Source organism: Lytechinus pictus, chromosome 2 (assembly GCF_037042905.1).
Source record: "Lytechinus pictus isolate F3 Inbred chromosome 2, Lp3.0, whole genome shotgun sequence".
Classification (NCBI taxonomy): domain Eukaryota; kingdom Metazoa; phylum Echinodermata; class Echinoidea; order Temnopleuroida; family Toxopneustidae; genus Lytechinus; species Lytechinus pictus.
Window position 1 is genome coordinate 23168361 of NC_087246.1, and position 72089 is coordinate 23240449.

The 72089-nt window shown below is 36.1% G+C and overlaps 4 protein-coding genes across 4 annotated transcripts in view; all 4 read right to left on the bottom strand.

Moving 5' to 3' along the window:
- LOC129282819 (toll-like receptor 3) overlaps nucleotides 1-2607 on the bottom strand; it is a 6843-nt gene extending 4236 nt beyond the window's left edge. The window contains exon 1 of the mRNA XM_054918683.2: nucleotides 1-2607. This exon is cut by the window's left edge and continues 4236 nt beyond it. Within this exon, the coding sequence (XP_054774658.1) occupies nucleotides 1-2607 (2607 nt within the window).
- Nucleotides 2608-10113: 7506 nt separating this feature from the next.
- Nucleotides 10114-12853, bottom strand: LOC129282808 (protein slit-like). The gene has a single exon (XM_054918671.2). It carries the CDS (start codon nucleotides 12851-12853, stop codon nucleotides 10220-10222), a length of 2634 nt encoding a protein of 877 aa, XP_054774646.2. The 3' UTR covers nucleotides 10114-10219.
- Nucleotides 12854-20900: 8047 nt separating this feature from the next.
- On the bottom strand, nucleotides 20901-28241 carry LOC135157562 (bolA-like protein 2). Its single transcript, XM_064113590.1, has 3 exons — nucleotides 27806-28241; nucleotides 24811-24908; nucleotides 20901-23841 (listed from the first exon to the last, which is right to left on the bottom strand). Exons 1-3 carry the CDS (start codon nucleotides 27866-27868, stop codon nucleotides 23733-23735), a joined length of 270 nt encoding a protein of 89 aa, XP_063969660.1. The 5' UTR covers nucleotides 27869-28241; the 3' UTR covers nucleotides 20901-23732.
- A 5595-nt stretch (nucleotides 28242-33836) lies between these two features.
- On the bottom strand, nucleotides 33837-50176 carry LOC129254544 (small integral membrane protein 14-like). Its single transcript, XM_054893007.2, has 5 exons — nucleotides 50041-50176; nucleotides 42594-42680; nucleotides 38410-38455; nucleotides 37581-37726; nucleotides 33837-36226 (listed from the first exon to the last, which is right to left on the bottom strand). The coding sequence occupies exons 2-5, from the start codon at nucleotides 42666-42668 to the stop codon at nucleotides 36188-36190; spliced, it is 306 nt and encodes a 101-aa protein (XP_054748982.1). The 5' UTR covers nucleotides 42669-42680; nucleotides 50041-50176; the 3' UTR covers nucleotides 33837-36187.
- Nucleotides 50177-72089: the final 21913 nt, after the last annotated feature.

Below are 72089 nucleotides of genomic sequence, written 5' to 3' on the forward strand. Positions count from 1 at the left end.
ATCTTCCATCCACTGTAGATACGGTCCTTGACCTCCCATATACAACCTTACAAGAAATGGCATTTCATCCTCTTGAATATTCTCCAGGAACACCAGAACAATATTCTCCGTCTGGGTATCGTCCCCTTGATCTATTGCCATACGGAAACATGTCAGGAACCAGTCATCAGCAATGGCAGCTTTGCTCATCAACACAAGGACCTTGAAACTTCTAGTCAGGACATCATCAATGGCTTCTAAGCGATGTCTTCCAATGGGAAGATCATCTTCAGTGAAGACTATTCTTCTTCTCTCATAGTACGGAAGGATCATTTGAAGTGTTGGTTTCAAGTGATCTTGTATCCACATGAAATCATCGTCTGTCGATATGACATGGATGTCGAAATCGTAATCATCTCGTTCATTTTCGTCCAAGATTTCTTCATATCCCAAAACAGCAAGTCTTAGCAGGAAGAGCTTGTACTTTATACTCCATCTGAAGTGATACGTGATGACAATGATGATAATGACACATAGTATAGAGAAACTTGCTGGAACGGAAATAACAAACTTTTTTAAGCAGAGATCGTCTGGATGGATGGACACCAGTTCCTCTCCCCCGAAAGGTTTCTCTGATACATATGAGCATGTTGTTTGCTTCACGTTTTGAACTTCCTTAATTCCACGCAGCAACTTGATCAACCACTTTGATCTACAAGAGCATTCGATCGGATTTTGCGACAGATCGATTGAAGATAGCGTGCTTGATATTCGGGAAAACGTTGTCTTATTGAAAACGCTTAGTTGATTTCTACCAAGATCTAATGATGTTATCATAGGTGTGCTATTGAAAAAATATTCATCAATGTAAAACAATGCATTATCTTTTATTGAGAAGATATTCAAATGTATCAGGTTGTCCAAGACATGCATTGGAAGTATTTGTAAATTATTATCTTGCAGAAAGAGTACTGTCAATGAGATCAGTGAATCAAGGGACCCTGAATCTATTGCAGAAACTTGGCAATCTGTCAAATCTAGAACTTTTAACGCGGAAAGGTCTTTAAAGACCCCTGCTGGTATCCTCTGAAGACGATTTTGTTTCAGTCCCAGATAAGTTAGTTTGTTGAGTCCATTAAAGAGGGAGATATTCCTAGACGAATCCCACAGCTCTCGCATTACAACAAACGAGGAAGTTAAATTGATAAATTTGAGGGACGGTGTATACTGAAACGTTTGGCCAGGAATAAATGCAGATGCAGAGCGATCCCAGTCGTATGGCCTTGAGGTGAATAAAAAGTTTTCAAGAAATAGTGTATCTAAGCGCATTTTGGAAATTCTAGTACGGGAAACAATCAACGTTCGTAGGTTCTGAAGTCCAATAACATATGGTAAAGATGGAAAATTAGCTAACATAGGGTTGTAAGTCAGGTCTAAGTATGCAAGGTTATACAGACCCCAGAATGCTTGGTTATTTAACATTACCAAATTGTTCTCAGACAAATCCAATTCTGTTAGATCAATGTTCCAACGTGCCCCCGAGGGGTTTAATTGCGTCATTTCTGTGGCAACAAGTGAAAGGCTGTGAAGTTCGCTCATACCATCAAAGAAAGATGGCTGTAGAACGTCTATATCAAGGCTATAAATCTTCATCTTATAAACAGCTGTGAGACTGGAAAAAATGGATGGGTATAGTTTGAACCAAGCATTGTACATGTATAGGTAAAGCCTCTTACCCCTCAATGGATCAAAGAAGTCATGGGGTAAATCGCCGACCAGGACTGCATTCACAAGGTCCAGATTATCTATCTCCGACAAAGCTATACCTGTAAACAATTGTTCCCATACTTCAAATGTTAACCCTGGTCCCGGTAGCACAAGCTCGAATGACAAAGAACGAATGGGCAAACTGGCAATAGCAGCGGCATCAATTTTCCTGTAAGTAGTCTGACATAGTAAAAGCGAGTATGTGTTGCAGGGCAATCGTAGACTTTCAGCTGACAATTCCTGAAGTAAGTTAAGCCGGAGATTTATTTGAGTCAGTGCTCCTTCGGGACACTTCGAAATATTTAGATATGTTAGTTCATTATCAAACAATATGAGAACTTTTATCTGAGGCAATAATCCAAGGGTTTCATTTGGGAAATACGTTAAATTGCAAGATGACATGGACAGCGTTGATAATCGCTTGGACTCCCGAAATAAATCACTCTTGGGAAGTATATGAATGGGGTTTTTGTCAAGTATCAAGACGGTTAGTCGTTCAAGGGGAAAGAAAGCCCCTACGTCTATTATGTTGATGAGATTGTTAGACAGATTGAGTACTTCTAAAAGAGAGTACCGGACGAAAGACGCGTTCCTCAGTCTTCGGATCAGGTTTGATGTTAGGTCAAGTGAACGAAGATCCAGAATTAGATCACTGGGCACATCTTTCAACTGCCTCTGTGAGCAATCGACCATTTTATCCAGGAAATCAACAGAACAATCAGAGTTCTTGAGAGAATCTTTGTTGCGAACAACGCGACTTGGTGTTGGTATCCCACTGTTGCCATTATCTGGCCAGATACTTTTCAGGGACACCGCTAAAACGCTACAAAGCAAAATGATGGATAACTGTAACAGCGTCATTATGTACAGAATGGTTGACGAATGAAAAGAAATACTTTGGTAATAATTTTAAGAGAAGCTATGCGTCTCCTTTGACGATTATGAGGAAAATAAATTCCTTAAATCGGAGATACACATTTTGCTGCGTATAAAACAAGTATCAACCTTTTCATTATAACATAGTTGTTTGTGTGTTCTGATCAGGCTTCAACAACGGGCCTAAAAAATTCCGAAATAGTTATTTCTAAAAATGAATTCGGCTTACTGTTTTGATTAAAGGTCGTTCCGGAAATATCAGAGCGTTTGAAGGATGTTATTCAGGGGAAATCACAAAAGCCGGGCGTGTAAGAGGGAATGATGGAAAGAGAAGGGGGGGGGGGGAACGATAAGGGCGAAAAGTACATATTGTTTTTTTTTTTTAAAGCCTTTAACCATGGAGCTAATACGTTAGCTCTTTGCTTTAACCTAACATACTGAACACTGGCCTATACTAACTATTTTCATTTTCTTTTCTTTTTTCTACGTCTTATCATAAGAAAACAATTTTGATTATCAGAAATTAATGTATGATGGAGTGTCCAAACTTCGCGGACATTTGAAAAACAAAATTCGTTCACAAAATATTCACATTTTATACAAAACCAAGCAAAAATGCTCCCTCACGAACGTGTTCTGTGTTCCTTTCACCTGAGAAGGACAAGATTTATGTGTTAGCAAGTGCAATTTCTTGTATCATTGCCAATTTTTCCGAAAAATGCCCCTCACAAACGTGTTCTGTGCCCCTTTCACCTCAAAAGGACCCATTTTATGTGTGAGAAAGTGCCACCTTGCCTTCTTGTAAGTGCCTTTTCTCGAATCAGTGCCCCTTTTCACCCAAGAAAAGTGCCCCTCACGAACGTGTTCTGTGCTCCTTGAGAAGGACCCGTTTTATGTGTGAGCAAGTGCCCCCTTGCCCCGCCCTTGCTTTCTTGTAAGTGCCCTATCTCGTATCAGTCCCCCTTTACCGTAGAAAAGTGCTCCACACGAACGTGTTCTGTGCCCCTTTCACCCATTTTACGTGCTAACTTGCGAATTCCTATTTGAAACAAAAAAACAATATTCTCATTTTTATATGTTGCTACAAAACTTGTAAGGATAATTTTACGTGCCTTAAGCTTCATAAGTCATTTGAGTCAGTGGGGTAGATAAGCAGAGGCGTACATAAAAAAAGAGAAAAGGAAAGAGAGAAGGGTGAAATATGATTTTATTATCTGAATATTAGTTGTCTCAGTCTATCACAAAATTGTATTTTCGTTATGAAAATGTCAAAAATTTTGCTCGCTCGCTTCGTTCGATCGCAACTTCTTTACGTGATAATTTACGTGATACGACATATCTAGCCCCCTCAAAATTTTGGGCCATTACGCCACTGTAGATAAGTCATTTGTACTGTTTTAAGATAGTAAGTGCCCTTTTCGAAAGAAAAGGTTCCTCTTTTTCATTGTACCCCCCCCCCACACACACACACACTTTCAACTTTGCTCCGCCGCCCCTGACTTACGCTATAATTTTAGGTTGCTTTTCATGTTTATAATGTCATGTTTCAAATAGTTTTTGAAATAATGACCGTTCGCGAAGTTTGGACTCACTGCCAAACATTACTTAAATATGCCAATTAGCAGATTAGTTTCATATTTATTGAATAGCAGTCCTGGTGGAATGTGAATATGAATTAATAATAAGACGCTAAACCGTTAAGGGGGAAGTCAACTCCAACAAAAAGTGTTTTGCAAACATATTTTTTTCTTATACAATGAATGAAAAGAGAAGTGAAAACAAGCACAAAGTTGTTAATTTCATCGAAATCGGATGTAAAATTGTAAAATAAGAGTTAAGACATTCTAAAGTTTCACTTATTTTTCAAAAAACAGTTAATATATGCACAACACACTGATCTGTAAATGAAAGAGTTGATGATATCACTCATCCGTAATCTTAATGACCCATAAATTTTGTTTCCGTAAAAACATGGCTCTTTATTTGTTCTTGCTTATATAGCGCTAAACACTTAAGAACTCTACATAGTAAAGGCTAATGCAGTAAAATTACTAATTACTTTAGCAGAGCACTGCGTTTCAAGGAATAAATGCCCGCCAGGTCCTCGTTTACTTCACCTGGGTTGAGTCCAGCACAATATGGATACATTCCTTGCTGAAGTAAACTGATGATTTGAACCCACGACTCTCCGATCAAGAGACGGGAGTTTGAACCACTGCACCATGACGCCTCCATGTAAGTGTAATTTTGGATAATGTCAACAATAAGCATCACTCGGTTCTGCTATAGTCACACTGATGATAAACCAAACCGATATGTCTTTAGATGTAACGTAATAGCTTTGAACGGTCTAGAATCGGTTTTGTTGATGTGACTTGAAGCCAGTCTCTTGATATTCCCCCCCCCCCTTCTTATCATTTCAAGTACATTTCCCCTCACCATAATGTAAACAGATAACAAGTGGAGCGCCACTGGCAGTCTCACCTGCATTACGCGATTCAATATATTTATAGCAGTAGTGCTACGTTCATTGACCATAACAGATATTTGACCTTGATCATGTAACCTAAGACTTGTCAGTGATACTTGATTACCTCTATGTCCAAGTTTTATGAACTAGAACAATACACTTTCGAAGTTATGACGGTAATTCAACAATTACCTCCACATGGCCAAAGTTCATTGACCTTAAATGACCTTTGAGCTTGGCCATGTGACCTGTAACTCGCACAGGATGTTCAGTGATACTTGATTAGTCTTAATATGTCCAAGTTATATGAATCAGATCCATAAACTTTTAAAGTTATGGTGGTAACTCAACAAATACCCCCAATTTGGTCAAAGTTCATTGACCTTAAATGACATTTAGGCTTGGCCACGTGACCTGAAATAGCACAGGATGTTCAGTGATACTTGATTACTCTTATGTCCAAGTTATATGAATCAGATCCATAAACTTTAAAGTTATGATGGTAACACAACAAATACCCCCAACTTGGTCAAAGTTCATTGACCTTAACGGACCTTTGAGCTTGGCCATGTGACCTGAAACTCGCACAGGATGTTTAGTGATACTTCATAACTCTTATGTCCAAGTTTTATGAACTAAATCCATACACTTTCGAAGTTATTACGGTAATTCAACAAATACCCCCAACTTGGTCAAAGTTCATTGACCCTAAATGACCTTTGATCTTAGTCATGTGACTTGAAACTCAGGAAGGATGTTTAGTGATACTTGATTACCCTTATGGCCAAGTTTCATGAACTAGGCTCATATACTTTCTAAGTTATGCTGTCATTTAAAAAAACTTAACCTTCGGTTAAGATTTGATGTTGACGCCGCCGCCGTCGTCGCCGTCGGAAAAGCGGCGCCTATAGTCTCACTCTGCTATGCAGGTGAGACAAAAAATTACTCAAAACATCTCAATTTTCAATGTTTTGGTTTGGTTTAGATTTATTTACCGCATAAAAATAAAAAAAACAATACATTGTATAAATATGAAGAATAACTGAGATAATTATCATGACAAAGAAACTTTAAAAGATACGGATCGATCACTCTATTCCAAGCCATTGATATAGTCGCGCTGTTATTCCTAGAGGTCTAATACTCGCTTCATACCACATTATTTCATTTCGTTTTAACTACAAATCCAAAATAAGCCAAACATATAATTTCAACGATTATTAATGATCTTAACATGCATAGATTACAGTGTTCACATTCAACCTCAATAAAACACATCTATTCTATTAATTTATTATTCATTCTGTTTTATTTTATTTTATACAGCAGGATTGGTCTGTTCAGTTTTCAAAAACTGCGTTATAAAGGCACCCTGCAGTTAAAAAAACATCAATCAACATGAAAATACAAAGTTAGGGAGTGTCATAAACTACCAAGAACAAAACAGTGAGAATGGGTAAATGGTAATCTAAAAATTGGATACAAGACATGGATAGCACTATTAAGATGCTACTGAATATAAAAGGCTTTGCTCCGTAATTACTCATGTTGTTTGGTATGAATAATAATTGCAAACTATATGCCTGAATTGAATAATCTCTCCAATAATTTCTCATCTTGATTGGATTTATTGTCTGTAAATCTCAAATGGGTTTACTCAAAATATCTGAAAGCCGCGCGTTATTTTTTAACATTTCATAGATATTACAGTTACCATTACACAAACCAACCTATCTAATCCGATCATCAATGATTGCAATGTAAGATTTGAGAGTTTCCAGATACAAAATTTTTACTCTTTGACATGTTTTTTTCATATTTCTATGTTAGATGTTGTTCAATAACCTGTTTGGTTGTTATTATTATTATTAATTCATGTACTACGATTATGTTGTAATTATTGTAAACATGCTCAGTTTTGGGTCCTTTGACCTTTGAATCACGAATCTTTGTTTTTAACCGAATGAATAAAATGAAAAAATATGTTATATCATTATCTGGGTATCCGGGGTGGGGGCTTTCGGGGCCATGGTACCATTGCATGGGGAGGGAAAGAGAGGAGGGAGAGAAAAAAGGGAAAGGAAAGAAAGACGAAAATGAGGGGGAGAGTTGAAAATGAGAGAGAGAGAACAAAAAAGAAAATGAAAGTGGGAGAGAGAAAGAACAATTAAGAAGAAGAAGGGGAAGGGGAAAAGAGAAAGAAAATAAGGAGGGAAGAAAAACAAAGTGATGAAAGGAGAAGAGAGGAATGGAGAGAAAGTGGGAAAATATGTGAGAAAAACAGCGGCAATTGCAATGAGCGCTAGATTAACCTGAAATTAACCATGCGCGCAAAATTGGTTTTAAAGGTAACGGGCGCTGATTCGATCTTAAAATTGGAGGCGCCAACTTATTTGTATTAATATTCGATATCATATTTATAGAGAGTCGATTGGTATTTAATATCGGAGGACATCAAACTGACCTTAAACTTAGAGGCACCAATCTGAAACTAGAAATATCACTGAAGATGATTAACTCATGACCCTCGCCTATTCCATTAACATATAATGTAGTTTCAAACAAATTTAGAAAATGAATATTACATGTCTATAACCCCTTGTCCCGACTTTCATGAGAATTGGTTGAGAACAGATGAAGTAGTTCGAACCTCAATATTTTAACATAACTTTGTCATATAATATGTTGTTACCATGGCAACACGATTTCCGACACGTACAACAAAAATGTCTTGCACATCTTTACCTCAAGACCAATGTGTGAGTCAAATTCCATGAGAATTGGTTGAAAACTGATAAAGTACTTCAAACCACAAGATTTATAACTAATTTTTGCAATAATATACTGTTACCATGGCAAAACAAATTCCAACACATGCGAAAATTGTGTCTTGTACATTTTTATGTTTGTTCTTAATTTCATGAGAACTGGTTAAAAATTGAGAAAGAAGTTCGAAGTGCAAGATTTGCAACGGACCGACGGCACGACCGACCGTCAAGACGCTGATGGGTCCATAGCGGGGTATTATGTAGATCCTATAGCTGTTTCATGATTTTCTTGCAAGCCAAGGAATGCTTAAAACGTTATTCGGTTCAGCTTTAAAAATTCAGCTCGCGTTTCACTCTCTCATTTAACACTTATTTACTGACATACGGATCCTTTTTTATTGCAAAATGAGCTTTTAATGTCCCGTATTTTTTAAAACCTTAATATACGGTTTGTCCAAACATTCAGCTAGCAATTCGGGCTCGCATAATCAATATCTTCCATAATTATAAAATGCCAAATCTTATAAACAAGTGGAACGCCTCTGTAGTCTAGTCTGCATTTCGCAATTCAATATTGCAGTGGTGACTTTGAAATCAGCACTTTGTAAGATGCATATATATAATAGAGAAAAAAAAACATTTATTTTCAATATATCATCCTATCCTGACCTTGACTCAAAAACTTGTATTCCATTGCATATATTTTGTGATATCCAATAACCATTTCATCTTACAAATATATACATATATATATTACAAAAATGAACATGATAACAATATACAAGTCAACTGATCTGAAATGGTCTTTGTTTACTAGTTATCTGGTAATCTAATTATCTAATTTTCAGATATCTGTTTACCAAGATATCCATGTTTGATAGGCCGACAATACTGACTGATAATTTCAACATATTCTGCAATAATTCAAGGGGCGAGTTAATCAAAACACACCTTGTGCAAAGGAATGTCCTCCAGAACAGCTGGATCCTCAGTCGAGGTCCTCCTGCCAGCCGTTTTGGCCAATCTTCTGCCCCTTGATAACCATTATAGAAATAATATATGAAATGGGGATTTATACTTCCATAATTATCTTAAAAATTCAATATCTTAACCTTTGATCAGTTTGTTTAATAGTGATAGCACAACATGGTCTAAGTTCATTGACCCTTAATGACCTTTGACTTTAATCATGTGACCTGCAACTCGTACAAGGAGATCAGTGATGCTTGATAAACTTTGTGTCCAAGTTGCAAGAAATAGGTCATTGTACTAAAGTTATGATGACATTAAAAAAAAATATTGGTTTAGAAACTTGATCAGAGTTAATTGACCCTAAATGACATTTAACCTTGATCATGTGACATGAAACTCTTGCAAGATGATCAGTGATAGTTGATTACCAATCAACTAGGTCCATAAACTTCGATGTTGATTCCCCTAACACGTTCTAAGTTCACTGACCCTAAATGACCTTGCCCATGTGACATGAAACTAGGGAAGAATTTGATTTCTCTTATGTCCAAGGTTCATGAACTAGGCCCACATACTTCCTAATTATGATATTTCAAAACTTAGTTTAAGATTTCAATGTTGACGACGCTTCCGTCGGTATAACTGCCAGTTAGTCTAAAAAGTGCCCAGATGGTCTAATTTGTCTAACACTTTGTCAAATGAAAATGTGTTTCATCAACAGTTCATCTAATCATATACACTAAAAACAGGCGGGTGTTATTTTAAGACCAGCCTTGTATCTATATCGGTCCACACCAGAGAGGTGTTGAAACAACACCGGCTTGGCGTTAGGCTAACACCAATTTGGCATTTAAGCAACACCCATTAGTGTTAAACCAATATCGGTTTGATTCTTAACTGGTGTAGTTTAAACGTTTCTCTGGTGTGGACCGATATAGTACCTGGCTGGTGTTTAATTAACACCGGCGCTTTTGCAGTGTAGCCAAAGTGGTGTTAGACGAAATGGGTCTAGCCATCGGAAATAACATATTGTTAAATGTGATGAACGGCGAGACCAAGTAGACAAATCTGTTGTAGAACTTGGCTTAGACAATATCGGATGAGACTAAACAGAAAGTAGAAAAAGTGGCTGTAGACAAAGCGACAAATAAGAACAATCGGGCACACCGTTATTCTATTCCCGGCTAGACCGAATGTCGGTCTAGGTTTGGTCATGCTCAGGGTCTTCACTGCACCGATTTTGTCATCAGACTATCATGACGAAGGCCTACTTACCTAGCTGTCCACTAATAAATGTGTAAGTTGAAAATCCCTGATGGACTGGGATTTTTTAAATAACTATAAATGTGTTTAAAAGGGGGGAAAACAGAGACAATAAAATAAATCCTCATTCTGTCGGTATGTAACGGTTTCGCTTCCGGTTTACAGAAAAACATTTAAGCAAACTTTTCCTGAAGAATTCCTGCCTCCTACTCTCTTCATCATTATCAACCCACTCTAGATACGGTCCTTGACCTCCCATGTACAACCTTAAAAGAAATGGCATCTCATCCTCTTGAATGTTCTCCAGGAAAACAAGAACAATATTCTCTGTCTTTGAATCGTCCACTTGATCTATCGCCATACGGAAACATGTCAGGAACCAGTCATCAGCAATAGCAGCTTTGCTCATCAACACAAGGACCTTGAAGCTTCTAGTCAGGACATCGTCAATGGCTTCTAAGCGATGTCTTCCAATGGGAAGATCATCTTCAGTGAAGACTATTCTTCTTCTCTCATAGTACGGAAGGATCATTTGAAGTGTCGGTTTTAAGTGGGATTGTATCCATTTGATATCATCGTCTGTCGATATGACGTGGATGTCGAAATCGTAATCCTCTCGTTTATATTCGTCCAAGATTTCTTCATAACCCAAAACAGCAAGTCTTAGCAGGAAGAGCTTGTACTTAATACTCCATCTGAAGTGATACGTGATGACTATGATGATAGTGACACTTAATACAGAGAAAATTGCAAGAACAAAGATAAACTTCTGTGAGCAGAGATCGTCTGGATGGATGGACAAAACGTCCTTTCCCCCGAAAGGTTTCTGAGATGCAAAGGAGCATGTTGTTTGGTTTGCGTTTTGAACTTCTATAGTTCCACTCAAAAACTTGTTTAACCATTTTGAGCTACAAGAGCATTCAATTGGATTTTGCGACAGATCAATTGAAGATAGTGTGTTTGAAATTCGGGAAAATGTTGTCTCGTTGAAAATAGTTAGTAGATTTATCGAAAGATCTAATGAAGTTATCAACGTTTTATCAAACAAACCTTTATCAATGTAAACCAATGCATTTTTTTTTATTGAGAAGATATTCAATTGGATCAGGTTGTCCAAGATGTGCATGGGAAGTATTTGTAAATTATTATCTTGCAAAAACAGAGTTGTCAATGAGGCCAGAGAATCAAAGGTTCCCGATTCGATTGCAAAAACTTGGCAGTTCGTCAAATCCAGAATTTGTAACGCGAAAAGGTCGTCAAAAACCCCTTCCGGTAACCTAAGGAGGCGATTTTGTTTTAGTTCCAGATGCGTTAAGTTGTGAAGTCCCTTAAAAAGGGATATTTTCTGAGATGAATCCCAAAGCTCACGCATTACAACATATGAAGAAGTTAAATCGATTAGATTTAGAGATGGTGTATACTGGAATGTTTGGCCTGGAATGAAAACAGATAGAGAGCGCCACCAGTCATATGCTCTAAAGGTATATACAAATATTCTGAGAAGTGGAGTACGGAGGCGCATTTCGGAAACGCTCGTACGGGATATATTCAACGTTTGTAATTTTCCAAGTCCCGATAGATGTGCTGAAGGCACATTGAATAACATCGCATTCCGAGTAAGGTCCAAGAAGGTAAGATTATTCAGACCCTTGAAGGCCAGTGGATTTAGATTCTCAATATTGTTCTCCGATAGGTCCAATTCCAGAAGATCAATCTGCCAAGATGCCCCCGAAGGATTCACTTGCTGTATCATTGTGTTAGAAGCTGTAAGGCTGCGGAGTTCTCTCATACCATCGAAGAAAGAAGGTTCAAGAACTCCTATATCGAATGTGATAAGATCCATCTTGTAAACAGAGATTAGACTGGCGAAAATGGTTGGGTATAACTTAAACATGTTCTGCTGCAATACCACGTGAAGACTTTTACCCCACAGTGGATCAAAGAAGTCACGGGGTAGATTTTTGACCATTACTGCTTTCAAAAGACACAGTTTGTCTATCTCTGATAGAGATATACCTGTTAAGAAAGTCTTCCATACTTCAAAGATCTGACCTTGTTCCAGGAACCCCAAAACCAAAGAACGAATTGGCAAATTGGCAATAGCATCAGCGTCAATTTTCTTGTAACTAGTCTCACCTAGATAAAGTAGATCTGTCTTACACAAAATGCTTAGACTACCGGCTGATATTTCCTGAAGTGAGTTATCACTGAGGAATATCTCATTTAATTTTCTTTCGGGGCACTTCGAAATATTGATATATGTCAGTTCATTGTCGTATAAGTTAAGGCTTTTGAGCTGAGGCAAGAATCCGAGGGTGTCATTCGGAAAACAAGTTAAGTTGCAATACTGAATGGACAGACTAGACAACCTACCTGATTTCTGAAAAAGATCACTGCCGTTAAGGTTATAAATGGGGTTGCTGTCAAGTATCAAGCTAGTTAGGTGTGCTAGGGGATAGAAAGTCCCTACATCTATGAAGTTGATGAGATTGTTAGACAGATTGAGTACCTCTAAAAGAGAGTACCGGACGAATGACGTGTTCAAGAGTCGTTGGATCAAGTTTGATGTAAGGTCCAGTGAAGTGAGATCCTGAATTAGATCACTGGGAACATCTTTCAACTGCCTCTGTGAGCAATCGGCAATTTTATCCAGGAAATCAACAGAACAAGCAGCACTTCTGGCGCGGCTTCCTACGGTTGTGAGGCTGTGGTGAGTGTGGTTAGCCCGAATCCCCCGGTTCGGTGAGACCATCACCATGATTACAACCATGCATACCAGGAAAACAGATAAGTAGAAATTATTCTCCGACATCATGATGTATACAAAATATTGTTTTATCAAAATCTAGTCCTTGATGGTAATATTTATCAGTTATATATTCTGTGCTTTCCTTGGCGAAAGTATGACCCACGTCCTAAGATACTGGACAATTAAAGAACAAACATTTCTGTATATGGATTACCAAGAGCGCCAACACCCTTTGCGGGAACCGGTATAACAAATCAATGTGGCATAGAAAAAATATTTCCCCGAGTGCATACTCTAAGTAATGCAGAAATAGCAATGAACCTATAGATCAATGTCTCTACAGCAATCATTATGAACCAAAATGTTCATCCGTAAACTATGGAACATATCACTTGGAAAGTACTTAACTTCCGTAAAATGTTCTAAGAAAATGTAAATGTAAACGGGATGAAGGAAGAGTGAAAAGACGTGACAAAATTAAAAAGAGAAGGATAAGGGAGCAGGCACTAGGGTCGTAAGGGGCACGTGCCCCCTAAAAGCGGTTAAATTGTTATCATGATAATCACGTATTATACTTCACAGATTGACAATAGCTTTTATTTGCATTTAAGATCATATCATTTGACCTCTATCATATTAAGCAACTTTTATTTTGTTCAGGATTTCGAATTACCGAACCCTAAATATAAAACGGTGCTTGAAATGATCCCTTTTCGGGACAGTTTAAAACGAACAAAAAGAAAACAAACAAGCATAAAAATCAGCTCGCGCATCTTGCTTGCATAGTTGCACATTATTTTTTACAGGGGCGCAACAGGGGTCGATGGCCGGGGGGGGGGGGGGGGCAAAAGCCCAAAATCCCGGGTCATACGGCATGAACAGACGTAATGGTGTAATGAGGCGAACGTTTTGAGAGGGCTAGATATTGCGTATCGGGCAGAATTTATCTTTTAAAAAAAGTTGCGAGCGAGCAAAATTTTTGGCATTTTTGATACAAAAATCAAATTTTGTGATAGATTTTGACATGAAATCCAGAGAATAATATTTCACCCTTCTCTCTTTCTTTTCCTTTCTATTGGGGTCACTGTGAGCAGGATTCTTTTTATGATAGTGCATTAAGCTCTATGTGGCAGTAACGTAAAGAGTAAGAGGGGCGCAAGTCCGCGCAACACGGCGCATAAGCTAAAAGCTGCTTAATATAAGTCCCGAGCGAGCGAAGCGAGCGAGAAAAAAATCCCCTTTTCATGAGAATCTAACTTTGATATACTTTTTGGCATTATATTCAGTAAATAAAATCATATCCTACACTTTTCCTTTGCCTTTCTTTCTTCCCTTTTTTGTTCTTGGTTGTAGAACTTTTGGGGACATGGCCAAACCCTTCCATAATCATATACGGCAGTGTTATGCGGTTGAGGTCTGGGGCAGAGCCCCCGAAACTTCTTGATATCAAAGCCATTTTAAACCTCGCAGATTGCCGCTATTTTTAATGAAATCACGGGTATATACAGAATATAGCTTTTACACAACACATTAATTATTCAACCCAGTTGCGTAATGTACCAAATATTTGAGGGGGCACAACATAGCAATGTGGGAAAATTTGCAAAAAGTCTCCAGCGAGCAAAGAAAATAGCATCTTGAAATTAAATTCTGTGATAGATTTTTCCATTATATTCAGGTAATAGCACATTTCATTATTTCCATTAATTTCATTACGTTGTCTCCTATATATGTTTTGTTTATTTCCCCTTGGGTGTGGAACCACCAGTGATTGAACGTAAAGCTTATTGTAGGAAGGGTCCCTATAGAGCCATTGTAGGTTATAAATGAATAGCCCCTACTGCGTGGGGTCTGGGGCAGAGCCCCGGTAGCTTACTTGCATAAAATAAAGCTTATAAAGCTTATAACACAATTTTGTATGCAGTCCATTCTTCTTCCCGCTCTTTATTTTCAGTCCTCGGCAACCCGGTCGTATTATTAGGTGTTTTTTTTTCTTGTCCCTTTTCTTCGTTTTCCAATTTAGCTTTTGGATAATTCCATTCTTCCTTCATATCCCGCTATTGTTTGCCATTTTGTCATCTTTTATTTTATTTCCCTTTCTTACTAATTATGCTATTACATTACATATGCCTATTTCGGAATGATTTGTTCTTTCTCAAATGTTCTTCTTTCGTTCCTCTTCCCGCTTTCCTTCCTTTTCAATTTTTTTAAAAATATTTTTTCTTCATTTTCTTTTCACTGTTCCCTTTCCTCATTTCCTTTCCCTTTCTCTCCCTTTTTCTCTTTTCCCCCGTTTTTTTTATTTTCCGGGTAAAATTCGCCAGGGGGAGGGGGCAGCTTGCCCCCCGCCTGTTACGCCACTAATTTTTATTTCTTGCTCGCCGCGCCCAGTCGCAAAATCAGAAAATTACACATGGGGGAACCTGCACAAGTGAGTAAGGGTATCCTCCTTTCCTGACGTTTTAGTAGGCTTATATACGCCACCACAAATCGGCTCCGATCAAATGAAACCCCCTTAAAGCTGTGAATCCCTTGATCTGTCGTTGATGTTTGTCCCCCCCCCCCAAAAAAAAAAAAAAAAACCTTGAACTTTGGCTAGGGGCATGCGAGGGAGGAAATGGTGTAATCCGAAACTTCACGAAACTGAAAGTCTGAACTTGTGAAGTTGCTCTATCAAGGAAGGGGAATCTACCGCGCGTCTGAAAAAAAAGAAAATTAACACACATACCAATGTCATTTTGACATTGCTGCCAGATAAAGAAAAAATATGGGGGGGGTGTCAATGTACAAATGTGCGAGTAGCTAATTTCTTGACATTGAAAGTTTTGAAAAGTATTCATGCTTTAGCGAGCACTGTTCACTTTTATTACAGCATGAAAATGAGGTTGCGAAAGAATTATCCTTCCAGTTTGTGACAGACCAAGTGATTACTTTAGAAACTTACAAAATTGTCCCAAAAATGACACACTAAAAGTTCAGAAAAATCCAAGTGTTCGAAAGAAAAAAAAAGATTTATCCAAATTGACAGCCGTAGTGATAATTTCACATGATTATTGGTAATAGTACAAACATTGACCTAATCATAACTCTTTTACAAATTGTGAATAACATAGGCGGATCCAGGGGGGCCCGAGGGGCCCGGGCCCCCCTATTGGCGGAACAAAAAAAAGGGGAAAGAAATGGGAAAAAGAAAAAGAAGGGGAAAGAAAGGAGGAAAAAGAGGAGAAATAAGAGGAGGGAGACGAGTGAATAAAATAAGGCCAGGGGAAGACTTGGAAAATGATTTAAAAATGCATATTAAATGTCACTTTATTAAATTTTCACTCGCGCTTCGCGCTCGCCTATAGCCTGTTCGATGAGATACATATCTTGCTCAATAGACTGATATGTAGCTTAAAATATCAAGTCAATATGCAAAACATATTTCAGCTCGGACATCGAGCTTTTATTAGTTTTTTTTATTTACACATTGATTTTTTAAGTGCTCTGTAAAATGTCCGTTTTATGGTGTGAATATCATTTGCAGCTTTTTGCGCTGTGCGCTCACATTATTTGATTTGTTAAGTAGGCCTACATATTGTCTTTATTTATTCCATAAGATTCTTTATATATTAATTATATAACAAACTACTTAAAATCCCACTTTTATGACAGTTTATCAAAAGTTTCGCCTCGCGATTTGCGCTCGCATTGATAGTTAAAATGTATCAACTCATCCTATTCATGATTACAAAAGAGCTTAAAATATCCCGTTTTCAGGCCTCAAATGTCAACAAATATCACTCACTCATTAGGCTTATTATATTGATAAATATGAAAATAAAATTTACATGAATTCCTAATAACTGAAACTGTCCCTTTTTCAGAAAGGAATATCAGAAAATTTCATATCGCGCTTAGGAAGAGGAATAGGAAGATAGTCATCATTTTCATATGTGCTTTCCACATACACTTCACAATTTCCCTATACACAGTGCTTTATACAGTATAGTGCTTAGATTCACCCTTTTCATACCGGAATGTCAAATATTTTCCGCTCGCGCTTCGCGCTATTGATTTTCATGATAAAAAATTAAATGTATTCAGAATGCCCAGATTCTGACTAACTCTAAAACACGCGCATACATGTTTATTGAGATATGCAGCTTGATCTTTATTTCAAAACGTGCTAAAATTATCAATTTTGCGCTCGCATTATAGGAAGATACCAAATTACCCATCCTTTTTCATGATTTACAAAACATGAATAGAGTGTCCCATTTTTAGGTCTGAAATCTCATTTTTTTTCTGCTCGCGCTTCGCGTTCGCATCAATTGTTTAGTTTTATACCTATACCGTTTATTTAAAAAGTGCTTAGAATTTTTAGGTCGGGATGTCAAAAGATTTTCAGCTCGCGCTTCGCGCTCGCATTATCTAAAAGTTGGAATATCATGTGTATCGTCTTAATGGCTAACTGCAAATCGTTCTTAACAGGTCCCTTTTCGATCAAGCCAGAACCCATTAAAAATTTCTGCTCGCGCTTCGCGCTCGCAGTAATTATCTAGTTACATACGCATATTGTTCAGGTTCACAAACATTGCCTAGAATATTCAATTTTAAGGATAAAATACATGAAATTCCAAAATTTTTTAGCTCGTGCTTCGCGCTCGCACTGTTCAAATAGGGCTTATGAAATTATTACATTTTTTGTGTTGTTTTATAATAATAAAGTTTAAAATGACTGTTAGGACATCGGCGTTTTGGGGAGAAAAGGAAAGGGATAAGTGTGAAATATAGGCCTTAATTTTTTTCAAATGTTATGTCAAAATCTATCACAAACTTTGATTTTTGTAATTAAAATGTCAAAAATTTTGCTCGCTCGCAATTTCTTATTAATTTTACGCGATATGCCGTTCGAGCCCCCTCATTTTTGGCTCATTACGCCACTGAGACAACCCCTTCAAATAAACATAATAAAGTAAAAATCAACTTTGAGCGGTCGGGGAAAATATGGGTGAAAAAAAATTTCGGGCCCCCCCTATTGGCGACAGCTGGATCCGCCCCTGGAATAAGGTTTGAAAGTCCAAGATGATGGGGATTCTTGTAAGGAAAAAAATCTGACAAGCGCCCAAGAAAAAAAAAGGTCAGTGCTCCATAATCTCATTCATTTGGGAGCATCGACTTGTCAACCTGATTTTCAGAGGGAGCTGCCCGTGGTAAATATACGCAGCACCCCGGAAAAATCTTAAAGGATGTCAGTACCCCCCAGCAAACCGCTTCCCATGGCCATGTGGACATCATGCTCGAACAAAAAAAAAGACGTAAAGAAGGATTGTTTTCACGACCGGGCATTGAACACACGTACAGTGAAAATTTTTTTGCTAAACTGAGGGAGTGTACTTTCAATTCAAATCATCAAAATACGACCATTAAGACACCAATGAGGTTAAAGAAAAAGGAAAAAGAAAGAAGGACAATGACTATTACTTGGTTGATTTCCATTTTGAAAGTCCATGGACAAACAAGGTGTTCACATTGTAATGACAGTGCCACAACATGGGGGTGAAAAAAAAATCTTGCACCTTTTTATGAGCACTCTTCCTCTCTTTCCTCCGTTTTTCCTCCCTACCACTAGCGTACCTACGGGGGGGGGGGGGCGTCTGCCCCCCTGACGAGCCACAACCCATGCAAAGGACGTATCCCTGCCCCCCTGACGAGCTTGAAAGACCTTTTTGCCCCCCCCCCTGACGAGCTTGAAGACCTTTATTGCCCCCCTGACGAGCTTGAAACCCTTTTTTTTTTTTCTTGCTTGTCAAATTTTTTTTGTGGTACGAAATCCTTCATTTGTGATTGAAGACCTTTTTTTTTTTTTTTTTGCTTGTAAAATTTTTTGGCGGACGGTTTTGCCCCCCCCCCTGTGAAAAATCCTAGGTACGCCACTGCTCCCTACCCACCCTTCCCATCTCTCTGCCTCTGTCTTCTTGCTCTACTTTTCTTCCTCATCTGCCCGAGGTTACCCTCCAGGGGCCAGGGAACCGGGGGGGGGGGTGGGGCTCCAGCCCCCACTTTTTTTCCCAAATATGTGTACAAAAACGTAAAAATGACAATCTGATTGTGATTTTTTTTTGCATAGCCAGCACAGCTCCCCCTTCAAAACGGCTCTTTCCGCGGCCCCTGCCTTCCTCCTCTCTTCTTTATGTTTTTTGTTCTCGAGTCTCCTTTCATTCTCTTTTCCTTTTATTTGTTTTGCTGCCATTTTCATCTATAACCTACGCTTCTTGATATACACTTGCTTGTATACACATTATTTCCTATCCACAACCTTCTTTATTCTTAGTTTCATCTAAAATATTCAACAACTTTCACAAACATGTACAATTTAAAACTGGCGAAGATTGATTTGGAAGTGGGTTTTTTTTATTTATCAAAATGTTATGTTTGTTGTTCAAAATTATTTTTACAAGATGATTGAGAACCAATACGAATCTAAAAGCGATGCCATGCCAGAATGGCAAGCAAAACTGCTCCTATGCAATACAAACACTTTATAAAAACTGGTTTAAAGGAGAATGAAACTCTTGGAGCAAGTTAGCTTTTGTGAAAGCAGAAAAATCAAAGAATAAGATCAACAAAAGTTTGAGTAAAATAGGACTAGCAATAGAAGAGTTATGAGCATTTGAATGTCGAGATCACTAATGCTATGGAGATCCTCCCATTGGCAATGCAACCAAGATCTGTGATGTCACAGATGAACAACTCTCCCCTTTTGGACGCTGAAAATATACCCCAAAACATCTCTTTTTGCTCATTCTAATCATATAATGTTGTGAAACCTCTTTACTTGTCCTCTCATAAAGAGAACACCTCACCTTGTGATAGACTCTATAAAAGTGAGAATATAAGTGAAATAAGTACTAAAGTAATGAGGGAGTTGTACGTGTGTGACATCACAGATCTTGGTCGCATTGCCAATGGGAGGATCTACATGGCATTAGTGATCTCAATATTCAAATGCTCATAACTTTCTTATTATTCATTCAATCTTCCTCAAACTTTCAACAATATGTTTCTTTGATTTTTCTCTTTGATATGGATTCAGCTGGTTTCAAGGGTTTCATTCTCCTTTAAAGTCTACTGATCAGGTACAGCAAGCTTTTAATTTTTCAATCGAAGATTAGCTATTATCATTTTTGTTTTCTTTTTTAAATACTATTATTGTACTATTGAACACTGTTAATTTTTTTTTTTTTTTAACTTTAAACAATCATGATCAGTTCAAACCAGGTTGTATAAAACCTCATGTTGTTTAATTTTGTTTCATATGTGACTTAGTGTTAGCCTATACAGCAAACCCATACTGGGGTACCATACACAATATGGCATCTTAATTTTGCAGTTCACGCACTTGGGGCAATTGACCCCCCCAAAAAAAAATTAATGAATAAATAAAATATAAATAAATAAATGAATAAATAAATAATAATAATTATAATAATAATTAAATAAAATGAAAATAAATAAACAGATTTTAAAAAATGAAATAAATGAATAAATCCATCATCAAGAAAAAAATGCTTCCAAAACCAAAACTATCACAAAAATAGATTTCCTTTCCGAAGGTCAAAAACTCAAAATTCTGCTTACTCAAAATTTTGAAAATTTGTTGGCTCATTAGACCATTGAGATTACATGTAAGTGCTGGTATAATTGTTTCATAAATGTTTTTGCTCACTGCTCTTGGCAAGGGTTACAGGTCATACTTATATCTCCACATCCATACTAGTCTGTATTTGCAAGCTCTATCAAGTATCTGCAGCTATCACAACAGGTCCTGTAGATGTTTCTAATGATTGATGTTCATGTCATTCAATACAAAGAAAGTATCATGAGAATGTTACAAATATGCACAATAATGTGCAACATATTCTTTTCTTGTAAAAGTAAATCATGAAATATCAATATATAAATACAAGCCACATTGTTAATAAAGAACATATATATTACAGCCAAATAAATCTATGAATTGGTGTAAATCAATAAATGAATGATATAATAATGACACGATTAAATCTAGCAGTTAAAATCATGGGTTGTATTTATTTTAAAAAAAAATCTTTCTCTGATTAATAAACTGGTACATGTTGTATAAAATTATTCAAAGATGCATGTATGCTGATAGAAAACTGAAGATATAACTCTATATGATACATCATACAATATTTATGATATATCATATGCTACAATGTTCAATGAAAGTGGTTTTCCACAGATTCTAGGAAATTGAGAACATCGATAGAAGGTCCCAATGCAAGTATGCAACAATAAAACAGACTTTCAGGAAAGAAAAACAAATCAGGGTCGACCATGATTTCCTGTATTATGAACTTGAAATGGGTCCTTTTCTTGTGATGAAAGTGAACACATCCTGGCAGTTGGTACAGAGGATATACTAGCACACATTCTTGTTTCACTTTCTATCAAAACATGGTCTATAGCAACATAGCACCCCTATCTGATATGAACTCATACACTACATTTGGTCTTCAAGTTGATATTCATCTTTAGAAATAACTTTACAAGGCATCTGAGCAGCTCCACTTTTATAACCTATCAACTCAATATGCTAACTACATGTAAATCAAATTCAAATTGGAATCCATTCATTTTTAACAGAAAAATAATACAAAGAGGATATAAAATAATTCATTCAAATTAGCTTAGAATATGCAAATGCAAACGTGTATGATACTAGATGTAAAACAAAAGAAATTTGAATTCATGATTGAAGCATAAACTGAAAATAGGATGGGGGAATTAAGAGAAAGAGTTAGATATTGCTTATGTAAGTAGTTATGATATTACTTCACTCAAGACATCTTGTACTCATCACTTATAAAACAGACTTGCCCTTCATATTGCCCCCATTGCATTTAAATTATCCTCATCTAAAAAGCATTGGGGATATGATTTAAGTAGGAAAATATTATATGCATATTCATGCCATTTGAATATCGAATATTATTAAGATAAATTTTGGGCGAATTTTTACATGTATGCTTCTGCTGATATGACTTCAGAAATTAGAATGGAGGTAAAAAATAATGGAGTACCATCGAACTTATTCCCTTTCAAGCCACGTTTGATGCTGCAGGAACAAAATATGTTACTTTTACGCCTCACTCTTCTTGCAGATTGTAGAAAACAGATTCCCATCTACAGACTAACTGGCCAGTTACAATATTGAAATATGCTTTAATTTCTAATGATAATCACTTTCCGCGGCCTCCGGAGGGGATATTATGAGCAGGCACATTGCTTTCTTTTAAAGAGTAATGCAAAAATAAATGCTGCAATATAACTTGATATATGATTTGAAATTTAATACTCGTCTGGCCCCATCTGGCTGAAACTGTGACACATACCATCACAAATCAGGCATGGCAATTTACCAGGAATTTTAGGTATCCCACCCGGGTAGGAAATGCTGGGAAGAACTTAGATATACAGGGATGCACAGGGAAAATGCTAGAATAGGCTTGAGAAACACCTGGGAAATACCTGAAAAATTCGAGAAGTATTTATTGTATTTATCTCCAACGATTTCCTTTTCCATAAAATATTATTGAGGCAGTTTTTACCAGAATTTACCAGCTATTAACCACCACAATTTCCGACTCCAGCCAAACCTGTCACAACTAAATATATTCAAACAAACTAGTCTTACATTTTTTTTTTGGTGGAAGGGTTGTGAAAATTTGTAAAATGTTCATTTAGAAATTGTCAATTTATGAGGGTTTTTCACATTTTGAAGCAGTACCATGCAATAATTTGTAAATTTCAGGACAAAATAAGGCAATATATTTTTTCTTGTGTTTAATATCCAAGTTTTGTGATCAAATAAAAAGGAAATATTCCCAATTATCTCTTTTAACACAAATTCCTTTTCAGTTTCCCCATGAATCTTGCGGCATCATACATTACGAAAGGCTACAGTGCATCTGTATTCTATTTCTTAGCAATGGGAAGCTGCATGAATTAATATGCACTTCATTTTAACTCCATTCTTCAGAACTACTTGTTTCAGGGAATCAATGAGTTCTATCAAAATTTGAACTACCGGTAATCATATTTCCAATTTTAGACTTGCATAGCTGTTGAATGAAGGAAACAGAATGGATCTTTAAAAAAAAAATGTCTGACTAATCAGCGCATTTTGATGGGGATGTAGTGGGTGGGGTTGGGGAAGGGGAGATGACCTGAAGCTGACATTATTTTTTTTCTTCAACTGAAAAATCGGGGTGTTAAAGAGTTAAGCCACCCATGCAACTCTTTCAGACATCTTTCCTTCTCCTTCCTTCCATTTTCCTTCCATCTTTTGTCTCTTTTCTTCTCCTATTTTAAATCTTATAAAATCATACTCCTTGTAGCACGGCCTAAGGCATTAAGAACATGAATAAAAAGGGGTCATTTCATGAGGTTTACAAGTCACTAAATCCACTTTGACTTGCATTTCCCTCATCCCCATCACAAAAAAAAATTAATGAATGAACAAAATAAAATCATAAAGTAACAAATTATCTTCTATTAAAATGATTGCTCATAATTCTCTAGGTCAATTTGTGTATCAACAGTCAATACACATGTAGTTCATATTTTATTGATGGATGAAATAAATATGAAAAAGACAAATAAAAATCAGTACAAATTGCACAGATTTCTCATTTTGTTCTCTTGTACTTGTAATTGATTAAATCTCATTTTTAGTTCTTCGGTGTTGTTTGCTAGCTTTTCCTGAGCTGAATGACTTTTTTTCCAAGGTTATTTTTCATCAGAGTCCTCACTCCTCAAAGCATTCAAGATCTAGGATGGAAACAGACGTGTACCTTAGAGCACTCCTAGAGGGGTATCCTCAGCTGGCTTCCTGCTGCTGCCTCTTGGTCCAGTCTGCTGGTGTAAGTGTTTTCATGGAGAAGGCATGGATGATCTTCAGTTCCTCCGCTAAACATGAATTCACCAATCTGTTAAAATATTTTGCAAAAAATACATGATGACTAGAGATGTAGAAGATAAGGGAAGAAGAATGTGGGATGGTGTTTGGAACAGGGGCCACATGCCTCTTCCAAATAAGACATGCCCCCTAGCAAGAGCACGGCAAGCCCCCCCCCCCCCCCCCCCATGTGCCTCCTACAGTACAAAAAAATAATAATAATCAATAACGAAAAAAAAAATAATGAAGTCGGAGTTCCCTTTCATGTCAAAAATTGTTAATTTCCTGATTAAAAAAATGAGTAGGCCTACCGGTAAATGAAATTCAGTGTAGGCCTATAGATGGTAGTCTCGCATCCTTTGGTCATATGCCCTACGCCCCCATTAATAACTTTGGTAAAATTTCCCTTTGATTTTCCCTAAGTTTTCTAGTACTGTATCTTATTGCTTGAACAGTGTGATCATGTTTAACTTTTTAATGAACATATTTCACACAAAAACCCGAGTGGCAAAGTAAATTATGGCCCTGCCCTAGCCTCATTTGACCTGCGCCTGCTAAGTGCATAAAAATGCAGGGTACATTAAAGATAGATTAGGTCTTGAGATGGTGCTGTCTAAGATGGTTCAGAGACTTACTTTTATAATCACGATAAAAAGCTCTTAGTCGTAAAAGTTTTAAGGGGAACTGTAGGGGAGTACTGCAAAAGGCTCTTCTTTGACATACAAGGAGCTTTTTTTGTCTGATTACAAAATAGATGGAGGAACGTACACAACTAAGGAGACAATTATTCAACATTTATCTCAATTAACTTTTTATTGTCTTTCTTGCAATGTGTGCTTTTGCAAGAATGTAATTGTGTGTTCTTATTTGCTGAGAATGAGGTTTTCAATTGCTCTACCTGAAATGGATTAAGGTGAGCAGTGAGCGATTGCTCTCGCTCACCTTAACACCAAGTCCCTGATGGTTGTTATATAGTGACTTTACGAGAGCATCTTTTTACCTGTGTCTCTGCAGCAGAGGCTTTCCTTCAAATTTTTCAGAGACGATGACAGCAGTAAACTTCAGGCCGCAACCTCCTGCAGTTTCATCTATTATTTCCTGAAAAAAGACATTTGGAAAGTACTCTCAACATCACTTTCAAATCACAACTGAAACCTGCCACATCATGTATTTATTATCAATATTATATATATTTGTTTTGCAATGCTAATACTTGAGGCTGCCTGTATGTAGGCACAACGACAAGAGTCATAACCACAAGATGACACTGCCCCCCCCCCCACAAGTTTAAAAATATGAAATAATTATGGGTTAACATAGGAAAAGTAAATTGGGGATGTGAATCATCAGCCTACCTATTGAATATTCACAACGTACATATAAAATTGTTAAATTACAAAATAAAGCTAAATAAATTTTATTTATTCTTCATCAGTTTTTGATGAAATGAAATTTTCAGCATTTTGCTAGTTAAATTGTACCTTATTAGAATGCATATTCATCCTGGGGCATGGAGTCTTCTATTCTAATTTGGACTAAATTAGATCTACAGAATAGTAAAATAAAAAAATAGTATTAGATCTAAGTCTATAGTCTTATATAAGCTTGTAACCGATTTTGCAATCGGCAACCGATTCCATTCGATTTCACCACAATTGGCAATCACTTGCCGATCTTCGATCATGCCCCTTGAAGGAAAAAATCGAAAATAAAAAATCGGCGTAGATCTGGTTACAGTGCGTGATCGCTCAGAACATATTTCAAGATTGTTTTTGAGGTGCTAGCTATTAATTTTAGAGGTCGCATTATTCAGGGAGAAAGACGCGGTATTATCTATGGCGATGTTTAAGAGGATAGATATCTTCTCTTCCAACTCATGGTGATAGCGGATGCCGCCGTGAACTTTGAAAGGTCGTATTACCGACGGAGCTCACTGCGTTACTCTCTTACATCGTTTATGATGATATACATTTTATTTTCAACCTCGTGGTGATAGCGGATGCCGCCGTGAACTTTGAAAGGTCGTATTACCGACGGAGCTCACTGCGCTACTCTCTTACCCCCTTTGTAATGATATAAATCTTCACTTCAACCTCGTGGAGATAGCGGACACCGCCATAAACTTTTAAAGACTGTACTATTGACGGAGCTTATTGAGTTACTCTCTTACATCGTTTATGATGATATACATTTTATTTTCAACCTCGTGGTGATAGCGGATGCCGCCGTGAACTTTGAAAGGTCGTATTACCGACGGAGCTCACTGCGCTACTCTCTTACCCCCTTTATGATGATAGACATCTTCTCTTCAACCTCGTGGTGATAGCGGACCCCGCCGTGAACTTCAAATTGATTTGAAAACGCTAGCTACCCAAAACATTTTAATAACATATTTCAAATCATCGTGCGTGCTTGCGTCTTCTACTTCATTTTAATTGCACTTGCGACTTTAAGATGATGCGTCGTAAGAGATCATTCCAATAATTCTAAATCGCTAGCACCTAAAAATCGTTCATTAACCTGTGATCTATGAGAAATATTTTCATTTTATTTTCCTTTGCGCCTTTGCTCGGAAGATGCGTCTTTTGTTTATCTTTCTAATAAAAATCACTCGGTTTATTTTAAAGCAATAACACCTCAAAATCCCTGGCTTTAAAACATGTTCCAAATGATCGCGCATGTTGGCGACTTCCATTCCAATGCATTCGTCTTTGTGACTTTGTCAGGAAGATGCGCGCGACCGCGAACAACATTTTGATGTATTCCTTTGTTTTTAAACATCGCCGATTCGATTTTCGATTCGATTTCGATTTTAGAAGCTTAACTGCCGATCCGATTTTCGATCTGATTTTTGATCCGATTTACAACATTAGTCTTATATACTCTAAACAATGAACAAACTTTCCAAATTCATAATAACGTTAGACTCTACTACCACTGTCTGGTATAGTCTTTGATGACCTGGCTTGGTTGGATATAAATGGTGGTGTGACCTTAATTCGCGCGTTACCTAATTTTGCACACGGACGAATATCTCGATATCTAATCAATATTTTGAAAAACTGATATCACCAACAGAAAAAGCGACACAAAATTACTCTTTATGGTAATTTTCTTGAAGGTAAGATCTCTATTTGTGAAAATATTGGCAAAACATCAGCAAATTTTGTTACCTTTCGCATCCGCTCCAAGAAAATCCGAACTTCTCAACAAGCTTCAAGAAATTGCCAGTTTGCAAGCAGAGGTCTCCAATAGTCCAAATAAGTCAAATGATATACCAAATGAATTTATGGCAGTTTAACCTCCATCTGATAGTGATACAATTATCTTGCCTTTGCAAAACGATCAAGCGCAAATTAAGGTCACACTTTTTTATGACACTTTTTCAGCCGAGCGCGCACAAGGCCTAGTCAATCGTCATTTTGAGATCGGGATACCGGCGAAACCCTTGGTCTACATTATAATTCCGTTAAGCTAATTTTACTTCGGAATCTTGCATTCCGTTTTGTAGACCAACCAACTTAGACTTAGTTACTGTCTCTTAATTAGGCCTAGTCTATTTATGATTTTTAATTTTATTATCATTTGTCACATTTTTTGTGTGAATTGTGACTTGAAAATCAACTTCATCATGACTTCATGTTATTGTTAAGAAAATGTTCGCAAATTATGGTCACCCCATTATATTATACTTTAAGCCCAGGCATTGCCAGGACTGCAACGTTAGATCTATGCAACGTTAGATCTAACTGTTACTTATCTAGACTCCCAAGGCCAAGCCCAAGTCGAATAATTTGTCATCAGCACAGTGAGCACAAAAACCACCCATCCCAGGATGTGCCAATTCCAACAAATAAGTCTATATCTGGGACAACAGTATTTTTTTCACTAGAAAGTAGAATCTATAGAGTCTGGCGTTGGATCTGCATAGGCCTATGCCATAAGTTGACGTTAGACTCTAATTGCTCAAAATGTTATCAATTCGATTCTCTCACCACATGAGAAGCCTGCAATTCACCACAAAGCTTCTTTTCCAATAGTTCAGCTGTGATCTCCATCTTGAGGTCTGACTCTAGACTAGGCCTTCGAGCTCTTCATTCAGTCCGATTCATTCCAAGACTTAGATTTATTATTTGTTCGATTTTTTTGCAGGCAAGCGCGGTTAATTTTCGTTGCGACAGTTGCGTACCGGTACAGGTACCGGTATGTAATTTACCATAGTAGCACATTTGGGCGGTACCAAATCCAATCAGTGCTAAAATGTTGAGATTTGACCCAAATCTCTGTCATTTGGGGGCAATGACCCTTAAAGGGGGAGGGGGGGGGGGACGTCCGGCAACCCTGAAGAAAGTTTGTTGTAAAATACCTGAACAAAAAAAAAAATCTATCCATCCATACATCCATCTATAACCTTTGACCCCCTTCCTAACTCATTAATTTAACTACATTTCAATTAGCTTATTCAAATGATTGATATTTTTATTGACTAGAGTTGGGGGAGATTAAAAAAATAGAATCAAATAACAACTATCAATCAATCTCCAATTCTTTCACTCTTCCACTTTCCCTCTTAATTCTTTCGTTCTCCCTTTCTTCATGTCATCTACTTGCTGCTACTTCTCATTTATGTCTTGCCTCACCTTTTTCTGTGATGGAAAATGAGATTAATAAGTTATTATTGCATAAAATCCAGTACCTATGATTTGAAACCAATGTATTTTCATAAGGCAAAAATGTTTTTGTTTGCTCTGTTAGTGTAGAGCAAGTTTCATGCATGTCCATATTAAAAAAAATACATGTTCACTACATTTATCTGAAATTGATGTTTTATAGATCTATAGTAAATGTATAACTACTGTAATTCAGATTCTTGCTTTTTTATCCTCTCTCCACCGTGGAGTAGTTATCCCTGAAAGAATGTGGCAGCTTACAGCACGAGAAGAGCAAGAAAAGACTAACTGGACGCAATATTTGTATACAATAAAAACATATACAAGAGAAATATAATTCTAGAGTGAATATATATAGATATATTTTAATAATAATAATAGTTGTATACTCTCAGAAGGAAACAAATTAAGCAAGATATTTCAAAGAGAATCCACTTTGACAAAACAAAACAGATTGTTATAGTTATATGAGCCTCAAATCAAGTAATACACAATAATCTTCAAAGTGGAAATTATATGATTAACATATTCCAAGCATATATTCATTTCAAATGAATAGATGTAATAATTTTAGAACTATCATCTTAACACAATTGATCCATTGAGGTCACTAAATCTAAATGCCCCTAATATAAGAGATTAATGGCATTTCAAATATTGCTTTAAATAATCATTCAGTTGGCACATCTATCTACAAAATCATATTTTATATGATTCCAGAGTGATAATTCAATCCATATTGAGCAATCTGGTGGATTTTTGATAAATGCATACGTAACATTAAAATTGGGAAAGAGAGCGATAAGTAGAAATGCCTAGGAATACAGGGTTTTAAGCTCAAAGAATACAAGATTTTAAACTATAGAGGTCTTGAAAAGTGCAATCAGGTATATACTCAGAAAGCAATACAATGGATATATTAAAAGGCAAGTCACCTTTTACAAACTAGAGGGCACTGTTTCAGAATGCATTGTAGCTAGCAGAGATTCACTGTGCCTTCGGGGGAGTGTTTCATCAACATTTTCATCCGACAAGTTGTCAGATCTGACATCTTTCTCTGATGTTGATTGGCTGAGAGGTACTGTTACTATGGTAACTGTCGGATAAAATAGGACTTGTCGGATAAAACGTCCGACAAGTCCTTTCATGAAACGCCCCCCAGATCAAGTAAAAAGTCATGTGTCCAATGACTGTGATTTCCATTGTGATAATAAAATTGTGTTAGGTTTATAAAACCTATAAATGATTAGAATGAATTTAGAGATACCTTTAATTACATAGTTTCCTTCTTTACTTTTAGGTTTCAACAATATATAGCCTGCATCTTTACCAGGAATGCATTTTTTTACCAATATAATGAAGTCTCAGATATGATTTTTGTAGTAAATAAAAAAGTAAATAATATCCTTAGTCTATAAAAAAGTGTTATTGTAATACCAATGTACATCATACCCTCTGGTAAAACAATTTAAAAAAAAAAAACTTTTTTCAATAAAAGTATTAGGGGGTCATATGCAGTGCAAACAAATAGGAGAATGTCTATTTTTCCTGTTACTGTTCTACCTAACCAAAATAAACCTTTTTTTTTTAATTCTGTATTTTCACTTTCTATTGAATCTATACATTCCAACCAATCCTCGCTTACCATTCTTTAATGTGGCATTTGATTTTAAATGCTTCAGTAAGAATATTTTAACCAAGCTTTTTTAATATCTATATAACGCAGAAATAATTAGTAATGCAGATTTTAAAGAAACGCTACATACAAGGTCTAAAATGCAAAATAAGGCACTAAGTTCTTATAGATCACATCAAATCTCAAGTTGGAACTTATTAAGTGACTCTGTGTCCAAAAAGGTCTAAATCAAGACTCTCCTATACTTTTACAGCTTGCAAAAGTTTTCTTTCTTTTTTTTAACTTGGTTCTGCTTTCAGCTCAACGGCATGATCTATGACAATAAGGGTGTCTTATTCGGCCATTTTTTAAGGACTTGAATGCTCCAATTGAAAGCAAATTCGGTGTATATACTGTCATGACTGTATAATCAGATGACCATTCTGGAACTTGGTCAGTAACAATTTACCATTTGAAACTCCAATTTCAATCTTTTTGCCATTTCCATTGAAATCGTACAGTCAACCAAACAATAAGAAGCTGGCTTTGGACATAATAGAATATACATGCATGAGTATGCCATGTTCCTACATTAAACAAAAGCAGAGGTCAAATCTGGGGTATATGATTTTTTACTTTTTGCAAATGGATCAATGTCTGATTATTCCTATTAATTCAATAAAAACTCGCCAAAACCTAACGCCATAATCCAATTTCTGTTTGAAACTACTCCTTTTTAAGTCAAATGATAGGTTATTTATTTCTTCAGTATGCTTTATACAATTCAGGAATATAAACGTGGTATAATGTAGTCTGTAATTGTCCAATGAAAGATTCTTTTGCACCCACTTCACAAATGATATGATGGCCAATAACATTCAGAGTATTCTATGTATAGACATGTAGTTAAATATTTACATTCGCTATTCATTATTTGGAATTATATTTATGATGATTTTGAGCATTAACAACAAAAAAACAATAGATATACAAGAAAGCAAAATATAAATTAGATCCAAATTAACCTCTCTCTTTTTTTCTTTTTTTTTACATTTATACAAGACCTTTACACCCCTTAAAATTTACAGTTCACTTTATCTACAGTACACGAATATAGTATAGCTTACAGAATTTTAATTTTTCATATAAATAACTTTCATAAATGTGATAATTTATTGAACAAGCATTTTCTGAAAGTTTACCTAAACTTGCCAGGAAAATGGAGGAATACATATACTAAATTAATAAATTGTTGAAAGAGATCTTCCCACTATACACACAATTTTTCTTATTTTCCAAATTTCAAAAGCTGGACCCTGATTCATGAAACATACCATTGATTATAACTGCCATTTAAGGTAAGAAATCCTGTATTTCATTTGCTGTGAAGTGATATAACCATTGTAGTCAACACTGAAGGCAAAGTAACAATTCATGCTATGATTTGTGTGATAGGGTCCAAACCTATCATGAAACACCTGATTTCTTTAAAGGGAATTTTCACCCCAACAAAAAGTGGATTCAAATAAATAGAGAAAATTCAAACAAGCATAAGGCTGAAATTTTCGGAGAATATTCCAATTTTTTAATAGATATGACAATAAAGATTTTTTTTTTAATCACACTGGGTTGCAGCAATGGAAATCCCAAATTTAAAGGTGGAGTCAAAACTTGTTTCATATGAGGAAAAAATGATACAATTCATATTTCCCTCATTTGCTTTATGCTCATATATGATATCTTGTGAACTTGAGCAAAACTTTGAAATGTCATAACTTTTATATTTCATATCAGATTTTGATGAAATTTTCAGCGCCTGAACTACATGTAGTTTGATTTTCCTTTTAAATTTAAACCAATATATTGTTGGGGTGGTCTTGTCGGGTAATTTTTTATGCAATTCGTTTTCAAAGTTGAACCTCCTCACACAGGCTTAATGACTTGTCTTATTAAAAAAGCTTGACAATTTATGAAGTTATTATAATGTAATATCTTTTCTTCCAGTCATGGTTGAACGCTAATGTAGCATAAAGTAAAATCTAACAACTTTTACCTTTAATTACTTTTAAAATACACACACCTAATTATTCAAATTGAAGGAAAAGGTGACCCCTTCTCTGTCCTCTACCTTCTAAAGCAATTAAGGAAGAATACAAAATGAAAGAGGCCATGATTGCACTTGGAATTTCACGGAATATATGAACAATTTGGGCAGAACATTCATGTGTGTAGTCCCATATATTCATTTACAGTTGAGACCAGAAGTTTACATACACCCAGGAAATTCAAAGAAATATTGAAACTTGCCAAACACCATAAAATTTACTGTATCTTAAAATATATTTGTGCCGTCATGACGAATTTGATATCGAACAAATGAGTATGTCATGCTCCTTCATCACACTGACATTGCTTTGTCATCAGAAGCTGAAAAAATATTTATATATTTATATTTATAAATATATTATGTTTATGCATTTATATATTTCTATGAAACTATGTTTGAAAATATAACAAACCATCGAATACATTTGGCACAAATATTACTTTTTTTTCTTCCAAGAAAATTCCACCTGAAATAAACTTTAATCCCAGTGGCATCCTAATCATGTGAAATCTTTCATTTGATACCAAAGTTGTCATGGTAGTATTTATATTTATATATAGTAAACTTTACGACGTTTGGCAAGCAAACAAATTTCACTGAATATCATGGGTGTATGTAAAGTTTTGGCCTAAACTGTATATATATAGAGTGCTGAAACAATTTCCCCCCTGGGCTACATAATACCTCTGGTGCCCATGGGAGATATGCATGCCACCCAAATCTGGTTATCTTATTCTTCCAACTCCATTTCAAGAAATATACAGACAATATAGTACATTAATGAAGTCCTTAATACAGTATGCAATATCACTTATTTCCTCATCCTCATGAAACAAAACAATGAAACATTAAAAATCTCTAAATAGCATGTCAGAAGGAAATCATCCATATACAAGCAGATAAAATTAGCCATACACATCCAGAGCTCTTTACATATTCTCCTCATTAGCTACATAGCAACAGAAAACATTGAGAAAGTCTTACAAGCTAACTGCAATACCTTTCCTCAGATGACCTTTGACCTTACCATGTGACCTCATACAGTACCATAACAAGAAGGTTCCCCCATGGCATCAACACTTAGTCTCGTAGTAGGAAATAATATATATTTTTAGGGGCTATCTTTTTATTCCACATACGGGCGATTGCAGAGTTTTGGGGGCTATTTCTTTTATTTTAAGGGCTCCTTTTTAGGGGTAACAAGCAGTTATGCAGTAAAAGCAAAGATCATTATTCTGCCATAGATAGCGTAATGATTTTCTAAATAATCTTGGATATATTTTGTGACATATCTTGGTGCGACTCTAGAAAGAATGGTCGCCCTAGAGCATGCATTTAAGGGAAATTTTAGGGGCGATTTGGGCTGTCATGAGGGCAAAATCTGGAACATATTCTTAGGTCATAAATCAATTATATAGGGATATCACATAGCACAAGAAAGGATCACCAGTCGTGCGTGGAGTCACTCGTATCTTACAACAGCTTTATGAAACATCCACCAGGCCCCCATTGCATAAAAGTTACCATTATGGTAACTTTGCCATGCAATGGTAACTTGTATGGAATCCTTGATTTTACCATGATAGTAACTTTTATGCAACGGGGCACAGGGGGCCGTTTCATAAAGCTGTTTGTAAGTTAAGAACGACTGGTGATCTTTAATTGTGGTAAATGATATTCACCATTAAACGTTCATTGGTGATTATTTTGTGCGTAAGAAAGGTTCACCAGCCATTCTTAAAGTCATTTGTATCTTACGAACAGCTTTATGAAACACCCACCAGGTGTATTGACGACCAAAGTTTGTTAATTGTTACATAAGCATTTGATACAACATTTACAATCCTAAGATAGTCTTGCAGGTAAACTTTAACATTTCTGATAGATGGATGGATGTCATTAGGTTTCTTTAGCCTGATCGTCACCTCCAGTGGATGAGACAGAAAATCATGAAATATATATGAGCTGTAAGAAGTGCTAAACTAGGCTTTTAAAACTCAAAACCATATTTCTACCACATGAAAAGCAATGAACAACCTATACAGCTTGTCATTCTCATTATATATTACCACTTAATACTATTAATAGGGATAATGTTTTTAAATGGAATGCAATGTTCAAATAGCTTAATGTTGCTTTGTCTCAAAGGAATCATAACACACAAAACAATACATTTTATGTCCCCCTTCACCATACATATAATTATATCTTATTTATTTTGTTTATGTACATACACAACACCGGATAATTTCACAATGACCTCATTTTTACTTGCAACAGACGATATCACTGATATCTATGCTATATCTACTACGACCTGAATACATTAATGCCTATCTTGAAAGGTAAAGTATTGACACCATGCAGATAATCATTTTCAATGCAAAGGGACAATAGAGAGAAGTCTTTTTGTAAAAATCGTTGACACCCAGCAAATTGTTTCCCGAAGTATCTAGTGAAAGAAGATCCTGTCTCCTATTTGTAATATTTTTTTTATTTTGGTGCTGTGCTGATGTAGAATTCTGTTCAATGCCTACACCAAAAGATCAAAATCTATCTGGAAATCAGCAAGAGACTGTATGAGAGCAATACTTGTCACTCTTTATTGACACATGACTTGGTCAAATGATAGTCATATATTTATGATCGGTTATGCATGCATTCAGTCATTGCAAATGGAGTTAGACAGACATTGGCACAGGAGTAAAAACACCAAGTGCTTTTTACAGTATCAGTTTGGAAGAAGAGTTAAAAACAAGGCTTAAATTATGCAAAGTACATGTATGATAGCTCTAGCACAAGTTGGTCTATTCGAGGAAACATAAGTGACACCCAACTTTATTAAACTTGGCTTTCATTTTAAAGCATCTGACAGATTGTACAGTCTTATAAAACATTAAGTTCCCAACAGCAAACTTTATAGGCTATACTGCTCAAGTTGTAAACATTAATCTTATTAAAACCAGAAAGAAGATCTCTTCCATTGCAAATGGAAATATGGAAATATTTTCGCTAAAATTAACAATTCAAAATGTCCAGAATTCACCACTGGGGATTAATTTCAAGAATTTGGAATTGCAGATCTGATTTTAAAAACATGCTTGACTTTTGGCACTACAACCAGTAAAGTCCATAAACTAGTTGGCAATTTTGCAAAAGGCCTTTTGCTTTTCGCTTGTTGCTATGGTTGTTCTTGTAAATATGCTTGATGATTACTTAAACTTAGGACTAAACCATAAAAAAATTCAAGCACAATTTGCCCAAAATGTGCAATAGCGTAGAGCTGTATGCACACAATAAGGTACACGTAAACTGCAAAATCTGCATAACCCAAGAACTTCATGTTACTCATAAAATTCTGCAAGTGATAGACAGGCTGTCAAAGGCTTATAAAGAAATGGAGTACTCAGTGTAGTTTACAATCCCGAAGACACTCTACAAGATTAGAATGCAACTGAAGCTGGAAATAGGATCGAGTCGCTTTCTACAAGATTGGTGAAATTCAGCAAGTGATAATCATGCTATCGCAGGGTAATGAAGACAGAGGTGTGGTGGTAAATTGTCAATTCGTCTACTGCCGACTCGTCCACTCACCACATGGTTTACTTTCATTTAGTCTAATGCCATTCTATCCATCAACATTTCGTCTAACAACCATTTGGTCCTTTAACCATTTGGTCCAATCATCACTTCGTCTAATCACCATTTCGTCTCATAACCAGTAGGTCTAATATCCATTTCATTTTCATTCATTTTGCACAATTGAACACTTAGTCCAATTAGACCAAATAGTTTATGGACCAAATGGCTAATGGACCAACTGGTTATTAGACTAAAAATGAAAGTAGACCATGTGGTGAGTGGACGAACTGATGATAGACCAAATGATAGTAGACGAGTTGGCAATTGGAAGAATTGGCATTAGACGAATTGGAAATAAACCAGTGTGGCCCGCTTTGTTCATATTGGTCAGTGTTAATGGGTTCTAGTCCAGAGGTGGAGCTGGAGGTGTGGGCCCAGGATCCTGGATGATGGATAGGTAGAGAGATAGGAAAAAAGAAAGGGAGAGAGAAAAGAAGAGATGAGAAGAAGGGGAACGGAGAGAGAGGGAGAAGGGGGAGGAGATAAAAGAGAGAAAGAAAAAGAAAGAGTGAGTGTGAGAGAGAGGAAGAAACAGACAGACAGATGATGATGATGACAGAGATAATGAGAGGATACAACTAGTTAACAACTCATTCAAATTGTGAACACTTTAAAAATTAAACATACAACTTACTGTATCTAACTTTCCATCCTTTGCCACATTTCTGAATTAGAGTCCAGAAAGGGTAACTGAAGGTAATAAAAAATATGCTAATTAAAACGATATTGGAATGAAACATCCATACACATACTGTATTACATGTATGTACATGTGTAAGTCCCCATCTTAGAACAATGACATTTTATTTAAAACGTGTTTATTATTCCTAAAAGGCCAAGACACCCCATCAACAAGTGGATTTGAATAATAAACATTAAATCTGAATTACATAAAATACATGCAAGGAAATGAGACTTCTTTAAGTTTGGCTAACATGTACTTTCACAATACAGTAATAAGCAAATTATAGGCAGAATGCGAATTACATCACTTCTCACTATTTCATTGGTATTACATGTATATGAAATATAAGTTTTTTTGTAAACTATTTTACTTTGTAGTACAAAGCAACAGTCAATAGGAGTTTCTATCAAATTGCAGCAGAGTATTTTTATTCAGTGGCTGCGCAATATAAAGCCATCTTATTATTATTGTAATAATCATTTTGTAAAAACAAGTGCAAATTTTAAATGTATCAACAGGTCTTATTTGTAATATTAACTCATCCTATTGTTATCATAATTATCATTTTGTGAAAACAAGTGAGCAATTTCAATGTAATAACAAGTCTTATTTTACATGAGGAGCGTTGTGGCCCAGTGGATTAGTCTTCTGACTTTGAAACAGAGGGTAGTGGGTTCGAATCCCAGCCATGGCGTAATTTCCTTCAGCAAGAAAATCATCCACATTGTGCTGCACTCAACCCAGGTGAGGTGAATGGGTACCTGGCAGGAATTTATTCCTTGAAATGCCACCGCACTGTAAAAGGTTGCGGGGCTAAAGCCAGGGTAATAATATCCAAGTCCTTTGGAAGCGCATAGGGACGTTATGACATAATGTGAAATGCGCTATACAAGAACTGCGTTATTATTATTATTATTTATTATCCAACTTTGAGTTTTATGCTTGCTTTATTTATACCTCTATTCACTCAAATCATCTTGACATTGGGGTGGACTTGACCATAAATGGACACTCCCTGACACATTGTAAAGAAATTGAGATGTTCTCTTACTTGATTGAGTGGTCTTGGTTTCTGGTCTCCTTCTGTCCTGTTTCGTCCAGGTCTCATGAGAAAGAGAGCTAAGGCAAGAACTAGCCAACCAATCATAAAGAGGAACATGGTATAGTCCCCATCGGAGTTAGGTTGAGGACCAGGAACTGTAAAACAGGACAAAAAATAAATTAGCATTGACAAATATAATCTCATTGTAATACTCATCACAATTCATTAAATTACCAAAAAACTATTACCATTAAAAACAGCATTTAGTTTACTCAATCATCCCACAAATTTGTAGTTCAAGTTAATTGCCAGAGCTAAAGGCTACCAAGGCCAAAGCCTTGAATGCAAATCGGGGTAGATCAGGTCAAATTTCCCGATCAAAAAAATACCTGGAAGTGACAAACTTCAAGGCAGTCTTCCCATGATTTTTTAACATATTGTAGTTTAATAGATGATTAGCCAATAAAGTTTACTGGGCTTCAGAATATATAGGCCTTGAAGTAGGTACAAACCAGCAGCCTCAATACCACCACTGAAGTCCTCTACAATTATTGATGACTCAAGACATTCATTGATTCATACCGCAATTTAACCATGTTGCCAACTAGCAAAGCAAGCACCTTTTCTCTCAAAGGTACTTTAGTTTCTCTCTACAAATGAAATTATAGGTTAATTTATTTTCTGTAAACTGTCTTAAAAGGTAAATTTCAAGACCAGCTACAGTATATACATATTAACATTTATAATGCACAATCAATGACAGACCATGCAGGGTGTTGTCAGTTTGCTTCCACTTTATCACTGTAATAATAATAATTATCCTATAAACTATACTTACAGTCTAAGTCACACTGTGAGTCACTGCAGGTATTTTGCTCCCTCAGCTGTCATATTAAAAAAAATATATATTTTTATAACACAACAGATAAAATTTTCCACCATATGTTGTTATCACAGACAGGGAGTGTAAATTAAATACTTGGCTTGTCCCTCCTCCATACACACATACAGTACATACATGACAGTATACATGCATGTCTGTATGCTAATTTTATTATGTTCCAGCTGCTGTTTTGAAACCTACATGTATGGAGAAAATCAATGGCTGATCGGGGGGGGGGGGGCACATCAGGTCCGTGCTCTCCTCCCCCCCCCCTTTTAGAGACAAGAAAAATATTTTTCGGGAATTGTGTCATGCAATCGGAAGTGCACAGGGGCAGGCGGCGCACATTGCTAATGTACTGCGATGCCTGATGTGATGCTTCAAAAATTAAAAACGATTTGGCAAAAACGGTCTAAATTTCGCAAAGAAATATTTATAAGGCAAATTTTTTTCCCACCTCCTGGACCTGAGTAAACAGAATATGCAAGGCGGTCGAGCCGTGTAGGCCAGTGCAGCATAATTGAATGCATGCAGTACGCAACAGATGTCAACTATTTTCCATGAGGCATTGCGAATTCTGGCCTGTCCACTGCAACCGATCCACTGAATTGATATCTGTTCCTTTTTAACGGAAGAGGATCATGCGTTTTTTTTATCTGGTCTGAATATTGTTTCAGACATGGGTGATCAATAATTAATACTATACATACATGTATGTAGAAGGTTGACTCATACATGTACGCAAACTCCACAACAGTGTGCTTTTTATTTTAAGTACATGATCTAGTGAACAAAAGTGATGATTATTTTTTTTAGTAATGTTCTCAACTTGGCTTTGAGATGTATTTTCTTTAATCTCCAATCTCCAAATATCTCCTTATTTTGGGAAAACATATTTTTTACCATCTAGTTAAAATTCAGTGTCCATATAAAATAAGGCTATATACATGTATGCAACTAAACTAGAGGAAAGAAGATTACTTTTTACGTACATGTTCAGAAATTCAATTGACGCAAGACCCTAATGATTGGATTTCAAAAAACTCAATTAGCAAAAAGCCTTGATACACTGTGCACTGAAGTGCATACAAATGAATGATTAAAATGGATCTGCTTTACATGGAAGGCATATCATTATCTACAGTGTGTCCTAGAAAAAAGGAAACCGGAATTTCAGTGTAATCTTTTGCTATCATAATCATAAATTTGCTTCATGAGATGTACATCAATGAAAGGATATGCTTCCCACTCCCCTATTCATTTAAAGCCCATCTCGACGTTCATTATGTAGAAATCTAGCATGTTTTCAATCATCTTTTTCTGGACTATGCGGCATTCGTATTTCACGCTTTTCATCTCATGTGGAAGAGGAAAAGATAGATATTCAGCTTATGAATTTTTCCCCCGAAAAGATAGCAGTAAAAGCCAGAAAACTCGCTCAAAATCGTAATTTGCTCATGCAAATGAAAATTTGGTAGCACCAATTTCCATTGTTCTAACTCAGTCAAGCGTGCATTATGAACGTAGAAATGGATCTCAAATGAATGAAGAGAAGCATACGTTTCCATTCATATACATTTCATGATGCAAATTTATGATTATGATGGCATAAAATTACACTAAATTCCGGTTTCCTGGTAGGAAGTAGGAACTGAATGCTACTACTCCTAACAGACAAAATGGTCTGTTGATGGATGCATTAATAAAAAAGATTTAATTTGAATATTTATGTTTTTTCACAATAGGATTTCATGAAAGATCAGTGACCTCTTTTTAAGCAACTGAGGTTGGACTATCTGGCTAAACACCATTTTGTCTAGGGTGTCCACTTTTATAGAGCTCTCACAAATTTAAATTTGATTGGGAGGTTTGCCAAAGAAGAACAGTGCAAATTGATTTGGACATTTTTGCAAAAAACAGGGCTCAGGAGGGTGTTCCCCCCCCCCAAAGTCCATGGTTCCATTATGCATTATGACTTTTAATATTAAAGCATTACTGATGGCCTGTTCTTGGGTGCTATACATGTACATGTATGTATATGTAGGAGATAATCACAATTTTCCCCCATGTTTCAACGAAGTGGCCTACAGGTGACCCTAATCAAAACGTAGAAAAATTGTTATTAAAAAAAATCACTCTTTTCCAGTCTAAAAAGATTGGATTTCAAAATTGTAATCAAAATGGTTGAGAATGTGATTTAGTACGGAATCTTTCCAGACTTTTAAGTGGTGCATACTGTACAGTTGCAGTATGTGCACTTTGCTTATGAAAAAAAATTATGACCCCCCCGTCATTTTTTTCCAAGGGTTACTTTTCACAAATGATTACCTAAATCTGCAACATTGGTTAAGCTTTAAATAGCATTCAGTAAATTGGGAATTTTTGGGGCTCTCTTTTTAGTTTTCTAAGGCTTTTTTTACAATTTTGAGGGTGAATCACCCCATGCCCCTGTGATTTTTTTTTCCCTGGACACCCCCCCCCCCCATGAGTGACAATAAAACCAGCTACAGGGGCTAAAAAGAAGGAAGAGGCCTTAAAGAAGAATGATGAACATACATACAAAACCATAATGAGTATACATGTACATGTACGCCTCCCAATCAGATGCCTTGCTGAGCAGAAGTGTATTTAATACTATCAATATACATATCAAACAAGGATTTTATTATTGTACAAGTAGTCAAGTACAGTACCAGTCACCATTCTTTGAATCACTATTCCCTGTTTCAACCAGAGAACAATAGATTTGGTCCACTGATTCTATTGTTCTCTGGCCGAAACAGGTAATGGGTGATTCCATACCTGTACGTGTCGTACGGGACATTTAGAGAACATTTGACAGTTTTTTTACAAGAAAAACAAAAAACATTCCAGTAACTAAAGGTGTTCATTAGGTACTACTAGAGTGTTAGGAAAACCATGACTTAACATGACTTTAATTCACATCCTGCATAATACAGATTTAAAATAGTAATGTGTCGTACGGACGTAGAAAAATTTGTTTTTTTCAGAAACCTCAAGTTTGTACTCTAAAGTCTGTGAGTTGGACAGATAATTTTCATAGAAACTGAACTCAAATTTATATTCAATTACCCAAGAACAAACAAATCTATGAAAGAAAGCAAAATAAACATTCATGAATAAATAAAGCAAATTACAATTTTCGAGAACATTGTGGCGTACGGGACACTCAAAATGTGTCGTGAAATTGCATCATCAAAAATAAAATTGTAGGAAAAACTTTTGCATTTTCATATGTCGTACGGGACATTGCCAAAAATAGGTTCGGAAAAATCAAGGCTACCCCTATTATGGATGATGAAAATGTTGTAGATATTATTTGGAACCATCAATGATACATTATTCCATTGACCTGCAATATTTTCAATCTTTTCATGCTTTGCCAATAATCGTTTCAGGCAGTGTTTGTACTTGACTATTTAATTAGCAAAATTATTGAAAATTGAAAATTCTATTGTTTCCCCCCAAAAAACTATATCTGACTTCAGTTTTGGTTAAAACTCACAATTTTCATAAAATTTAGGTATCATAGTAAAATATTACACTACTTATGACTTATTGAAAGTAAGTTGAAATTTATGATATTTTTGAAGTTCTAGTGTGGAATTGCCCTAATAGTGAGTCAAAGAATTGTGACTGGTAGTGTACATAATATTGTTTACTTGTTGTACATTAAAATTTTACAATACAGCCAGGCCGTCATATTGATAATACATGTAGGATTGCCACTCATGCATACACAAACCATGCACAGGGATACTCAGAATCCACCAATGGCTTGGTGACGAATATACTGTTCAATATTAAAGCTCTATAAGTTATTCAAGATACACACTCAAATTCTACACAGAAGGGATTCACATTGGTTTTCAGAGATTTATAATAAAAGTACCAATATGTAGTGTGGTACTTGATATACTGTACATACATGTAGTTTAATAAAGGAAATCAATTGAAATAGAATTTGACTTTAATTCATTGTCAAAACTTTAAAGGAATTAAGACTGAGAGCCCAATTTTAGTAGTGATTTTATAAACATGAACAGCTTTGTGGAATACTACCAAAAGACCTAGGTGATGTTGATAATGATAAGAAAAGAGAAGAAAAGGTGACTTACCATGTTTATTAATCTCCTCATTGCACCTTCATGTGACCAAACACACTCGCAAGGGTCATATCCCCCTTCTGCCATCTTTCACTCTCTCTGTAACGAAAAGTGTGAAATGAATATAGCAAAATATATTGAAAAATTTGGGGGAAAAAACAACAACAACAAAAACGCTTTTTAGGAAGGTATATATCTGATGAAATACTCGTTCTCTTGGATATATATGGGGATAAAGGTTTGGTTTTTTTTTTTTTTTTTTGGGGGGGGGGTGATGGCCAAGATCAATTCCAGAGCGTGATCAGTTCATCACAGACGGACATTTGGTAGATTTTGAAAATTTTGAAGGCTTGTAACAAATTAGGAATAAGATAAGGTTCCAACTTCCTTTGTGTGTTATAGTGAAAGGTAGGACAGATTATGCTGAATGATGAAAAAAGTTTGTTGCCATGGTTACCTCCAAACACAAGTATCCACTAAACAGTTTGAAAAATCACGGACGGACTAGTTGAAAATGTGGTTTTCAATATTTTGGTATATTTTTATTGTTTCTTTCTAAACAACTTGACATTGACCAATAATTGTTTATGCAAATAACACTCAGGTATGTTTGCTTTATACATGTTCAGCCTATCAAATTTTAACCCAATATACTTTTGAGAGAATCGCAAATATTTTCCATCATAGACGGATCTCACAGACAAACACAATTTAAAGACATCAGGAGTACCTTCACTACTTTTTAGGAAGTTCTTATTACTTTTTTTTTTTGGGGGGGGGACAAAAGCTAATATTCTGTGATGATTTGTACATTTCTGAATATGATTCAAAACAGTATTAATTGCACAATCAATTTGCTGCAACAAACTTCAATCAAGTTGTAGCAACTTGATTGAAGTTGTAGCTATTTGATTTCTCTGCTAGACCTATCTAGACATGATTGCTTTAAACACAGATCTTTTCAAAATCAAATGTAAAATATGTCCTAATGCACATTGTCTTCTTTTCAAATTATAGAATACTAGTAGGTACCAAATCTACATGTACATATAGTTGATCAATGATCATGTTGTATGTTCATGATATATCATGATGATACATGTTTAATATTTAGGCATTCCAAGAACAAATATGCTTTTAAAGTCCATTAATTGATAAAGTTTTCTGCCTCAGAAATCAAATAAAAAAGATTCACAGGTTGCTGATCCTTCATGCTTGTTTTGTGGATCAAGTATGGCCACAACACTTGTCGGAGGCTCTCTTCACCATAACACCAATAGCTGTCATGTATTTAGGCCCTGACCGGACCCAAAATTGAAATTGATAAATCATATACCAATCGAAAGCATATCAAACTTCTAAACATTTTAGTGCAAGATTTAGTATGCATTTTCACTGTTTACCAGATGAGCAATTTGCTTAAAAATAGCTCCAATTATTGGGCTTTGAAAGAAGGCATTCTTGTACTTTTCACTGGCCTCAAGACCGTGACATCATGTTTTGTGTTAGAAGCATTATTGTGAATCCATAGGTTTGTATAGGAATAACTGGATGATTTTTCTGCTCATCAGATTATGCATTCTATTTTCTTCTTTTCTATCACATACTAGAGATATCATATATATTTTCCTGTAAGCTTGAATTGATGACATCTACAGATTTGGACTTGTTTTTGCCATATTTTATTTCTTGCTTTTTTTGGCATAGCTTTCCAACTCTATCTGCATTCAGATTATGTGCAACAATTTTTCCTGACATAGCAATTTAGGCCCAATAACGGCCAAACCAAGATCACAAAAAAACTTTGTGAAGAGTTGTAGTGTAGGTTTCCATCCATTTGAGTACTGAATAATTGTCAGTGCCATTTTTTGCTGAAAATTGAAAAAAAAAAATCAAATTCATAATCTGGAAATCTTTTTTACATACAAACCTATGGAAGTACAACCCTCCAGAGAATGAGACGTCACATAATTCAGGCCATTTATCCCGTAGTTTGATACAGCTTGTTGTTGAAAACCATTAATTTTAGTTACTCAGCTGTCAGTGTCAAGTGGTGAATATGCATATTTTAGCTTTGCATGTACATACTACATGTTGTCCTATGCAGCATTTTTTCTTTCATGATTTCATGCAGGGTTGGCGAATTTGAATTGTGATTTAGATGCTACGATTTTTTTTAAATATTAAACACTCAGCTGCTCATCCCTCTTAAAAATTGTAATCAAATGCCCAGGGTCTCTCAAATCAAAAGCTACATATTATACATGTATAACAAATTGTTGAAACAATAAAATACATAAGGAATTGGTAAAAAAATCAAATACCGGTACATCAGAAAATAGCACACTTGTATTTTTATACCATACAAAGTACAAAATTTCATTTTTTGTGTCACATACGGTACCTAATACATGTACCATATGCTACTTGGGCCTCTTTGAACATGTTGAATTGATTACCAATACCAGCCCAGATTTACAGAACAAAGTTTGCTTTCAGCCAGTCAAGCGCACCAGCTGAGCAATCGTCATAAGGAAGTTTTATAAAACATAGTGAACATGATCATAACCGATCTTTAGGCAATACCACTCAGGGGTGGATCCAGGATTTTCCAAAAGGGGGGGGGGCAAATTTTTTGGAGGAAAATTTTGACAAGCCAAGCCAAAAAAAGGTTTTCAACCACAAATTAAGGATATTTCGTACCCAAAAGAGGGGGCACACCTCGGTTTCAAAAGACCTTATCGCAAATAGATTCACACAAAAGGATCATGGGATCAAAAAGGGAGCAATAGCGCCGCTATTGTCCGGATGCGACCATGCGAACGCAAGCAGCCGACAATAAAGTGTATGATTTCCATAGTGTATCAAAATACGATCGACGCCCGCAGCCAACTTTTTGCTTTCTTCAAGTAAACAGCTCGTCATATTTGTTTCAGAAACTAACATCACTTTTCTTCTTGATTATGGGTGGCAGAGATAGATGTGCTGTCTATAGTTGCAAGAATTACCACAGATTTTATGAAGACAAGTGCAATTTTGTTTCATTTTCTCGCACTGTCTGGGCGTATTCTGAGCTGTGCAGCTGTGACTGTGCAAAGTGCGCTTGTATGCACAGACCTACATGTATGGCACGGACTGCGGGCACTCTCGGCCCAGGGACAGTGTACGTCCGCGAGGCAGTGGATGAAACTGCATGGTCCCGGAATTCAAAGGAATTAATGTAAAAATGATGATCAATAAAACAGACTCTGCAGTAGATTTGATTACTTTATTCTAGTTATATAATTTAGTAATATATCAATCGATTGTCAAGAATACATGTTTTATAAATGATTATCTCAATCATGATTTTATTCAGATATTAACCGAGCTGTGTTTTATTTTTCTCTCCACAGATACATAATTATTACATGGAATTCAGGATCATGGCCGGAAATTTTGAAGTTTCATTAGTGGCCAGGTCCCAAGATTTATAATACTGCAAAGACAAAATAATGAATTAAATAGAAAAAAAATGTGAGAATAGATGAAAGTATGAGAGAAAAATAAGTTTTAAAAGAATGAAATGAGAAAGGTGATCTGTGAGAGAAGTAATCTGCGATGAAATTGAAGATGCCAATTTTTAAATATTTGTTTTATTAAAACAATGGAATATATATCATTTATAATTATATGAATAAAATATCCATCAGCTGCTTAGTTTTCAGACAAAATAAAATTACAGAGCGCTTCACAGAGACCATAAAGAATACTAGGGCCTATATATACGGCATCAAGAATGTTTTAAATTCAGGGATTTACTCTCATTTTATTCTGCATGTCATAGGCCTATTTATATGCATTTCTTAATATGTATGTATATATATATATATATATATACACACACACACTAGCTTATTTTTAATATACTTTATATTTGGTCATTCTGGCCGCTCGATCCTCGAGTCTCACCCCCCCCCCTAACATTATAGATCTTGTAATGATCAAACTAAAAAGCCCATTTGCAAAGAACTATATTTCCCCAAAATAACAAAAACTAGTTTAATTTACTATTTATGGAGATAAAATATATATCATGGTCTACATTATGATTCTCATCAATATTCTTTAATGGAAAAATAGCTTCAGGCTCTCTTCGGATCGCCGACATGCTCTTTGCTAAAGTCGATGGGCATAATTAATTATGCCCGCAATCACCATGCTCACTTTTCCCACAAAATCTCCCCAAATTTAGCCCCAGAAAAGTTGGAAAATACGGTGAGCATTGAACTCATATTTTCACTGTGCAATCATGATACAAAGATTGTTCTATAAATCCACATTCAAGAATCCAAAATAATTTCAATACAAAGGAATCAGACTTTAAAAAAAGCCTGGATTTTTAGTGACACTACACAAAACATATGGCATTGTATGGCTTCCCGAAAGCCGATTCCGCATTTGCTCCCTTTTCATTCCCGTGATCCTTTGCGGTGACATCAGGGCTGCCAACTCTCACGCAATCTGCTTGAGTCTCACGCAATTCACCCGATTCTCACGCTCTCACGCTGAACCCCAAAAATAGAGAGAAAAAAAAGTTTATTAGCCTATATCGGATATTCAATAACATTATAACCCGACCAGGCAAAAGTTTCAAAGTTTTTAACCACACAAGCGCAAAGCTAAACCATCAATGCAAATTGGTTTCGGTTTGCCATGCATAGACAAGATATTGAGTTGCGATTGGCTTATCCCGCATGTGAGAGCTGGTGGCGTCGAAATTTTACTATGAAGCGGGGTTTTTGTGCGAGGCACAACGAGCGATCGAGTGTCAATGCAATGCCATGCCATGGCGATAGCCCGCCAGCCCGGCGCTCTGAATACATGATAGCCCCACATATGCATTTGTGTGTGTGTTGATACACTTGGTTTCTTTCGTAGCTTTATTTTCATTGAGCCAAAAAGAAACTGAAGAAAGAAACTTTTAGCTTTCTTCCTCCGTTTTCTTTTCAATCATTGTTTCTTCCCTCTCTTCTTTCATTTTTTTGTTACTGTCTTTCTTTTTTAATTTTCCTTTTTTTTCTTTGTCTTTCGTTCATTCTGTCCATTAAAAAAATATTTTTCTTTATTTCGTTTTCTTTCTTTCTTTTTTGATTTCTTCCTTTAATTCTTGAGTCCATCCATCCTATATTTATCTCTTCTTTCTTTCTTTCCTTCCTTCTTTTTACCCTTTCTTTCCTTCATTCTTTGTTTCTTTGTTCTTTCTTCCTTCCATCCATCCTTTCTTTATACCATTTTTTGTTTTTTATTTCTTCCTTCTTTCAGCCTTTTCTCTCTTTCTTTCATTCATTCCTTCCTTTCTTCTTTCTGTTTTCTTTTTTTTCCCTTTGTTCGGCAAATAAAAATGTGATAAGGAGATTCCTCATGAAAAATTACCCCTTTTCACTGTCTACTTTAAAAATTCACCGTCTACTTTTGTTTTGATAAGGATTTTCGTTGTCAATCACACACAAAACAAATGGGCTTCTGACCTCAGTGAGACAAAATTTTGGGTGGAAAAAATCGTGCTTTTGTTGGTGTTGTTTCTTTTGTCCTTTTGCAAAGCAAGTCTCCAATGTGGGAGTAGGGTGTCTGAAGCCACACTGAAAAGTGTCAGCATAAAACAGGCTGATTTAGGGGAAAATATGGCACATTTTTTCGGGGAAGTTCAGGCTACTAGAAAAATGTGATCTGAATTTATTATTAACTTGTGTTTGGCATGTATGGAAAGAGAAAATTAAGGGGCTTCTTTTGACAGTAAGGACAAGTTTATATGATCATTTTAAATAAGGATTTAGAGATAAATTGCAAACCCTTATTTTTGTGTGTGTTGAGATTGCCATTTCTCCATGCGTTTTCTATGGGAAAATGAAATTTCTGTTTTGCACAATTTTTTTCACTTTGTCGCAATTTTTCATTGTGATCTGGTTTCCAAATCTTTATAAAAATCATACCATCAGAAAGAGCATAAAAATTCCTATTAGGGAATTTATGGACAAGTTTTTGGCATTAATAATAAATTTATAACAGCTCTCGGAAGCCAAAAATTTGGATTTGTGTGTGTCCATTTCTTAACTACACAGTCTATGGCAGAGAAATGCTGAAAATTTACCTAATTTCATTCTTCTTTTTTGCAGCCAATAATTGGATTTTTTTCAAAAATGTTACATTTCTGTCAGTCTGAAGGTCATTTCTCTTCAAATTCACAAAGAAAATGTGATATTTTCTTGAAATAAGAAAAATAATTTTTTTCTCCAGACACCCTAGTGGGAGATTGTCTCCCCTATTGGAGAGAGTCTCCCATATTGGCCGTGCGCCTCTACTGATTGAGAGACAGGGCCATCTTTCACCGCTAGGTAGGTTGAATATAGACCAAAAGCTTCGGTCTCTGTTATGTTGGTTGTTCAGCTGAACTCCGTTGGCTTCACTCACCAAATACAGAGACCGAAGTTCTAGCGCGATCTGTACAGGGGACTCAACGGCCGTATGTTTATGTACTTAAGATCGGATAAAACGGGGAAGTGAATTTGCGCGACAGCCGAGGTAAGTCACTGTTTTTGTTCCTTTTAACTTGATTTTTCTCAGTTTTTTGGCAATTAATGCCAAGAGGGAATATTAATTTGCATTTTGGTCGCGTTAATTTTCAAAATTTTTATTCATTAAAGACAAAAATTGAAGAGCCCCGACGGGGGGATTTTGCATTGCAAGTCCCCTAATGGTGGCTGCACGCTAGCGAGCCGTCTGTGTACGAGGAGAAATAAAAAAAATAAAAAAAGTTAAAAAACTCCTCGAAACAGACGGCTGCCAGCTGTCTAGGTTGAATACTACTACTAGTGCCGACGGATTGAATACTAGTGCCAAAAACCATCGCCGTATAATTTGATCGCCCGCGCACAGACACAGTCGACGGGTTGAAGAAAAAATTAACGGAAAAAGAATAACCAGCATTTGCTCTTGGAAATAAGACGGGTCTGAAATTCAGGTTAATTCTATAATCTATATTTCTATATATTTGAGGAAACTCTCCAAACGGGTTGAATAGTACTACTAGTGCCCATACGATACGCCCTCTCACACGCGCGCGACGAACGCTATTTGCGATAAGGTCAATACAAATTTTAATTTTTCTTCTCAAAAAGGGGGGGGGGGGTACATGCACTGATCCGCGCCTGATACCACTCATTCAAATGAAGCCCGTGACTCCCACCCTGGGCCTGGCGCCCAGCTGCATTCAGTGTTTGTAAACATGCATGATCGATTCGATGCAACACTCAGCTCACCGGCGACACTCCATCGCACAAACAGACATTGACACCCGCATTGACAACAAGCACAGACAGTCAAAACAAAGTTATATCGGACTTATTTCCTTTCATTTTGCCTTTTTTTCAGTATTTAATTCCCAATTAAATACTCATATCTGGTTGTCCTTATATCTTACCTGGATTTTAATGCTTGGTAAAAAATTGTTTCACCTCATTTAGTTGGTTGAAAATTGGACAATCCACAGAGTCGCAGACATAATCGCCTTTGGCTCCTCTATCCTTGCTGAGCTGAGCGAGCTGAAGCTGTCGATCACAAATTCATGTCCTACTTACGGTGTCATCTAGACGTCTTTTGCGAAAAGAAAACATTATGGTCTACACTCGGGAATTTCATGTTTTTATATTAGTTTTATGTAAAAAAGGGAAGATCGATGAGAATTCATTCAAAATACGCAAATATGATGGTCTGGTACGTAAATCTTAGAGTAGCTTTCTAAAACAAAATTTAAATCCCGAAGACTATTGATATTTTACAGAACAAGTGGAACTATGCACCCAACATGACCTTTGATCATGATCACGTGACCTATTAAAGACATGTGCAACAATCATTCATACTTGATTACCCTTATGTCTATATGTTTCATGAACTACATAAACTTTTTAAGTTATGATGTCAATTCATCAAATACCCCCAACACGACCAAAGTTCATTGACCCTAAATGACTTTTGATTTTGATCATTTGACCAGAAACAAGCACAATATATTCAGGGTTACTCTTATGTCCTAAGTTTCATGAACTAGATCTATAAACTTTAAAGTTATGATGACAATTCCACAAAAAACCCAACATTATCAAAGTTCGTTGACCTTAAATGACCTTTGACCTTGTTCATGTGACCTGAAACTCGTACAGGGTGTTCAGGAATACTTAATTGCTCTAATGTCTAAGTTTCATGAACTAGATCCATAAAATGTCAAAGTTATGATGACAATTCCACAAATATACCCCCAACATGGTCAAAGTTCGTTGACCCTAAGTGACCTTTGACCTTATTCATGTGACCTGAAACTCAGGCAGGATCTTTAGTGATACACTATCACCCTTATGTTTAAGTTTCATGAACTAGGTCCATATACTTTAAAAGTTATGACGACATTTCAAATACTTAACCTTGGTTAAGATTCCGATAATGATTCCCTCAACATGGTCTAAGTTCATTGACCCTAAATGACCTTTGACCTTGGTCATGTGACCTGAAACTCAGGCAGGATGTTCAGTAATACTTGATTACCTTTATGTCCAAGTTTTATGAACTAGGTTTATATACTTTTTAAGTTCTGATGACATTTCAAAAACTGAACCTTGGTTAAGATTTCAATGTTGACGACGCCGCCACCGCCGCCGTCGCCGTCGGAAAAGCGGCGCCTATAGTCTCGCTCTGCTATGCAGGCGAGACAAAAAGTGTGTAAGGCCTAGGGAGGGCCTATTTACCGTAATCTTAGCCGACAATAGCGTTGAAAAGGAAAATTTTTACATTCCCTTTCAATGCAGAAATAGTTCCTCATTTGTCTAGAAAGTGACCTATCCCAAATCCTAAATACAATTTCACCTTTTAAAATTAACTATCATAATTCAGGCGGGGATCCAGAGTTGGACTTTTCGGGGTGCTATAAATTTTTGGCGTGATGTAGCTGTTGTCGTCTAATGCGCTGTAAATGTTTTTTTTTTTTATAAATGTATTTTTTTCATAAATAGCTTGATTTGGTGACCTATATAACGAATTCCGTAGTCTCTTTCCCTTATCTCCTCCTCCCTTTTAAGGAAGTTTTAAGATAATTAATATAAATATGTTTCAAATGCATAAAACTTGTTTTTTAGGGGGGTTGGGGCTATTGAATGAAGTTGTTTCATTCTCTCCGTTTTCCTTTCCTCCGGGCGTAATATCCCCCTTCTTTCATTCCCTGTTTTCCTGTTTTTTGTTGTTGTTTTTTTTTTGCTTATAGGGTGGCAATCTGCAGGAGCGCCAGGATTTTGTAGGGGATGGGGGAATTTCGGAGTCACAAGAGCAGATTTTTGGTGGCCCTACATGATTTATATAGGGCTGCCTCGTACAACGCGTCAAGAATATACATCAAGTAAAAATTATCGAGGGGGGGGGGGTTGAAGGGCGTACCCCGTAGAATTTCAACAACAACAAAAAACGGTGGGGGAGAAAAAGAAAGAGAAACGTACGGTGATGCAAAAAGAAAAAATATTGTATATTACATTATATTACGTTATATATCATACATAGTAAATTATATTGTATAAAAAAAAATTCAGAACTTTATGAAACATAAAGTGCTTATTAGGGCCTATTATGTGTTCGTAACTCCCGGTGTAACTGCTCGTAGTGTCCGTTTAATGAGATAATTATTCCTCTTCAATGAAATTAAATGGTACTAAAACTTTCCGTTTCCATGTCAATATACACCAAACATATTTCCTCGCACTCCGAGCTTTTATTATTTAATTTTCAGCTCGCAGTTCGCGCTCGCATCATTTGGCTAGTGAAATACGTATGGTTTTAATGAATTCCTACAAACAATATTATTAAGCCTTAGAATGCCACTAAACAACTTTAAAAAAAATAAAAAAATATATGAATATTTAAAAAAAATCAGTTCGCGCTCGCAATTTTTATTAGTGAGATACGTATCATGTTCAGGATTGCAATACTACAAAATGTGTCTAGATGTAATTAAAAAAATAAAAAATAAAAAATAACCGCGCAATTGGTGTTCGCATGATTATGACCAAAGGGGTGAGATATGCATGCCATGCATGTTCTTAATGAATTCCTGAAAATTAGTCCTGTTCCTTTTTGGGGTCAATATATACAGAGATGTCAGCTCTCTCTCCGCGCTCGCATTGTTATAGTGAGACTGGTACGATCATGATTTCAAAAAATTTGCTTATATAATGTCCCACAACCCCGTGTATCAAAATATGAAATCCACAGAGTAGAGTAAGCGGACTTTGAAAATAGCCAAGTGGTGTCGCTCCTGATTGAGTTTACACTCCACTGGAATATATTTTTACACGTTGTATGTGCCATCTTTTGTTACTATTATTTTTTTTTAATCCGTTGATGTCCCCTATTGCTGTTAAATGTCAAGAAAGGTGAAAGGTCTACAGAATTCTATTCAAAATTGTATTATATTTCTCTTGTTCCCATTTGGCTTACTAGAAGACACCTATTATTTTTATCAAAGCGTTATTTCGGTAGTAATCCATAGAGATATATTTACTAGTTTGTAGCAATCATAGGTATTTTATCCACCTCTATGGTATCATTCGAGATCCGTGCATCAATATTTAATGCAACCATAGAGATGTATACTAATTACGTTATTAGTATACATCTCTATGAATGCAACTCATTACGGTGGTACGCTGTAGTGCCTCCGATCCGAGCAGTTGTTAGATTTGTGGTCGCTGATTTTAGGTCATCTAGCTCATCAACTTGATTTTGTACACGTAGCTTAAAGCTATTTCCGATAAAAAGTAGAAAAGTACCCGGTTAGCTATACAGTGCGTCCCACAAAAAAGGAAACCCGTTTTCAAAGATAGATTTCACAATAACTATTTTTTACTATAAATTTGATACTCATGGCAACAGTGGTATCTCATCTTGAAACCAACAGCTTTGAAAAATCGTTCACTCATGGCAGAAAATTGCAAACAATAGGTATTGAGCAGGGGCCGCGGAAGCGGGGGGGGGGGGGGGGGGGGCTGGGGGCCAGGCCAAGGGCTTCAGCCCCCCACTTTTTTCCAAAACCGTGTACAAAAATGTAAAAATGACCATATGATTGTGATTTTTTGCATGATCAGCCCCCCCCCCTCCCCACTTTGAAAACCGTTCCGCGGCCGCTGTTGAGACATTGAGACAGAAACGATTAATTAATTGCCCCCAAACTCACGTATGAATCCACTCTCATTTGAGGGATCACTGAGAGCTAGGATCTTAACCCTCATTTTACCCCATTTTATACCCCTTTCATAAAACCAATTATGCGGCTAATAGCAGCATAATTTGGTCGTAAAATCGGAGGAGGACCAGAGTTATCCGCATTATTTTGATGCTGCAATTATCCGCATAATAGCGGCATCGGGACCAGATTTTGACTTTATGAACGCAATCCAAAGTAATGCGGATAATTGCCATGGTGCGGTCACAAGGTCACCCTTTTCCAACACAACCGCATCGGAGGTGGTTTGTGCGGTTGCCATGACGATTATCAGCCTTTTTCAGGACGGGCGCTCGTAAAAATAGTGCGGATTATTTTCGGAGTTTGTGAACGCAATTTTTATTGAATTATCCGCATTACTCTTAGGCGGCTAATTGGAGGATGGGTTTATGAAAGGGGTATTACTCCCGCAGAGTCGAATTTCTAACGCCTCATTATTTTCGAAACGAAATTTCATGACTTTTTATCTGATCCTTCCTCGTCTGCTGTGCAAACCCTTCACTCGGCACACATCTCAAAACTTTTTACATTTTTTTTTCAATTCAAATCATTTGTTCTCTTCCATTTTAACAAAATATCAATTTTCAATATAATGATCATTTATCATTAAAGAGTGTAAATACACATTAAAAAAAAATGTTAGTAGAAGAAGGCGTAATTCCCTAAAAGCAAAAAGCTTGTGGCGGGATATGCCTGTAATACAATACAAATACAAAACGCGTGGCTATTATAGGAAAGGGCAGGAAACTAATGAGAGGCAAGGGAATGGATCGAGAGAGGGAGAAGTGAGCAGGAGAGCGGGCATGAATTACCTAAGCAAGAAGAGAGTACAACAAATATTTGTGTGGAAAAGGGCTGAAACAACGATTGCACATATAGTTCATGATCATCTAAAATGAAAAAAAAAATAAAAATAAAATAAAATAAAAAAAAGCACAAAATTTGAAAAAAATGTCAATATTCATTTATAAGATGATATGATCATTTTCTTCATCTTGTATTTAGGCCCTGTACTTGATACATGCGTAAAAAGGTCAAGACGTTTTGGAGGAATTTGAGAATTAAAAAAAATAATTTTTTTTTTACGCTAAATACACTTTTATGGTTAAGAGAGCACAAACTTTAGAATAAATACTAATATATTACTACATTCTTTACTAACTATTTCTTAGGAGCATTTAATTTTAAATCAGTGGTGGATCCAGAATGGGAGCGGGGCGCAATTAACATAACATTTAAATTATATAGGGCGCTATACCATCTGATAAGCGCATCTCTGATGATAATCCCACTGATCTGGATTTAATTAGTTTTCGCATTAACTACGGAATACTCAGGGGAAAAACTCTCTACAACACAATTCCTTGGAAAGTGCATTTTTTGTAGGCCCTAATCAGGATGGGTATAAATAAACAATTGATGCGAGCGCGAAGCGCCGGGCTGATTTTTTTACTTCCTCTTCTTTTCTTATTATTGTTATTTTTTTACTTCTTCCTTTTCTCTCCTCTCCTTCGAAGTCATCTTGTATTTGATTTTCCCTTCCTAATCTATTTATTTGGTTTAAGAGGAGGTCGGCCGTCAGAATTATGGTAAAACGGTCTAACTCGAAAATTTTGACTTTTTGATGTTGTTGTTGTTGTTGAATATGATGGCGCTCTTCAATCTCTCCAGATTATACGCGCCAGTCACTTTCGTAAGTAGGACGTCGTCGGCAAAGGAGATCCATACGACGTTAAACCATTGGTGACGATTATATGACATATTAATATAGATTAGTCACCCATCCACCTATTATATTAGTAGGTCCTACAAGATTAAACATCTTCGAGGAATATACTTCAATACAGATAGAGAAATTAAATATCGCGCGTGCTAAATGATTGTTCGTGAAAAAGGGCACACCAGCTAACCAATCGGCTACTAGTTATATATTTATAGAATTTCTTAAAATATTCGTCAAATAACAATTCAAATGTGATATCACATACAATTACACGTCCTTCTTATTCTTTTGTCTCGTCTTTTCTTAGTTTCTTATTAATACAATTTTTAAATCCTTCTTGTGTTTGAAAGAAAAAAAAAAGGGGGAAAAAAAAAAAAAGGACACACACCTAACTGTAAAAACGGTTAGTGGCATATATAAAACATAGTAGTTCCCGTGTATAATCGGGATTAATTAACAATTGTTTAAGATTCGGGTCATTCATCTTAAGTTTGATGTAAATTTACATTCCTGGTAATGTGAGGGCGCTCTTTCCAATTGTGCTATCGAGAATATTCCATCATGTCTTGTTTTAGAGATAATTTCCGCTATCTTATTACTTTTTTATCCTTCTGATTTGATGGTAAAACTGTTTATCTTTTAGTTAGCCCATTGTCGTTAATATCGTTTGGAGGTAAAACATGATATTTTTTACATAAACCTTTTATTAGCCTTCTTAATTGAGATTTTTGTTCGTTAATCATGATCGCTGTCAGATGGTAAAATGGTATACATTTTGAGTTAGACCACCTATTAAGTAGGCTAAGATAGGCCATTGTCGGTAATATCGTTTGGAGGTAAAACGAGCTATCTTGCTTATCACTGGCGTAAATCCGTGTTGATGGGTGGGGGGGGGGGGGGGGGGGTGACTGAAATATTTTGGCATTTTTTTTTGCAATCATGTTCTTAGATATGCAAGGAATTGTCATTGATATGTCCATAGAGGCGTACCGTGGGTCACGGTATTGATGGGGCACCAGCAAAATTTTTGAATCACCGAGTGAGTGCGCTCATGAGCGCGCTCAGTTGCCAGTTATACTGACCTAATAGAGACATTTTAAGGACAACTGATGTCATTTAACGGGTATGTATCTCACTGATCAAATAATGCGAGCGCGAAGCGCGAGCTGAATTTTTTTATATTCACACCTAAAAAGGGACATTATAATCAAATTTGTGTAATCATGATATGTACCTGTCTCGCTAAACAATGCGAGCGCGAAGCGCGAGCTGAAAATTTAGATAATTCAGACCTGAAGTGGGGCATTCTAGGGTTTCTTTGTAGGAATTAACTAGGACCATACGTATTTCATTAACCAAATGATGCGAGCGCGAAGCGCGAGCTGAAAATTGTTTGATATTCAGTTCAGAAGAAGGGACATTTTAAGGACTGATTTTAGGAATTCATGAAGAGCAGACATATCTCACCAATCCACTAATGCGAACGTAATCACGGACAGGAAATGTTTCATATATACGAAGACCTTAACATGGAGCAATCACTTTTTGAGTCATGAAAAAGAAGCATATGTCACTACATAAAACAATGATAACTCAAGTGCTAGGAAATATATTTGGTTTATATCGACTTGAAAACGGGATGTTTAGTACAACAGGATTATATATCTCGTTAAACAGACAATGCGAGCACCAGGAACAATGAAGACGTAGGCCCTGGGCAAATTATGTTTCATAAAGTTATGATAAAAATGTTTCTTATGTATAATGTACAATAACATAATTATAATATAATATAACATTATATTGAATAATATTTTCTTCTTTCCCACTACGTTTCTCTTCCTTTCTCCCTCTTTTCTCCTTTCCCCCCTTTCCCCGTTTTTTTTTTGGTCAGCCGATGGGGGGGGGGGGGGATGTGCCCCCATGCCCCCCGTAGTTACGCCACTGTATGTCCATATGGCAAATACCCCTCCGATATTATTATCTGTTTTACCCCATGATGGTTTAATGGTTTTATTAGAGATTACATTCAAAATTTTTTGACATTCCATCTTATTCCCTTCCCAAAGACCCCAACATTGATGAATTGGAAGAAACGGGGGTTTCTCTTTAATGTTATAACAAGGACATAAGTACTTCGTTTGGAAATAGTGAACTGGCTCTTTATTTGCATTTTATGATTCAATAATATTGTTTTATTTGTTAAGCGGTATTTTAGGAAGAATTTTCACCAATAAAACAATTATCTCTTGTGATTTTTTTTCCATTTCTTTCGTAAAAAGTGGGGGGGGGATGTTTGTACAGGCCATCCCACCTCCTCGATATATCCCCCATCCCCCCGGGATTTACGCCAGTGTTGCTTATGCTAAATAAACATTTAGGCCATTTTGCATGTTAACACTTTAAACATAGGCAGATCCGGGGGCGAGGGGAAAGGGGAAGACTTGGAATTTCCAATGTATCTCATTGAAAAATGCGAGCAAAAACTTTATATAGTGACATCAAAGATTTTTTTTTTAAATAAAAACCCCCAAATCTTTTATGACACTATATAAAGTTTTTGCTCGCATTTTTCGATGAGATACGTATCTTGCTCAATACACAGAAAAAACGCTGTTTAAGATTTCATACAACGCTGTTTACTATATTAACCTTACATTATTTGTTTAACCGTTTAAACAATCATGTTTAATGTATTGACAATTATATATTGAAAATTAAACTTTGTTGTTTAAGATTTAAACAGTTGTTTAAACTGTTTAAACAATAACTGTAAGGTTCATATAGTAAACAGCGTTGTATAATTTTGTTTTTACTGTGTAGGCTGATATGGAGCTTAAAATGTCAAATTTTGAAGATATACAAAACATATTTCAGCTCGGCTGGACAGCGAGCTTTAATTAGCTTGTTTGATTTACGAATTGATTTTTTAAAATGCTTAGTAAAATGTCCGTTTCATGGTCTGAATATCAACATTTTTAGCTCGTGCTGCGCGCTTGCATTATTTGATTTGCCAGGTACCTTATTGTCTTCATGTTTTCCTTAAAATTCTTTTTAGGTCTGATTTTCAAAACGTATCAGCTAGCTGCGCAATCGCATCTTGATTGGTAAGTTATTTATATCTCTATTTTGATATTATAACAAACTACTTAAAATCCCCTTTTCATTACATCAGTTTATCAAAAAATTCGGATCGCGATTTGCGCTCAATGCACAATTTTTTAATTGTGCGGTCCAGTGGTTAGAGCGTTGGACTCATAATCGCAATGTTGTGAGTTCGAATCCCCACTCTGCCATTGTCTCCACTTTGGTAAAAAGGCCACAAAGTAAAATCTGTCGTCTATAAGATCAGCCACTAAGACTGATTAACCTATATATAGACCGTAAATAGACGTAAAATGTTTTCTATGTAATTGGTTATATACCAGCTTGGCGTTTACCAGCAAAATGCTGTCCTGCCGAGTTCCTACGAGGGTTAACAGAAATAGAGAACAGAAACAGAAAAATATATAAACCAATGTATCCTATTCATAAAGTGCTTAAAATGTCCAGTTTTCGGGCCTTAATATCAACAAATTTCGCACTCTCATCAGGCTTATTAAATTATTAATAACTAAAATAATAACATTTTCGTGAATTCTTAATATCTAAATTGTCCCCCTTTTCATAATGGAATATCGACAAGTTTCAGCTCGCGCTTAGGAAGAGGAATAAGAAGATAGTCATCATAGAATGTTCCGGTCCGAGGTCATAATAACGGTTAAAAAATATCAGCTTGCGCTTCGCGCTCTCATTTATTAAGTGCGATCCACATTCACTTCACAATTTTCCTACAAAGTGCTTGAAATAGTGCTTAAATTGACCCTTTTCCAGATCGAAATATATCAAATATTTTCAGCTCGAGCTTCTCGCCCAATTGATTATTGATTTTCTGAAGGTATTCAGAATGCGCATTTAAGTCTAAATCTAAAACACGCTCACGCACTGTTTACTGAGATAGTTAGCTTGTCCATATATAAAAAACATAAGACGTGCTTAATTTATCAAATTTCAGATCAGAATATAAAAAAATTTCTGCTCGCGCTTACCCGTTTTTCTTTTCATGATTCACAAAAAATGAACAGTGTCCCGTTTTGGGCTCTAAAATCTCACTTTTTTTCTGCTCGCGCTCGCATCAAAGTTAGTAACCTATCCCGTTCATGATTACAAGAAGTGCTTAGAATGTCCATAGCCTTAGGTCGGAATGACAACAATTTTCAGCTCGCCCTTCGCGCTCGCATTATTTAATTGTTGAAATATGTATCGTCTATATATAATGGCTAACTGCAAACACTCCTTAACAGGTGCCTTTAAGATCAGGCTATATATAGAACGTAGGTCCTATTATCAAAAATTACTGCAGCGCTTCGCGCTCGCAGTAATTATCTAGTTACATACACATTTTGTTCAGGATCACAAACATTGCCTTGAATGTTCAATTTTCAGGACAAAATACATTTACACGTAAAATTCAAATAGGGCTTATTGTGATTATTACATATCTATGTCGTTTTATAAGATTTGTTTTGATTTGATTTGATTTGATTTATTTATTTCCGTTTTACAATTGTACATAATATGATGAACATAACATAGCATGGTCGAAAATACTACCAGACAAAATGTAATTTATATAACATATTCATAAATTTAAGGAACATAATTCAGTAAATAAAGATATCTCAAATGACATTTGTATTTAAAGATATCTCAAATGACATTTGTATTTAAAGTAAGAATAAAGCTCGTGATCAAAAGTGAGTGTTAGGACTAGTACCCCTTCAAAGAAACAAACAAAATTCAACTTTGAGCGGCCGATCGGGGAAAATATGGGTGAAAAAAAATCGGGGCCCCCTTATTGGCGAAAGCTGGATCCACCCTGTTTATATACAATTTTATCATTGAAAACAGAACAGTAAATTGTCTATTTAGAAGATAGACCACTTTAGACCATATCACCCAGAATCGTCAAGTCTACATCCTGCGGGGGACAACATCTCGGATCTCATGTCTACATCATGTGGGAGAGAGATCAGATAATAAGATCTAGCTTGGATTCCGTCATGTCTACATCCTGTGGGTGGGAGATGATCAGATGACAAGATCTTGGATTCCGGCCGTCATGTCTACATCCTGTGGGTGGGAGATGATCAGATGACAAGATCAGTGGATTCCGTCATGTCTACATCCTGTGGGTGGGAGATGATCAGATGACAAGATCTTGGATTCCGTCATGTCTACATCCTGTGGGTGGGAGATGATCAGATGACAAGATCTTGGATTCCGTCATGTCTACATCCTGTGGGTGGGAGATGATCAGATGACAAGATCTTGGATTCCGTCATGTCTACATCCTGTGGGTAGGAGATGATCAGATGACAAGATCTTGGATTCCGTCATGTCTACATCCTGTGGGAGAGATGATCAGATAACAAGATCTGGATCTCACCATGTCTACATCCTGTGGGAGAGATGATCAGATGACAAGATCTTGGATCCGAGATCTTGCCATTTGATCTGATCTCTTCTGTATGATGTATACATGGCGAGATCCAAGGTCTTGTCATCTGATCATCTCTCCCAGGCGGATGTAGATATGACGAGATCCGAGATCTCGTCATCTTATCCCTTTCCCTATAGCTATACAAGAGATGTATTCATGACGAGATGGAACATCTGGGTGGCACTTTTAAGCTTCCATAGTAATTACTTCTTACTTCCTGTCTCCCCCTCCCTCCTCCTGTATATTTATTCAGTTAGTTTTTATTCATTTATTTATTTCTTATATTTATCACTTACCTATTTATTTATTTATTTAGTTATCTATTATTATAATCATTATTAATATTATCATGAATCCGCATCAATGACAACAACATCAACAACAACACCACCACCACTAGTCGAAAGAACAACAACAATAACAGCAACAACAGCGACACCAACAACAACAACGTTACTGCAATTAACTCCAACTCGCATGCCGTCGCATCGCCGCCATCGGGATGACGCGACGTCTTCGAGCTCGCATTCAATGGAGCACATATCATGTAGCTGAGTGACGTCATTGCTTAGGAGGGGCAATTTCTCTATTTCGTGTGTCACTGTTTCCGGAGTCGCGGTGAAGAATCCCGGCAAGTTGACAAAAACACACCAGATTTTTCAGTTTGTTCGGGAATTATAAACATATCCCAGTATGGCGAGGGAATATGACCACTTATTCAAACTACTTATTATAGGTGATAGTGGTAAGTTTGTGAATTTTGTGTTATATTTCGAGTTATAATTGCGATGACAGTGCTGTCAGTGAGACATGTTCATCGCCATGGCTTTGACTAAAGTTCAGTCCCACATATTTCGTAATTTGTTAGTATTCTTAGTCTATTCTTCTATTCTATGTCTTAGTTGAGAAATATTCTTGATTTTATAAGTTTGATTGTAAAAGTTATAATATTAAGAAATACAAATGAAAGTGAATGCATCTTGGAAAATTACCATTGAGATATTTGTATCAATCAGCTGTGGATCTAGTTTTATCAACAGATAAATGGCAATGCTTGATAATTGATTGGAGTCCAAAGATTGCGGACACATCAATCATTCATATTCATTCATGTTCATGATGTTGTTGAACTAAGTTAAATGTGAATTCTCTCAAAGAATTATTGTTGATGTTTTCATGAGAATAATGATGTATACTATTAGCCAATGAAAAGATCTTTAACCTCCATGGTCTGATAGCATTGTTAATATGCTTTTTTTATTGTGTATAGAAAAAAAAAAGGATTGATGAAAAGTTGATAATCACAGAGACTATTTCAGAAAATTAATTGATAATTTAATGTTTGTAATTTTACAAAGACGTAATGTAACCAATTGGAAAGCATGGTACTGAATGGAAAAAGATGTTTTTTCCCACCAATTGCACAATTGGTTGTTATATGACAAAATATGTATGTCAAAGATTAAAAAATCACTTTAACCCTTTGGGTGCGGGCCCGCGAATCCGGATACCTCTCCCTGCGGCGGAGCCGTTTTTGGTACATTGCTGGTATTTGGTTCTGTGGCAGTGTTTTCAGAATCAATTGCTAATTGCGCCAAACTGATGTATTTTCAGGATTTTTAGTAAATGTGAAAGATCAGACATTTTTCTTTCTAGAAATTAAGGTTTTGCTTCTCAAATCAACAGAATAGTTAAGAAATTTACGAGGAAAAAGTCGTGTTATTTTGTCAAATCTTCGCTTTTTCCCAAGTCAATAGGCACTGTGTACAAAAATGCGTAAGGGCAATCAGCACGCGCGGACAGGTCGGGTTCGATCAATACCGCTTTGTTGACTTCTCTAGTGCTTTTTTCCTCTCTTTACCTCCTTGTATAGAGATCACTTGCAAAGTGTATAATCATGACGATAATCCGTTTTGGGTGAAATCACAGCATACCAAATACCTTTATTTTCCAGAATGAATAAAAAAGGGTAAATATTCCCTTGCAAGTACGATGATGATTTAAGACTGCGCAACGAAAGTCCGAAACTATTTTATTATTTTTGGCTTCTGGGCTTCAAGACGGTGGCCTCAATGTTTCGCTAAAAATCGCCATGGTATCTTCTTTTCATAAATTATAGATTGTAATAAAAAATAATTTTGTTCCTGAAGATTGCATACCAGTATTCGATTTGTTTTCCTGTTGCAATTTAAAAGGGTGAAGGGGGTAAATGTGACTCAAATAGTGGATCTGAAATCATACCTCCCAACGCTCTCGTCTCGTTCTACGTTTCATTTTCTATCTCCCTTTTCCCTCCAAAATAACCATGCTACCGATTACTGTTCGTCACAATGAGAGAAAGTAAATTATTTTTATCTAATGAAATTGTAGCATCTACATGTAAATTAAAAGTGTTCTATTTTGTTCTTTCATTTTTTAACCGTTCTGGGTTTTTTTGCAACCGAAAACAAAAGTATTAAATAAATCATGAAAGATTTGTATCCCGTTTGTCTCTATCTTTTTAATCGTTCAATTAAATAGTACAGAGGCGTTGGAGTCGGTAGGAGGCGTCAGTCCACCCCCCCCCCCCATTCAGCAAACGTATACAAAAACGCGAAATCCATAAATTTGGCCGGATCACTCCCTCCCACATTCAGCTTAACCCCTCCATTATCAAAAACGCTCAGCGGCCCCTGTTATTTACATGTATACATCTTTTTCAAATATTTTGGTGTTGATGCTCACCAGGGTAAGCGCCCCAAAAGTACATGTATGTTTGCCGTAAAGAAAATTATAAGGTAAACCTGTCTTTTTTTTTCTTTATGTGGATCCTTTTCTACTACGCTATTCGCCAGAAAAACAAAAGACAAAAAAAGAAGAAAGAAACTGGCGAAAAAAGTTGGAAAATTTATAACATTTTTTTAGGGGGGTAGGTGTAAGATTGAGAGGGGTTTGTCAGGACCCGCCAAACAAACATGTTTTTTTTAGGTGGATGCCTCAACGTAAATTCTCATTCTATTTCCTCAATTTCTGGTGAGGAAACTTTTAGTTTATTATTGGTTTTATTTGAAGTGATTGTGTTTTCGTCTACTTTTCAGTGCAAAAGTTTTCATCTGGGAGAGAAAAGGAGAATGAGATGAAGAGCTTCTAAAACCTAACCTACATGTATTATAAATTCATTCTGTAAAATGACATTATTAATTAAAAAGTTGTGATTTTTTAGCCGATTCACCCCCGTCCCACAGCTCAACCCCTGCACCATAAAAAAAACATTGCTGTCCCTGTATAAAAAATCTTTTCCCAAATATTTTGGTTTGGATGCTAACCATGGTAAGTGCCCCAAATTTGATTTTTTTTTTGGTCTTAACGGGGAAAAAACTGGCCAGGACGGTCTTTATTCTTATCTTTTCTACCGTTTTACTCGCAATTAAATACAGAAAATTGGAGAGAGGAGACAAACAAGCAATATTAGAGTGTAGGTCAGAACATTTCCATCTGAGGGGGGGGGGGGGGGGCAGGTCAAACAAGAATAATAATAATATGCATCATCACCCAGGGGAAGCGCTTTTATGCAATATGAATCACTGAGGATGTCATAAGCACCTGTGTTGTCGGTAAATGAGACAAAGTTTTTTTTTTTTTTTTAGATACGGTATGTTGGTCGAAATAAAAAAAAGAGTATTCATAAAAGCTTTTTGTATTGCTAAGTACGAAAAGCATTCAATAGGTCATCCTGCTGATAAACACTAATCTTCCTTTTGTTCGGGGCGTTGACCATCTGTATCCTGCTCTTTTCGGAAGGAATTTGTTGAGTGGCCGCCCTGACATTCTTTTGTTCGGGTATCATGAACTACATGGACGTTTCCCTTTTGAAAAGAGCATAAGATGAATGGTGTGCTAAACTGCTTTCTTTTCTCCTTATTTCAGAATAGTAGACAAAAAATAATGAGAAGAAGAGGGATAATGGGGAGGGAAAAAGTTCAAAAGTGCACCAAGATCAGCTCAAAGTACTAAGACATTACTCTCGTACAAGCTTTTTGTTTTTTTGAAAATACAATCGATCGATGAAACCAAGGAGATATCATTCTAGAGTGATATCTCCTTGTTGAAACAAATAATAAGACGAAAATGGTGAATAAACACGTAGCTTATTACGTGACGATCTTGCAGAAAAGATGTTAGCGTATCTATCAGAACAACGATATGGATCAAATCACGTGATCAGGCCTTGTGCGCGCGCGTACGTGCTCGTCACAAAATTTATCCTACCCGTCTGACTCCAACAAAAAAATCGGGTAAAGTTGAAATGATTTCCTATTTTCGGGATTTTCCCCACGTAGCTGTATATTTTTTTCATTCTGTTATCGAAATAGGTTTATAAAGGAAATAGTGGCAGAGGTTTTAATACATAACAATTACGAAAAAGCTGAAAAACTTCATTGAATTAAACCAAACAAATCTCGGCTTCTGTAGAAGCCCGTCGTAGCTAAGTGAACGACTCACTGGGCTTCTGTGGAAGCCCGTTGCACCCAAAGGGTTAATATGCAGTATATTACACCACCCCAAATTTAAAAGAAAGCTCCCTACCATGGAAGAGGATGGGGGGGGGATACCACTCTCTATTCCGCCTTGTCACTCATTCCCTTGCAAGATCGTCCATTCACACAGAATCTGGATTCTTTTATCTACCATACATGTAATAATTTTGGCAGCTCTGCTACAGGCTATTAAAGTTTTTTTTTATGCCCCCAAATAAGTTACCCCCAAATTCAGTGTGCATATAAAGTATGCCTCCATTTTTTAAGTGCTCACATGTGTGAAAGTGAAACTACCTGTACTGTAGTCCTGTACCGGCTGTGAAGAATATTTGTTAGCACTAACAGAGCACTTTGCACCGTTAGCGAAGTTTTGACTGCACAGAAGCATGTAAGCCGAATCACTAGGTAGTAGCAGGGACGTTCTCCCTCTCACGTCCCTGGTAGTAGGTAGCGCTGTTAGACTGTTAGACTAACATTTATACAAGGCCGCACAGAAGCTTACATTAGCGCTAATGTTTGAACTATTCACAAACATTGCCAAGGGCACTGATAGTGACAATGTAAATATTCCTTGCGTGTTATACATAAAACTTGTCTCCTTTTTTATATATCAAGTGTTTTTGAATAGACCTACATGTACATGTAGATTGAATTAAAGGGATACTCCAACTCAAGAGTAAAAAGAATGAAAGAAGACGGGAAGACTGAAAATTCCAATAATTTCTGACGAAAAGTAACAGAATTCTTCAATGGAAGATTTGAAAGACAGATAAATAAACGAACTGAATGAAGTGAACACTGCAGTATTTTGAAAACAGTTATGCCTACATGCCACCATGAATATCCTAGAAATGGACTTACGATGCCAACTCATTATACCTCCTTCCTTTTTTTTCTGATTTTACAGTGAACTGGTATATGCTTCAACGTTACTTGCAAACATGTGTATGGTCATGATGATCTTTGAAGCAGTGGCATATTTATTTTCCAAACAAATTAAGTTTAATAAACAAAATTTCATGTAAAAATTCATGATTGGGGATATGAGAAATGACATCATCAGCTTGCATTCTTATTGACTGTAAGTGTAACTTGTTTTGCTGAAATTATGCAAAATTTATATATATTTTTTTTAATTAATGTTTAATTGTTTTCTATGACTATACTCCCTATCTGTCCACATATACGTCCTGCTTCGCTATATACAATGTACATGTACACCTCCATAGATGGAAGTCATTCATCCACTGTGTACTAGGGGTCTACATGTAGGAACCTACATCCAACAATTAATTATTGGTTTTTTGCAATTGATAGAACATTTTTCGTCCAAATTAAGGTTTGAATTATATTGGAATGATTATAATTCAGTAATTAATACTGCGGTACAATTTCATCACAAAGTAAGAATCAATGTACTAAATCTGAGCCCCGGTCTAATTGGAATAATACATTCAGCCTTTTAGATAAAGGCACCTCACTTACATAGATACATAGATCACTTGTACAGTACTCTATGGCTCAAACCCACTAAAATACTTTTCACACCACTTTTTTTTCCTTAGTCCACTTTTATTCACACTACGTTTTAGCAAAGTGGGCTCGCACATTAATTAGTAAGGTACTACAGTATCTGGCCCTGCAAAAAAGGCAGGGTTAGCCGGCTTATTGTGGTGCCAGCACGACAGTTGTGATGCTAAGAGATGCAGTGTGAAACGAAACTGGGCAAAGGAAAAGTGGGGCTAAGCAAGCATTAGCAAATCACAGATGTCGAAATTGCATGTTAATATTGCTCTGTATGGTAAAATCATCAATATTCATGAGCTGTGTGATAGTCCGGGGTTAAGGCGTTAACCCCGGCTAAGCAAATAGTATGGGGTTAAAGGGATGGTCCAGGCTGAAAGTAATATAGCTTAATAAATAGAGTAGAATTCACTGAGCAAAATGCCGAATATTTCATCAAAATCGGAAAACAAAAAACAAAGTTATTGAATTTTAAAGTTTAGCAATATTTTGTGAAAACAGTCGTCATGAATATTCATTAGGTGGGCTGATGATGTCACATCCCCACTTGATCTTTTGTATTCTGTATATGAAATTAGGTTCATTCAAATTTTTTCCTCCAAGAACTATAAAAATTGGATTGACAACTGATTTACATGTAGTGCATTAGATATTGATTGCTGCAACTTATTTCATTATAAGGGAGACATATTATTCACACAAGTACATGTATGAAATAATGAAAAAAATATCATTTTTATATAATAACATAAGAAAACGGAAAGTGGGGATGTGACATCATCGGCCCACCTCATGAATATTCATGACGACTGTTTTCACAACATATTGCTAAACTTTAAACTTCAATAACTTTATTATTGTTATCCGATTTTGATGAAATTTTCGGCATTTTGCTCAGTGAAGTGAATTCTACTCTATGTATTAAGATATATTTCAGCCCGGACCATCCCTTTAAGAAAGACAGTGTGAATAAAAAAGATAGTATGGGGTTAAGGATAGTCCGGGGATAAGGAAATACAGTGTGAAAAGCAACAAAAACAACACTTGCGTCTAACAGCTCTTTCCGTGCAATCATTCTGCTCATGAACGGTGTTACATGTAGTGGCTGGTTTTTAGCTCATCTGGCCCTTCGGGCCAGATGAGCTTATGCCGTGGCGTGGCGTCCGTCGTCTGTCGCCCTTCCACAATTTCAAAATGCTTCTTCACCATTTCAAGTCCGATTTCAATTCTGTTTGCTTTATATGATAGCACTAGGTGGGGGATTCAAAACTTCTACACAGAATTTTGAAACTCATTAAATATGCTAAATTTATGCGCATTTTTCAAAATTCACAAAAAATGCTTCTTCTTTATGTTGACCGGTTTTGAATTTTTGCTTCCATCTGGTAGAGCTTCATAAGGTCCACCAAAATTTTACACAGAATTTTGAAATTTCGACTAGAACAATTTTTATACTAATTTATGCATATTTTAAAAAATTCACATAAAATGCTTCTTTATTTGTTGACCGATTTTGATTTTTTTTCTTCCATCTGGTAGAGCTTCATGGAGTTCACCAAACCTCTACACAAAATTTTGAAATTTGGAGTAGAAAATTATTTATGCTAATTTATGCAAAATTCATAAATCACAGAAGATTCCTCTTCTTTATTTGTTGACTGAATTTCAAAATGCTTCTTCTTCGTTATTTCAAGTCTGATTTCAATTCTGTTTGCTTTATATGATAGCATTAGGTGGGGGATTCAAAACTTCTACACAGTATTTTGAAACTCATTAAATATGCTAATTTATGCGTATTTTTAAAAATTCACATAAAATGCTTCTGTCATTGTTGACCAATTTTGATTTTTTTTCTTCCATGTGGTAAAACTTCATAGGGTTCATCAAACTTTTACACAGAATTTTTTTTGTAATTTCAGTAGAAAATTATTTATGCTAATTTATGCAAAATTTATTCATAAATCACAGAAAATGCCTCTTCTTCTTTATTTGTTGACTGATTTTGATTTTTTTCTTCCATCTGGTAGAGCTGCATGAGGTTCACCAAACTTGTACCCAAAATTTTGAAATTTTGTCTAGGAAATTATTCATGCTACTTTATGCAAAATGTATTCATAAATCACAAAATATGTTTTTTCTTCTTCATTTGTTGATCAATTTCAATTTTGTTTGCTTTATATGATAGCTTGAGGTGGTGATACAAAATCTTAACACAGAATTTTGAAACTCATTAAATATGCTATATTTTCAAAACTCACAAAAAATACTTGATTATTTTTGTTCCATCTCAGAGCTACATGAGGTTCACCAAGGTTCTACACAGAGTTTAGAAATTTTGACTAGAAAATTATTTATGCTTAATTTACATGAAATTTATTCCTAGATCACAAAAAATGCTTCTATGTCATTTCTTCATCAATTTCAATTCTATATCCTCAATTTATGTCACCAATATAATTCACTACAGTGTCAACTGGGCTGAAATGAAAATTGTGTTAAAATTTGTTGCGAGATGCCGGATTAGCTCCAAATCATTGATGTGCTAGTTTTAGTGACTTGATAGCGCTATTAAACAACACTGCCACTAACAGCGTTTCTGTGCGGCCGTTACTGGTTGGAAAAGCGAATTTATATTTTATTGCAAAAAGTGCCTATTGTTCACTTTTGCAATGAAAGGACAAATATATGTGTGTCATTGATAATGTGATATAATTTTCAGGTCAACATCATGATGAAGGTCAAAGGTCAACAGGGTTAATGGACTTTTACCACATGTCTGTTGTGGTATCAATATTAAAACTCTACCAAGGTTTAAGATTTTGAATGACCTTTTTGAAAGTTTAAATATCCCTATTATAGTGTCAGCAATTTGGTGAATTTGATATTGGGTCACTTGGTCAGAAGGTCAAGTGGGGTTAATACTGGTTTCAATTAAAAAAGAACATCTTAATAGTCAAATTTTAACCTGTTGTAGACTGTAGAATGAATGATTTCGCTAGTATAACGTACATGTATTACAACATAGACTTATGTGGGCTCAGTCTCCAAAAGGTTAAAGATTTTAAATTTTAAGTAATTCTGAAATTAAAGTCCCTATTACGGTAAATTATAAACTTGGATATAATTAATATACACCATCAATTACATGAGTATATCTTAAGATCACTGGCTCAAGCCAGGTCATAAGTACATGTAGTTTCAGATCATGAAATGATGAAAGTATAAAACTATTAATAGTGTTCAATCATATATAATGAAACTTTATAGTGTGAGATGGTTGTTGTACTAGGCCTGCGTACATGTATTCACACTTTCCCAAAGTAGGTCTAGATTTTTTAAGTAGACCTGTGCATGCGGGGATGCATGAATGTGTGTACATAATTAACTTTTCAAACTTCTGAGATCTTTTGCAGCCCTGATTTCTCCAAGGTTGTTGAAATTTTTGGTATTCAATATTGAGAGCTTTTTTTGGTCTGAAGATGAAAAAGTGCATTTTCTTTACAATGTGAATGTCTAGAACTTTGCAAACATATGGACCACAGGCATGTAATTTGATTTGTTTACAGTTTACGTTGGTTGTGGATGCATTCAAATCATTTGTAGTCTGAACAAATTTTCATCAATTTTCATCAAGTTGTCATAAAGTTTTCATAATTTTGCAAAGGGTACAATGTATATTTTCAAATGGGTAGGCCGTGTATTTTTTTTCTTTCAAGAGGCAGGTGTGAATATGGCTACTGTGTACATTGCGTGCTTGGTAAAAAAAAATCAATTCTATACAACACATTCTCCTCAATTACACACAGTGTTTACATTGATTGCTTTTCAAGTTGTAGTCTAGTCAACCCTATGACTCACCATAAATTCTCAGGGCTCACAAAGTTTATGCAAACTATTACATGTACATGTATGTAGTATCATGCTGATGAAAGTGTGTACTGTTTCCCCCTTTTTAAAGGCTTTTTTGTATGAATCATAATTTGATAGATGTTTGTATTAAAAGAGGGCCATTCACTGAATAGACCTGTACATTGAAAACCACATTATTGTTCTAAGGCCTGCAGTTGACTCTCTATAAAGTATTGTTCACCCCCATGATTCATGTTTCTTGGCTATTGTATTGTGTACAACCATGGACCTACTACTATAAAGTCAGGCATAACAGACATTGTAAATTATGCATGTACTGTACATACTATCATATGTGCATTGACTGTTTTACTTGTCATGCCTTCTGGTCCATGTCAATTACATCCCACACATGTATTCACATTTGTATGAATGGAGGCCTACATAATCATGTATGTGCTGTGTTCAGATTTTAGTAGAATGTGCATTTATATGCTTTTCACACTGCATGTATTTTCCTTAACCCCAGGAAATTGGTGGGGCTAAGGGGGGGGGGGGGGGTGGGGTCTCACCACAATTTCGGTGCTAAGAGATGCAGTGTGAAACGAAACCGGGCTATTAAAGGAAAAGTGGGGCTAAGCATTAGCGAATCATGCACAGAAGTCAAAATTGCACCTTCATCATGCCCTGTTATCAATATTCATGGGCTGTGCGATAGTCCAGGGTTAACCCTGGCTAAAAGCAAATAGTATTACTATTAGCACATGTATAGAGTTAAGAAAGACAGTGTGAACCCCCCCCCCAAAAAAAAGAGATAGTATGGGGTTAAGGAAATACAGTGTGAAAAGCATACATATGTACTGTATGTACATATACATACAGTGTATGTACATTTACATGTACATGTACGTACTTGTATGTACTGTATTTACTGACTACCCTTTTTCACATACATGTAGACGTATACCAGAGAGCCCAGTTTTATGCTGTGTAGGGGGAAAAATCACAGAAATCAGGAAGAACACAGAATTCATAGAATTTCACAGAAAACCAA

What these genes read in the sequence shown, in the direction of transcription:
- LOC129282808 (XM_054918671.2), bottom strand. Translation starts at nt 12,853, where the DNA reads ATGGTGATGGTCTCACCGAACCGGGGGATTCGGGCTAACCACACTCAC.
- LOC135157562 (XM_064113590.1), bottom strand. Translation starts at nt 27,868, where the DNA reads ATGGAGATCACAGCTGAACTATTGGAAAAGAAGCTTTGTGGTGAATTG. An exon ending in AATTGCAGGCTTCTCATGTG is followed by an intron (nt 24,909 to 27,805) that starts GTGAGAGAATCG and finishes GTCTTTTTTCAG; the next exon opens with GAAATAATAGATGAAACTGC. An exon ending in CCTCTGCTGCAGAGACACAG is followed by an intron (nt 23,842 to 24,810) that starts GTAAAAAGATGC and finishes ATATTTTAACAG; the next exon opens with ATTGGTGAATTCATGTTTAG.
- LOC129254544 (XM_054893007.2), bottom strand. Translation starts at nt 42,668, where the DNA reads ATGGCAGAAGGGGGATATGACCCTTGCGAGTGTGTTTGGTCACATGAA. An exon ending in TGAGGAGATTAATAAACATG is followed by an intron (nt 38,456 to 42,593) that starts GTAAGTCACCTT and finishes TTAATATGACAG; the next exon opens with CTGAGGGAGCAAAATACCTG. An exon ending in CTCACAGTGTGACTTAGACT is followed by an intron (nt 37,727 to 38,409) that starts GTAAGTATAGTT and finishes CCTGTTTTACAG; the next exon opens with TTCCTGGTCCTCAACCTAAC.